The sequence below is a fragment of the Quercus robur genome, chromosome 11, assembly GCF_932294415.1.
Source record: "Quercus robur chromosome 11, dhQueRobu3.1, whole genome shotgun sequence".
Lineage (NCBI taxonomy): Eukaryota > Viridiplantae > Streptophyta > Magnoliopsida > Fagales > Fagaceae > Quercus > Quercus robur.
Window position 1 is genome coordinate 38,609,857 of NC_065544.1, and position 70,842 is coordinate 38,680,698.

General features: G+C 34.5%; 8 protein-coding genes, 1 non-coding gene and 1 pseudogene across 13 annotated transcripts in view; 5 read left to right on the top strand and 5 right to left on the bottom strand.

The window, feature by feature from the left end:
* Nucleotides 1-891, top strand: part of LOC126706666 (ethylene-responsive transcription factor ERF109) — a 1,201-nt gene extending 310 nt beyond the window's left edge. The window contains exon 1 of the mRNA XM_050406201.1: nt 1-891. This exon is cut by the window's left edge and continues 310 nt beyond it. Within this exon, the coding sequence (XP_050262158.1) occupies nt 1-711 (711 nt within the window). The 3' untranslated portion in view covers nt 712-891.
* An 11,210-nt stretch (nt 892-12,101) lies between these two features.
* LOC126707279 (pentatricopeptide repeat-containing protein At3g09060) lies at nt 12,102-16,243 on the top strand. Of its 5 annotated transcripts, XM_050406872.1 has the most exons (5): nt 12,102-14,622; nt 14,736-14,859; nt 15,228-15,421; nt 15,781-15,927; nt 16,018-16,243. In XM_050406872.1, the coding sequence occupies exon 1, from the start codon at nt 12,109-12,111 to the stop codon at nt 14,317-14,319; it is 2,211 nt and encodes a 736-aa protein (XP_050262829.1). In that variant the 5' UTR covers nt 12,102-12,108; the 3' UTR covers nt 14,320-14,622; nt 14,736-14,859; nt 15,228-15,421; nt 15,781-15,927; nt 16,018-16,243. The 5 variants fall into 5 exon arrangements, with proteins under 5 accessions (XP_050262829.1, XP_050262827.1, XP_050262828.1 ...); XM_050406870.1 differs by having other exon boundaries at nt 15,781-16,243; XM_050406871.1 differs by having other exon boundaries at nt 15,228-15,332; nt 15,781-16,243.
* Nucleotides 16,244-19,322: 3,079 nt separating this feature from the next.
* LOC126707281 (protein CYPRO4) lies at nt 19,323-24,054 on the bottom strand. Its single transcript, XM_050406875.1, has 2 exons — nt 22,234-24,054; nt 19,323-19,920 (listed from the first exon to the last, which is right to left on the bottom strand). Exons 1-2 carry the CDS (start codon nt 23,893-23,895, stop codon nt 19,633-19,635), a joined length of 1,950 nt encoding a protein of 649 aa, XP_050262832.1. The 5' UTR covers nt 23,896-24,054; the 3' UTR covers nt 19,323-19,632.
* A 3,116-nt stretch (nt 24,055-27,170) lies between these two features.
* On the bottom strand, nt 27,171-30,638 carry LOC126706614 (uncharacterized). The gene is made up of 6 exons (XM_050406151.1): nt 30,472-30,638; nt 28,184-28,250; nt 27,928-28,050; nt 27,752-27,835; nt 27,566-27,652; nt 27,171-27,469 (listed from the first exon to the last, which is right to left on the bottom strand). Exons 1-6 carry the CDS (start codon nt 30,537-30,539, stop codon nt 27,383-27,385), a joined length of 516 nt encoding a protein of 171 aa, XP_050262108.1. The 5' UTR covers nt 30,540-30,638; the 3' UTR covers nt 27,171-27,382.
* A 27-nt stretch (nt 30,639-30,665) lies between these two features.
* Nucleotides 30,666-30,738, bottom strand: TRNAR-CCU (transfer RNA arginine (anticodon CCU)). The gene has a single exon. It is a non-coding gene; the product is annotated as a tRNA-Arg (tRNA).
* A 657-nt stretch (nt 30,739-31,395) lies between these two features.
* Nucleotides 31,396-35,025, top strand: LOC126705012 (putative leucine-rich repeat receptor-like serine/threonine-protein kinase At2g14440). The gene is made up of 8 exons (XM_050403977.1): nt 31,396-31,480; nt 31,857-32,403; nt 33,318-33,781; nt 34,050-34,188; nt 34,356-34,427; nt 34,523-34,591; nt 34,766-34,837; nt 34,950-35,025. The coding sequence occupies exons 1-8, from the start codon at nt 31,396-31,398 to the stop codon at nt 35,023-35,025; spliced, it is 1,524 nt and encodes a 507-aa protein (XP_050259934.1).
* A 3,795-nt stretch (nt 35,026-38,820) lies between these two features.
* On the top strand, nt 38,821-45,324 carry LOC126705959 (protein disulfide-isomerase SCO2). Its single transcript, XM_050405199.1, has 3 exons — nt 38,821-39,400; nt 40,490-40,616; nt 45,077-45,324. Exons 1-3 carry the CDS (start codon nt 39,017-39,019, stop codon nt 45,148-45,150), a joined length of 585 nt encoding a protein of 194 aa, XP_050261156.1. The 5' UTR covers nt 38,821-39,016; the 3' UTR covers nt 45,151-45,324.
* Nucleotides 45,325-46,265: 941 nt separating this feature from the next.
* LOC126705960 (calmodulin-like protein 30) lies at nt 46,266-47,027 on the top strand. Its single transcript, XM_050405200.1, has one exon. It carries the CDS (start codon nt 46,366-46,368, stop codon nt 46,921-46,923), a length of 558 nt encoding a protein of 185 aa, XP_050261157.1. The 5' UTR covers nt 46,266-46,365; the 3' UTR covers nt 46,924-47,027.
* Nucleotides 47,028-66,273: 19,246 nt separating this feature from the next.
* On the bottom strand, nt 66,274-68,800 carry LOC126706807 (pentatricopeptide repeat-containing protein At2g15690, mitochondrial-like; annotated as a pseudogene).
* Nucleotides 68,801-70,336: 1,536 nt separating this feature from the next.
* Nucleotides 70,337-70,842, bottom strand: part of LOC126707083 (protein PLANT CADMIUM RESISTANCE 2-like) — a 2,032-nt gene continuing 1,526 nt past the window's right edge. The window contains exon 4 of the mRNA XM_050406690.1: nt 70,337-70,616. Within this exon, the coding sequence (XP_050262647.1) occupies nt 70,540-70,616 (77 nt within the window). The 3' untranslated portion in view covers nt 70,337-70,539. The remainder of the gene's footprint in view (nt 70,617-70,842) is intronic.

The window sequence follows — 70,842 nt, forward strand, 5'->3', positions numbered from 1 at the left end:
TACGGCTACCCATGGCAGCCTTCGCCGCCGCCACCACCCACATTCGACGGAGCTGCCGCGGCCAGCGCTTCTTCCCCAACAAGCACCGGAACTGACTGTACGGACACGTTTTTGCCTCCATCGTCTGAATTGGACACCTGCCACGTCTGCAACATCAACGGCTGTCTTGGCTGCAATTTTTTCCCGCCACCACCGACCCAAGAAAATACTACTGATAATCATCGTCAGCATCAGCAAGGAAAGAAAATTGTAGTATCGTCCGGGTCCGGGTCTGGGTCTTCAAAGAAACAAACACAGCAAAAACAACAAAGGGTGAAGAAGAACTTCAGGGGAGTGAGACAAAGGCCATGGGGCAAATGGGCCGCTGAGATCCGAGACCCGAGAAAAGCGATCCGAGTCTGGCTCGGCACATTCACTACTGCAGAGGAAGCAGCCCGAGCCTACGACAGAGCCGCCATCGAGTTCCGCGGACCACGAGCCAAACTCAATTTCCCCTTCTCCGATTACACAGCAGCAAATTCATCAAATTCATCCGATTTAATGACAACTGCTGAGAATTCTGCCGAAATTGAAGTCACAAATTTAATGGGGAATGGAAATCAGGACAATAATTTCGTCGATGAGCAATGGGATGAATGGATGATGACGCTCATGAATGGTGGTGATTCGTCAGATTCAGCTGGTAATACTAGCAACGCTCTTAGTTATTAAGTCCATAGGAAGTCTAATAGCCAAGTGTACAAGTTGTGAGCTTGTTTTTTTTTTTTTTTTGTTACAATTCGTTTAATTTTGGCCAAAAAACAACAATTATGTTACATTATGTGTCTTTTTTTTGGGAATATTATCTCCAAAAAAAAAATTATGCTAAATATAGTGTTGTTTCTTAAAATTTGTTTTGTTGTTCTTGTTTTAGTCGAATGAAATCAAAAAACTATGTTCGACGTTGTTCAAAACAAAGAAGATTGTGTTTGACGTAGAGGAAACTAGGAAGAAGGGAAGGGGCGAGTAAGAATAAGAGTGAGATGGGACCCACACGGCCACACGGCCACAGTGTAACGTAGTACGACTACTAAAAGAACACTCTTTTAGTAAACGAAACGATATCTATTATCCAATGATGTATCACTCTCTCTCTCTCAAGTCTCAAGTCTCACCTGATGAAAAAGAAACACTACTACCGCTTCTGGAATAATATGGGTCCCATTCAAAAAGGGTAGGACCTTGTGTTGGCCACCTCGGGGCCGACTGAGGGTCCCACGTCACGTTTACTAAATATATTTTTGGTCTTTGCCATGTCTTATTAGAAATGTCTAATCCAACATGTGCGTTTTTCTTTACTAACATGTTTAGCATGTGCCTTATAAATCACGTGCGGATTTGGGAGAAAAAATATATATTAGAAAGTTAGAACTTGAGTCACCTGACAACGTTTTTTATTTTTATTTTTTTTAATTTTGTGTTGAAAAATTATTGCAATTTTTTTTTTTGGGAAACTAAAAATTTATAGCAAGTTAGAAACACAGTTCTTACCCACACTTTACTACAGTTTTTTAAGTAACAAACTGTAATTAATTGTTAGTTATGTAGGACAGTTATAACAATACTTGTGTGAAAGTGTGTTGTTCTAGCTTTTTTGATATACTTTTTAATTTTTCATAATTTTTTTTTTAAAATTAATGATTAATGAATATGTTAAGGAATAAAGCATACATTAATCGAACCAATTATTTTTATATGTTTAAACATAAGGAAACTTGAAAGTGAGAGAATTACCCAATTGAGCATGTTTTATTGCCTTTTAGAATAAATACAATGAAACTGAATTATTCATAATTGTTTATAACAAACTTATCAGTTTAATATTATAAAGTAGATTGAAGTCGTGACAACTTGACAACATTTTTTTTAATGTGTTGAATAATTGTAGGGTCACATTTTCTGTACATATTTTGCTATAATTATCTTATATAATAGATTGTAATAGATGGTTTGATACTTTCACATGATTTTTTTTTTTTTTCATCATTAACAGTCAAGTCATATAAGACAATTGTGACAGTATGTGTGAAAGTGTGTAATAATAATACTATAATTATTCTTTTGTGTTTGGAATTTTTTGATAGAAGGAAAACTTGAAAACGAGAGAGATTACCCAATTGAGCATGTTTTATTGCTTTTTTTTTTTTTTTTTTTTTTTTTTGATAGGACGTTTTATTGCCTTTTAGGATAAATACAGTGACACAGAATTATTTATAATAAACTTATATCAATTTAATATTATAAAGTAGATTGTAAAGACTGATTAAAAAACAAACAAAACAAAAAGATTGTAAAAGACGAGTCCATTGAATATTTGAATATTAATGGGGTCAAATAATATAAGATGGTGATGGGTCATGGGAGAGTTGCCTAGTTGGAAATTTGGAAGTTGGAAAAGAATAGGAATATATCTTTACTTTTTGATTTTTTTTGCTGAATATATCTTTACCTTTTGATTTGAACACATGAAAGCTACTTTACTCATTTTGTTACTCGTCATGGGACCGCGTAAGAACGGTCTCCATAGACTATAGCTGGATGGTTAGACTTAGAAGTAAGAAATTAGAACGGTCTCATCACATTTTATTATTTTAATAATATGACTTTGCTAACACGTGCTTAACCTGTTAATAGTACAACCTTAATTTAGTGTTTACACTCCTTTCTGATCCAGGAATTGGCGGCGTGTTATTTTATCATGTTGATTTCATGTCAATCTTCTTCACGGGGCTAAAATTTTCATCAATAATGGATAATTTAGTTTATCTTAATCCAAACTTTTGTAATTATTTTTTAAAAATAATTCTAAAGAAGGGAATTTAAATCATAATTCTCATTTTTATTTATTTATTTATCACGATTCTCTTTTATCAAGAAAACTGTTTCACAAACTTTTATAAACTAATTAGAAGTAATAAATGGTAAGAATTATTAAAACTATAGAGATGTTGGAATCATATAGAGGAATTTTTTTTTCCTAAAATAATATTCTTTGCTATAAGTTTTTTTTTTTGGTCAAAATTATTATTTTAAAATTATTACCCGTTATATTATTACAAAAATGTGAAATATTGTCATGTTTAGTTCATATATTTGTTCACAGCATTATGAAAATGTAATTACAAATAAATTCTTGGATTTATATTATTTAAGTGCAAAACATATGCACAGTAATGCTTGTGCTTGTGGCTTAGTGGAGGAAGTGCTTAGATTTCTATTTCTGAGGACAAAATTATTTTATGAGACAGTCTCATGAGACTTTTATTGTAAAATAAGAAATATAAGTTCAAATACCATACTGCTTACACTAAAAAGAAATCAAACCTAATTATTGTTTTGAATTTAAATTTGATAATAAAAAATAATTATCATGAAACGGATGTTGTAAAGATAAATCCAATCATCTTTATAAAAAAAAAAAAAAATAAATAAATAAATATATTTATTTTCCTCACTAACCCTCAAAAAATTATCATTCTTCAGCATATATTCTTCCTATAGTCCATGGTGGAATGAAGCTTCTAGTTCCCTACCTACCTCACAGGTCCTCTTGTTCAATTTTCTTTAGCCACCAGCCCCACTGTCTTCATTCAATCCGTCACCTCGACCTCTAGAGTCTAGCGTCTGGTCAGCGAGAAAGTTCAACATGTTTTGGAAACATGCATCCTCCCCTCACATGTATGGGGTCCCCACACATGTGAGGGGAGGATGCATGTTTCTGAAACATGCTGAACTTTCTCGCTGACCAGACGCTAGACTCTAGAGGTCGAGGTGACGGATTGAATGAAGACAGTGGGGCTGGTGGCTAAAGAAAATTGAATAAGAGGACCTGTGAGGTTGTCTTCATTCAATCCGTCACCTTGACCTCTAGAGTCTAGCGTCTGGTCAGCGAGAAAGTTCAACATGTTTCCGAAACAATGGCGGATGATCAAAGGGACTAGAGGGGGCCTGGGCCCCCCCAAATATTTTGCAAAATATCATTTTTAATATATGATGTAATTATATTTACAAGTAGCTAATTGGGAAAATACAACTTGGCCCCCTTTATTTTTTATTAAATTTCTAAATACTTTTTAGTGTAAGCATAGTCAACAAATAATTAAGTAATAATCTTCTCATAATATATGTCAAGAGTGATGATATATATATATATATATATATATACACGTGTGTGTGTGTATTTGGTTGTGAATAGCATTAGTATTTTTTTTTTTTTTTGGTGTGTAAAATGTAATAATATCTTTTCAAATGTAATTTTTTTTATTCCATGTAATTTTCAATTGTTTTAACTACATATCTATTATTTATAATTGATTTAATTACAATACTTGGCTGCCAACAAATTGTTAAAAAAAACTGTGTTTTATTTAATATTCAAATAACTTATAAATTATAGGGTAAACAATATACAATGACATAGTATTCTTTTACATCTAAATAAATAAGTAAAAAGAAACATAAAATATAAAATGAATTCTTCAAAACATTTTAAATATAATGATAATGATACGAATTTTTTCTTCTTCTTGAGTTTTTTGTTGTTTAGATATATGGTTTATGTTAATTGTGGCCTCCCCAAATAAAACTTCTTGGCACCACCACTGTTCCGAAACATGCTGAACTTTCTCGCTGACCAGACGCTAGACTCCAGAGGTCGAGGTGACATGCAATACCTTCTCTTGGTCAGCCCCTTTCTTTTCAAAAAGTGAGTCCCTTTATTATTTCTTGTAATATTTTTGATTTTAATAAATTTAAAGTTTCTCTCAAGAATAGACTACAAACTATAGTATACTCCACGAATAAAAATTTTCTCACTATACCACTTTTTATGTTTAAAAAAGAAAAAAATAAAATAAAAATAAACAGTGACAAGTTATGAATTATGATTAATGAAATATTAGAAAAAAATGGTACAAAAGATATGTATTCATAGTTTGCTTTAATTTTTGCTTACCGCAATGCGGGGTTGCATTTCTTTCACCAATCCTTAGTTTTTTTTTTTTTTTTTTTTTTGAGAATTTAAGATGCAATTTCAGTTATATAACTGTGAGAAGAACCCAGTGGGGGGAAAGGAGATAAGGACTGAACTGTCATTCTAAAAAAAGAGTGGCATATATCATATATGCATGCTTTTTCAATGCACTGTGCAGTCTATGCTCGCTTTCTTTTGCACAGCTTTTTAATTCACCAGACACGCTCACGAAAACCCTACAAAAACCTTTACAAAGCGAAGTCTCCTATTTCAACTGACATGAGTAAAAAGAAAAGGAAAAAAAATTTGGATAAGGATCCGTTAAATAGTTTTAGTTGGTCCCCTCAAATATTTGGATGGGTCCAAATAGCCCAAAAAAACTAATCAGTTAACCATTTTTCTTGCGCCCCCTCTACAGTCCAAATACAACCCAACAAAAATTCCCCAAATCATCAATATCATAACCAATAAAATTCCCTTAAAGGGGTTACAGACTTGCGGCATTTACAGCCACTGCCCAACATTTTATTGGGTAGATATCATTGAGAAAGACAAATTGAAGAACTATCTTACCGCATGCAACCAGTTCGTTCGAACTTTGGGTGTCAAACTGTCAATGGACTCAATGGCAATTAATTTTTAAGTAAATTGCAAATTACACCCCTAAAGTTTGAGAATTTAAATTTTACATCCTGGAATTTTAGAATTTGGATTTGAGTTTGACTACCCTTCAGTATTTTTTTAACTAGAATTTCCTTTTGTTTTAATGAGAAATTGTCACATCATCCATTAACAAAATAAAATGTAAAGATTAAAATCTACTACCACTTGTTATTGTATATTTAAAATAGCAGGAAATGTTCAATTAAAAAAGTACTGGAGGTAAGCCAAATCCTTTCAATTTTACCCTCTGAAGTTTTGTATATTTGGATTTTTTACTCTGACGTTTCAGAATTTAGATTTTACCCCCTAAAGTTTGAAAGTATTTGGATTTTACACCCAAAATTCTGAAATTTTAGGCTGTAAAACCCAAACACTTCCAAACTTTAAGAAATAAAATCCAAACACCCCTAAAATTTAGGGGGTAAAATCCAAATTCTAAAGCATCAGGGTATAAAATCCAAACACTCCAAACTTCAAGAGGTAAAATCCAAATTCTAAAATTTCAAAGTATAAAATTCAAATACTCTCAAACTTTAAGGGTGTAATTTACAATTTACCCTTAATTTTTTTAGTAATGTGACGTGCACGACATTTTTATGAAAAATTATAGGTAGCAAATTGTTATCGGTAAAGAGAAAAGTAAAATAAGTTATGGACTTATATTAGAATCAGTGACAAGTTACTATCTAGGATTTGTTTTGAAATTGTTGTGAAAAATTAAAATGTTGTGAATATAGAATTATTCTAATTTTTTAGTTTGTTAATAAATTATGCACATATGATTAAACAATTTATATGCCTTTTTAAATTGATTTATAAATTTATGGGAAAGTCAATTACAATATTTGACTTTTTTTTCAAAAGATAAAATACAATTTATTTTAGTAGTCAATATTGATGATGTAACATTGCAAATTATTAATATTAATATCCTAATTTTTGAAAATCCTCAAACAAAGTTTTTCAAAACTTTGTTAGTGTGATCCAAAAGTATGGTATTATCTGTTGGTCAATGTGATAAAATCAACATATTATTTCTAATTACCCAAAATCTGGAGATCCAAAGCCTTTTTTTTCTTCTTCTTCTTCTTCTTCTCTACTTAAATATTTATGTAATAAAATGTAATTTTTTGTCTACCATGATTTTTTTTTTTAAATAAACCATGTCACTTGAAACTTTTTTGGTTCATGCTCTCCCTCCCCCCCCCCCCCCCCTAAAACATGGTGGGGGGCCTTAACTCTTGAGGCTTATTTGGATCTAATAACGTAAAATAATTCATGGGTTCCACTTAGCTCACTATTACTCTTACCTAAAATTAATGATGCTGCTTTAGAAAACTACATTCCACCCTAATTTAATTTCATTTTTTCGTATTTAACTTAATTGATCAAAAATTTTATTGTAAAATAAAAAATATAGGTTCAAATACCATACTGCCTACACTAAAAAGAAATCAAATCTAATTATTGTTTTGAATTTAAATTTGATAATAAAAATAATTAATGAAATGGATGCTGTAAAGATAAATCCAATCATCTTTATAAAAAAATAAAAAATAAAATAAAATATATTTATTTTCCTCACCAACCCTCAAAAAATTATCATTCTTCGGCATATATTCTTCCTACAGTCCATGGTGGAATGAAGCTTCTAGTTCCCTACCTACCTCACAGGTCCTCCTATTCTATTTTCTTTAGCCACCAACCCCATTGCCTTCATTCAATCCGTCACCTCAACCTCTGGAGTCTAGCGTCTGGTTAGTGAGAAGGTATTGCATGTTTCCGAAACATGCTGAATTTTCTCCTAGTCAGCCCCTTTCTTTATAAAAAGTGAGTCCCTTTATTATTTCTTGTAATATTTTGGATTTTAATAAATTTAAAGTTTCTCCCAAGAATAGACTACAGACTATAGTATACTTCATGAATAAAAATTTCCTCACAATACCACTTTTTATAAAAGTGGCATATATCACATATGCACGCTTTTTCAATGCACTGTGCAGTCTATGCTCGCTTTCTTTTTGCACTGCTTTTTAATTCACCAGACACGCTCTCGAAAACCCTACAAAAACCTTTACAAAGCGAAGTCTCCTATTTCAACTGACATGACTAAAAAGAAAAGGAAAAAAAAAAAGACAAAAAAATTTGGATAAGGTTCCGTTAAATAGTTTTAGTTGGTCCCCTCAAATATTTGGATGGGTCCAAATAGCCCAAAAAAAAAACTAATCAGCTAACCATTTTTCTTGGGCCCCCTCTACAGTCCAAATACAACACAACAAAAACTCCCCAAATCACCAATATCATAACCAAGAAAATTCTCTTAAAGGGGTTACAGACTGGCGGCATTTACAGCCACTGCCCAACATTTTATTGGGTAGCTACCATTGAGAAAGACAAATTGAAGAACTATCTTACCGTATGTAACCAGTTCGTTTGAACTTTGGGTGTCAAACTGTCAATAGACTCGATGCCAATTAATTTTTAGGTAAATTACAAATTACACCCTTAAAGTTTGGGAGTATTTAAATTTTACACCTTGAAATTTCAGAATTTAGTTTTGAGTTTGACTTACCTCCAGTACTTTTTTAACTAGAATTTTCTTTTATTTTAATGAGAAATTGTCACATCATCCATTAACAAAATAAAATGTGGAGATTAAAATCTATTAATACTTGTCATTGTATATTTAAAAGAACAGGGGATGTCCAGTTTAAAAAGTATTGGAGGTAAGCAAAATCTTTTGGATTTTACCCCATAAAGTTTGAAAGTGTTTGGATTTTTTACTCTAACGTTTCAGAATTTGGATTTTACCCCCATAAAATTTGAAAATGTTTGGATTTTACACCTAAAATTCTAAAATTTTAGGCTGTAAAATCCAAACACTTCTAAACTTTAGGAAATAAAACCCAAACACTCCAAAGTTCAAGAGGTAAAATCCAAATTCTAAAATTTCAAAGTGTAAAATTCAAATACACCCAAACTTTAAGGATGTAATTTACAATTTACCTTTAATTTTTTTAGTAATGTGACGTGCACAACATTTTTATAAAAAATTATAGATGGCAAATTATTATCGGTGAAAAAAAAATTAATATAAGTTATGAACTTATCTTAGAATCAGTAACAAGTTACTATCTAGGATTTGTTTTGAAATTGTTATGAAAGTTAAAATGTTGTGAATATAGAATTATTCTAATTTTTTTGTGAATAAAGAATGCACATATGATTGAACAATTTATATGCCTTTTTAAATTGATTTATAAATTTATGGGAAAGTCAATTACAATATTTGACTTTTTTCAAAAGATAAAATACAATTTATTTTAGTAGTCAATATTGATGATGTAGCATTGCCAACTCTTAATATTAATATCCTAATTTTTGAAAATCCTCAAACAAAATTTTGAAAAACTTTGTTAGTGTGATCCAAGTTGCATCCAAAAGTATGGTATTATCTGTTGGTCAATGTGATAAAATCAACATATTATTTCTAATTACCCAAAATCTAGAGATCCAAAACCCTTTTATTTTTCCTTCTTCTTCTTCTCTACTTAAATATTTATGTAATAAAGTGTAATTTTTTGTCTACCATGATTTTTTTTTTTTTTTAACCATGTCACTTGGAAACTTTTTCGGTTCATGCTCTCCCCACCCCTCGCCTCCGCACAGCGGGCGATCTTAACTCTTAAGGCTTATTTGGATCTAATAATGTAAAATAATTCATGGGTTCCACTTAGCTCATTAGTAAAATCTTTTATCGTCAAAAAGGAGATAATTTGATGATAAAAAGCAATCATAATAGAGCGAACTTTACTAATTGATATTTTATATTACACATACAAATAAAAAACACAAAATAATTCAAATACTCATTTATATCATAAAAATAGTAAACTTAACATTTTTCAAACATGGGTAAAAATGTAAAATATAGTTAATACTCTCTGAGGTTTGGACTAATACCAATTAGGTTCAAGACTTTTTATAATTGATCAACTTGGTCTTTAAATCCAACTTGGACCATAAATCGTTACTCATTTTCCTCACAGTAATTATGGACCAAATTTGTAAGTTTTAAAAAGTTTTGGACTTGAGTTTACTGTATTTTATCCTTCTAAACAATTTTTTCACAACCTGACTAAGCCCAAACATTTAAAAATGAAAAATATTAAATACTTGATAAGTTGTAATCGATGAAATGTAAAATAATAAAAAAAATATACGATACAAAAGATTTGTATTCATAGTTACTCCCAGCTTTTGCAATTTGCTCGCCGCAACACGGGGTTGCATTAATTTCTTTCACTAATCCTTAGTTATTTTTGTTTGGAATTTAAGATGCAATTTCAATTACATAAACTGCAAGAAGAACCCAGAGGGGGAAAGGAGATATATAACTGTTATTCAATCTAGAATTATCTTTATTTCTCAATGAAAGAGTGGCATGCATGCCTTTTAAGTACACAGTGCTCACTTTCTTTTGCACAGCTTTTTAATTGACCACACACGCTTTCGAAAACCGTACAAAAACCAGTCGCAAAGTGAAGTCTCCTATTTCAACTGACACACGACCAAAAAGGGAGGGACAAAATGGCTCGACTTGAACTTGAACCCGAATTCGTGTGAGTCCAGGTTTTAACACATGAAATTCATGTCTTGTGCTTGTTTGCTCTTTCTTTCTTCTCATAATAGTTAGCTCAATTTAGTATTTACTTCTCTTATTTCCTTTTCTTATTTTATTTTCTTCTTTCTCAGATTAGTTAGCTCGAGTTCTCTTCTTAATTATTTTCACAGACACACACTTCATTTCATAAATCTACATTTGCACACTCATAGAGTCGAACCAACTGGCCAGAGCTTTAGTTACCATCAAAGCCTTTGTCCAGAAGTCACACCCACTTTCAGTAGTCATAGTTATAAAATTTTAATTCTTTATTGCCCATTTTCATTGTATGATAAAGTTATATTAAAATTTTGTATTATATATAAAAATGCTGACAAAATTACTTGCCAGCTTGAAATGTAATTATCAAATATAAATATTTTTACTTCTGAAAATACAACTAACATTGAGTAGATTGAGATTCAATTCATATTAATTATTTACTTATTTTCTTGCATTTATGTTTTATTTTTAAAACTTTATACGTATAGTTTTCTTTGTAAGTAATCTAATTTTATTTATATTTGTGAATCTAATGAGGTTGATAACGTGATATGGTTTGTATCTAGTTTTTGTTTTTATGTTCTTTTATGGTGATGATAAAATTAGTAAATAACTTTGGTGACTTAAGTATTTATGCATTATTTAATTTTAATTTAAAGATTTTATTTACTATTTAACATTTATTTTTTATTGTCTTTGTTTATTTGTAACGAAGAAAAAGATTATATAATTAAATTATATATATATATATATATATCCCAAGTTGACTCGATTATTAAAAAATTAGGTTAGGGTCATAGGTTTAACAACTTGTTCAAGACAACACGTCTTTGACTCGAAAGTTGATTGACCCTATTACCCAAACCCCAACATGTCTGTTAGGTCAAGTCAACAACTTTTATGGTGATGATAAAATTAGTAAATAACTTTGGTTACTTAAGTATTTATGTATTATTTAATTTTAATTTAAAGATTTTATGTATTATTTAACATTTATTTTTTATTGTCTTTGTTTATTTATAACGAAGGAAAAGATAATATAATTAAGTTATATATATATATATATATATCCCAAGTTGACTCAATCATTAAAAGATTAGGTTAGGGTCTTCGGTTTAACAACTTGTTCAAGACGACGCGTCTTTGACTTGAAACTTGATTGACCCAAACCCTAACATGTCTATTAGGTCAAATCAACAAGTTTGGTAAGAGTTGACACATAACAAGTTTCAAAGCATATGGAGTGATATTGGGTTGACACATAATATGAGTTCTAGTTAGCTTACTAATAAAGTTTTTTATTGTCGAATAAAATATGATCTGATGATAAAAAATAATTATCATAAAGGAGACTTATAGGTTGACATTTTATAGTATGCATAAAAAAAATAAAATAAAAAAAGAGAGAAAATGCTAGAACTACAAATCATTTTATAATATTTTTTACAAACTAGTAAAAATAAGAATCAATAAGAATTGACCACATCAACAGTTTGTGAAAATGTTGTAAAATAGTTTATACTCATAGCATTACTCTAAAAAAAAATGAATTGCTATGCACATAATATTTTCACAAAAAACCTAAGTGGCATGTTGTTACTAGTGGGTGAAAAAATAATTTCAACAATGAGTTCAAATTAGAATCAATAACTAAAAAAAAAAAAACAATAATTTAAATACTCATTTATATCATGAGATCACTGTAGTAAATTTCCAAACATTTTTTCATAACCCGACCCAGCCCAGCCCAAGGCCCCAAACTAACCGGATGCAAATTTCACACCATTTTTCAACGGCAGGTTTTCAAATGTGGTGTGGTACTAGTATGAAGTATCACAGGGGCTTTGCTTCTTTCAGAGTGACTATCTCTACCATTAGCATGGTCGAGTTCCCAAAATCCCTCTCTCCCAAGCGAGTTCTCAAGCTCCTTAAACTCGAGAAAACCGCTCACTCCGCACTCGCCCTCTTCGACTCAGCCACTCGCCACCCGGGTTATACTCACTCGGCCCCCGTCTTCCACCACATCCTTCGTCGGCTCGTGGACCGTTGCCTCGTCTCTCAGGTGGGTCGGGTCGTCGAGCTGATCCGAACCCAGAAATGCCAGTGCTCCGAAGATGTTGCATTGACTGTGATCAAAGCCTACGCGAAGAACTCCATGCCCGATCAAGCTCTCGATGTGTTTCAACGAATGGACGAGATTTTTGGTTGTACACCTGGGATAAGGTCGTACAACTCGTTGCTCAATGCTTTCATTGAATCCAACCAGTGGGACAGAGCTGAGTCGTTCTTGAAGTACTTTGAGAAGGTGGGTATGTCTCCGAATTTGCAAACTTATAATATCTTGATTAAGATTTCGTGTAAGAAGAGGCAGTTTGAGAAGGCCAAAGGGTTGTTGGATTGGATGTGGGAAAAGGGTTTTGAGCCTGATGTGTTTAGCTACGGTACTTTGCTGAATGGGCATGCAAAAGGTGGGAGTTTGTGTATTGCGTTGGAAGTGTTCGATGAAATGCCTGTAAGAGGGGTGGAACCTGATGTGATGTGTTATAACATTTTGATTGATGGGTTTTTCAAGAGAGGTGATTTTGTTAAGGCTATGGAGATTTGGGAGAGGTTATTGAGGGCCTCTTCAGTGTATCCTAATGTTGTTACTTACAATGTTATGATCAATGGATTGTGTAAATGTGGGAAGTTTGATGAGAGTTTAGAGATATGGAATAGGATGAAGAGAAATGAGCGGCGGTGGGATTTGTTTACTTGTAGTACTTTGATACATGGCTTGTGTGAGGCTGGTAATGTTGATGCAGCTGAGAGAGTTTATAATGAGATGATTGAGAGTGGGATGTCTCCAGATGTAGTTACGTATAATGCAATGCTTAATGGATTTTGTCGAAAGGGGAAGGTTAAGGAGGGATTTGAGCTGTGGGAGATGATGGGGAAGAATGGTTGTCATAATGTTGTCAGTTACAACATATTTATTAAGGGGTTGTTTGATAATGGGAAGGTTGATGAAGCAATGTCTATTTGGGAACTCTTAATGGAGAAGAGTATTAATGCAGATTCCACCACTTATGGAGTGTTAATTCATGGGTTGTGTAAGAATGGATACCTGAATAAGGCTTTATCAAATCTGAAAGAGGCAGAAAATAGTGGACCTCGTCTTGATATTTTTGCATATTCCTCAATGATTAATGGGTTATGCAAAGACGCGAGATTAGATGAAGCGGCCAAAGTAGTGGATCAGATGGTTAAGCATGGCTGTAAATTGAATCCTCATGTTTGCAATGCATTGCTTAATGGGTTTATCAGAGCTTCCAAACTTGAGAATGCAATTCAGTTTTTTGGGGAAATGGGCACCAGGGGTTGCTCTCCAACAGTTGTCTCCTATAATATTCTTATAAATGGTTTATGCAAATCTGAAAGGTTTAGTGAGGCATATTCTTTTGTGAGAGAAATGTTAGAAAAGGGGTGGAAGCCAGACATGATCACGTATAGCTTGTTGATGGATGGGCTTTTTCAAGGCAAGAAGACTGACATGGCCCTCAACTTGTGGCAACACTTTCTGGACAAAGGTTTTAAGCCTGATGTAACTATGCACAACATTATAATTCATGGGCTTTGCTCTGTTGGCAAGGTAGAAGATGCTTTGCAGCTCTATTCAGAGATGAAGCAGTGGAACTGTTTTCCAAATCTTGTAACCCATAATACCCTCATGGAGGGGCTCTACAAAGCCCAGGACTGTGAAAAGGCATCAGAGATCTGGGCTTGCATCTTAGAAGATGGGTTACGGCCAGATATTATCTCTTATAATATTACTCTTAAGGGGCTTTGCTCTTGTAGTAGGATATCAGATGCTGTTGGGTACTTGAAACATGCTTTGGATCATGGAATTCTTCCAACTGCCATAACATGGGACATTCTTGTAAGAGCGGTGATTAATAATGGGGCTTCGACTGTGAAATCTTTGGGTTTACAATTGTAAGCACGTTTTAGCTCATACCAGCACATTCACCTGCTACTTCTGGAGTACATCTGTATGGCAAGAAAAGCTAATTAATGATCATAATATTTTTTCGGCTTCTGCCTGGAATCTATGTTTCAACCTCACATTGTGTCAACAAAAGTTGCTGCAACCACTCTTCAAGCTGGTCGTTACAGATGCTGATATCTCTACTGATAATCCTGGGTTCAAGTGCTGGTATCTGGCATCCATTCTAAAGAACTACAGATGCACACATTGAGAGATTGTGCAGTTCTCTGGAGTAATGGATTATACACAGAATGAGTGAGTTTTCTTTAATGTTCCATGCTTAATTTTTACTAGAGATGTTATATTCTTAACTTCTCATTGGAAGTTTTTTGCAAGTTGGATTTAATATCTTCACATACACTGAACAGGACTCTATTTCACCAAGTTGCTAGTGGTGAGCTCTTCAAAACCTAGTTCACAAAGTTGGCTCCCCAGTATCCAGTTGCTATTGCCCATTGGTTTAATTCTGGGTCAACATAGATCTTGTTATGGGTAAGTACTAAAACCATGGTTGTTAACTGAAACAACTTGAAAGCAACCAATGAGCCTTGGCTCAATGGCACTTCCTCTCACAAATATGGGTGAATGGTGAGGTTATGAGTTCAGAACTCACTGAGTGCGTATGTGACTTGCCAAACTTGAAAACTTGTTTAGAATCTACATTAAAGAGGTAGATTTAGTACTAGCTATTGGCTAGGGCTAGTCATTGACTCTTAAAAATCAACTAAGAAATTAAGTTTACCACATGATGTGTTGGTCATCAATGCTTAAAAGTCAACGAAGGAATACTTACCTTATTCTTTTGAATTAAGAGTGTTTCTTATCTGAACTGGATGCTTATTTTTGTTGTGATTTTGTAGGATATTTCAGTGCCAAAAAATCCTGCCTATATTAGATGAGAAATTGCATACTATATATTGGACCTTGGAGATACGTAGCCAAAAGCTTAAAGCTTTTTCTTGCTGGTTTGTTCATCTGTTCTCACAGAAAATCTTCCATATTTTTTTATATGTTTTATCAAGAAGTGTCAAGAAAAGAGAACATTTAAAAACAGGTATGGTCATATAGAAGGATGCGAAACCTTTAGATATTCTTTGTATTTTTTTATAATGCATCCGACATGGTAACTCAGTTACGCAGATTTTGGTGATTATAGTGATATTACCAAAATCAGATGTTGATGATGCCAAAGCGAAGTAGCATGATATATCAGGCTCAAGTTGTAAGTTTATGCTTGGGTTTATTGAATCATGCCATATTCAGTTAATACAATTATGGCTAACAATTTTATTCCAAACTTATTAGAACACAGCCAAAAATATCCAGTTCTTTTCTTTCCTAGTCTCTCCCCTCCCCCCCCTCCCCATTCTTTGTTTTTGTAATTCTGTTTCTTATGACATCCACTGCTCACAGATGAATTGCGAAAGCAAAGCCACTTAAATTGCTCCAAGAGCTGCAACCTTTTACCATTCAGATGAAGAAGATGGGAAAGAAGCAGCAATGTCAATGGTTGTTAGGCCTATTTTTTCGCTGAATGATTATAAGGCCTATTAATGCAAGGTAAATGTTCCTCATTATTCATCCATCATTCTCTTTAGTAAGCTCTTTTTTCTTCTCCGTTTCCTCCTTGGCTTTCGCTTTTTCTGCCAGGTATCCTCAGCCTCAGGTTCTTGAAGAAAAGCCCTTCATTCTGATCTTTCTCGATCTGACCTTTGAACACTGCTAATATGTTTTGGAAAATTTTGTTTGATTTTAAAGCATTCTATATCCAAATTAGTTTAGTTGGAGTTTTTAGCTAGAGGTCAGAAAGAGACAAATAAAATAATGTAGAGAACATGTCTCTTGGTAATTAAATTAGAGCAAAAGCTTCTTTTTACATGTTGGCCAGATGCAAATTTCCATGCAGTATTCTTTGAGAGTGAGGAAATTCTCCACTACGTCAATCTTCTACCATTCCAACCCTACTTCGCCACTTGCTATTGAAACAAGTAATTTCAGATGTTGTATTGCTTGCTAGTTTGCAGGTGCTTCCTCACATTGAAAGGTAATTTCAAATGTTGGATTGCTTACTAGTTTGCTGGACTTTTTGTAATTTTATTTTATCACAAATAAGTGGGGGAGGAAGGTTTTGACCCAGGGGGAAAAGTCCTTTTCATTTAAAATCTTGTCCATTTGATCTATTTCATGGTCTAGATTAGATTTTACAAATTTAAATGTATACAGTCTGCCATGTCATTTAAAATTTTAAATAATGTGGCAGTCTAAAAGCGGCTAGATCCTGATAATAAAATCTAAATCATGAAATGAAGGAAATAGACAGTTTTTGAAATGAAGAGGATCTTGTTCCGGGGGATGGGTAGTGCCAATTGAGCTACCAAGCTCTAGGCCACATGTTATTTCGATTTTTATATTCTTAAACGTTGTATTATAGGTTCCAAGTATATAGCCATTACTTAAGTTGGTTTAGAGCTTAAGCAAACAACAATCAACCTTGATATTGCATCCATTAATCATCATGAGATTGTTTGAGTTTGACCAACATGCGAAGGAAGATCACAAGTTGGATAGAATTGGATAGAAGGCTTTAACGAGTTGCTAGTGGCTCAAAATTTCATTCTTTTTTCTTCGGTATAGAGGAAAAAGTCAAACCTTGCAATAGTGTATTGGAGATTTCGAATGTGCGGAAGAAGGCAACGTAGAAATTTGCAATTTGGGAAACAAAATCTAAATCATGAAATGAAAGAAATAGAGACAGATTTTGAAATGAAGAGGATCTTGTTCTGGGGGGATGGGTAGTGCTAATTTTAAGTTACAAAGCCCTTATTTCAATTGATCAATTGTTGAATTCTTAAAATTGTATTAGAGCATTTGCAGCAGTGGAGCTAAAAAGCTATAATGCTATTTTAGCTCCACCAATATTGCAAAACAAGCTCACAGCAGTGGAGCCAAAGCCATAATATTTAGCTGATTTGCTACAGTGCACATCTATCTATAGATGTGCACTGTAGCACTCATCTAAAAAAAAAAAGTAATTTTTTAATCCTACTCCCAATTAAAATAATAAAAACCCAGCTCTCATCTCTCTCACCGTGGACTTCTCCCATCTCTCTCAAGCGCTCATCTCCCAGCTCTCTCAAGCGCTCATCTCCTAGCTCTCATCTCTCTCAAGCTCTCCGTCTCAGTCCGTCTCAGCCGTCCCAGCCCACGCCGTCGCCGTCCCAGCCGTCCCAGCCCACGCCGTCGCCGTCGCCGTCGCTCCTCACCACCATTCTTCCTTTGTTCACGTCCTCGCCTCCGGCGAACGACACCGAAGGGCACCGCAAGAACACGAACCGGCTAAAGGCGTCGGACTGGTGAAGAGAATCCACTCCCCGACATCGGAATCGCCTCGATGTCTCAGCCGATCCTTGAAGTGGCGGTGGAGAGTGAAACTGCCGGCGAAACCGAGCGCCGGAGCGATGAATTCGCGTCGTTTGCTTGAGCCTTGATTTGGGGTTTTTTTTTTTTTTTTTTCTCTGCTGTGGACTGGTGTTTGCTTGAGCGACTGGTGTTTGCTTGAGCCTTGATTTGGGTTGTTTTTTTGTTCTCTGCTGTGGACTGGTGTTTGCTTGAGCCTTGATTTGGGTTTTCTTTTTTTTTCTTTTTTTTTTTTCTGCCGTGGACTGGTGGTGGTGGTGGTGGTGGTGGTGGTGGATGTCTGTGCTGTGTGGTGGTGGTGGAAGATGTTTGTGCTGTGTGGTGGTGGTGATATGTTATTTTATTAAAGTAGAGATATTATTATTTTATTGTAGTAGAAATATTATTTTATTGTGATGAATATATTATTTTATTGTGTTGAAAGCTAAAATAGATCTACTGCTGTAGCATGTGTGTAGGTAAAATAGATAAAGTAACTTTTAGTAGAGCTAAATTGCTAAAAATTTAGCTCCACTTAATAGATAAAGTAACTTATAGGTTCAAATACTTATAAAATTTTAAATAATAATAATAATAATAATAATAATAATAACAACAACAACGTTGTATAGTAGATTCAATTATAAAACTATTTACCATCTACAGCAGTGGAGTTAAATTTTTAGCTTTTTAACACCATAAAAAGTCACTTTATCTATTTTTTTTTTTTCACATTCTACAGTAATGAAGTTATTTTAGTTTTTAACATAATAAAATAATATAAACACTAGAATAAAATAATATTTCATTCAACCACCAACACATAACCACATCCACCATCAAATCTATAAAAATCACTGCACAACCACAACCCCGCCGTGCTCATCAAAACTAATGAAGAAGAACAAAAAAAGAAAGTAGAAAAATCAGCAGAGTCAAACCGAAACCCATGCCCAAAACAAAAACCCGGCCTTAAACACAAAGCCGAAACACAAGCCGAAACGCAAAAAATAGAGAAGAGAGGCCGAGATGGGTCAGGTTGGCGGCGATGGGTCTGTGGCAGCTAGGCTTGTGCATATCGGCAATGGGTCTGTGGCAGCTGGGCTTGTGCGGATCGGCAATGGGTCTATAGAGGAAGAAAGAAGAGATGGAAAGGCAGTGAGGAGAGAGACGAAGAAAGGAGAGAGATGGGTATGTTGCTAGTAGCTCAAATTGCATTATTTTTTTTAGTATAAAGGAAAAGTCAAACCCTGCGGTAGTGTACGGGAGATTTCGAATTTGAATGTGCAAAAGAGGGCAACATACTAATTTGTGATCTAAACACTTTAAACTTATCAACTTGCTATTTTTTATCTATGGTTTTAAACTTACCTCCTGAGTTGAATTGAGTACGTATCTGTAGCTCACAGTGATTTGCTTTGATATTTGCCAAGTATTTCTCCTACGGAATCTCATTTTGAGTAGCATAAGCAAGCCGCGAATTTGGGTTCATTTCCTACCTCCGACTCAATGCTTGCAACTACGCCGTTAATCTGGGTTCATTCCTACCCACAACTCAATGCTCACAACGTCAAATCTCTTGCAACAATTATTGAGATCACACAAAAGTTTTAACAGGTATAAATGTAAATCACACCAATCTTCTCACAAGTATAATGTGAATCACACCATTTACAATAACTAAAGTTTCTATCAGTCAAGAAACACTATTAAAATTTATAACAGAGTGAAAAGAATTCATTTAAGTACAAGCAGAAGCCAAGAACAACTACAAGAGAGCTAAAAAAAAAAAATCTATATACGGAAGAAAGCAACCTTGGACGCACACAACTTGGAAAATAACTCAATTATGTAAATAAAGATAATTTATCAATGTTGTCGCTTGCCGGAGAGGCTGATAGAGCTAACTTTCATAGGGGTAGCAACCACCAGTGGAGCTTCTGGCGAGTCACTAACGGCAAACTTATCATGCATGAACCGACTCTCAACAATAGACTCATCCTTCAACACAATCTTGTAACAATAACAGCTTTTAAGGCCTTGCTGATTCCTGTAGCATGCATGAGCACTGTTTTTCACCTGCTGGAAGTCCCATATCACACTGAACTTTCCCACTGTTGCAACCAAGTGACGCTCTTGTTTACCATTTTCCGTGACCTGAAAGCAAATATCATACGAGAAACAAACACATAAGTTAAAGAAATTTAAGATGATAAGATCACAAAATATAAGAGACCAAAAATATAAAAAAAAACATGTATCATAAGATAAAAAAAAAATATCCATAATATACGGCAACAAAACTATCCAATTCAGCCGGAGATAAGTAGTTAACAGGCACCAAATAGATACACCCAAACCACCAGACCATCTAACTTTGAGGACCCAAATGCAACCAGATCTAAGACAATAAAATAAAAGTAAAAACTTACATGCACACAACAAAAAGAAACATTATACAAATTTTAATTGAAGTCCTTTTGTTTTACATTGGATTTCCAAACAGCTAACTCTGTTTTCTATCAGATATTTCACAGTTTTAGAAAAAGAGATCATCACCATCATTCATGATGAGTCCAATGAAAATCAGCCCCAAATACACAACTAGACATCATTTTAATGCCAAATAGCACCAATAAGGAAGCCTAAACCAAATAGCTCTTTCTTCTTCTCTTTTTTCCCCCCTCTAATAACATAATTTTTTTTTTTTTGTTTTCTTTTCTATTTCCACAAGGTACATGTTCTTTTTGCAGAATCTGATCAACTAAACAAATGTAGAGATTAAGTGACAACCATACCTAAAGCACAAACCTCAGAAAGCTATTAAATATGAACACACTCACTAGCGTGTGAAAGTTCCAGGCAAATACAAAATTGCACTCTCCAGTAGCTTGTCCAAAAATATTTAATTAACAATGCAAGCTTTCCATTTGAAATTTCAAGCACTTAGTGACTTACATAAAAAGTAGCTATTTTTTTAAGCAACTAGTTCCTCTGTATGTCAAGTTATTATTCACCAGAACTGCTTGCAAATGCAATCTGGTAAAAGACCATTTATTTGTTATATGTCAAAAAGGGTGATGCACTCAACCCTTGTGAACAGATCCCTTTTTTGGTAAGTCTCTAATGCGGTCTGCTTGTGTAACTAGGAGGTCCAATAAGACCCTCACTTGAGCTGACATTCTGCTTTTGCAGCCCCTTTTTGGCCTATGTGAAGCCAATAAGGGCCAGTGGGGATTGCCCAAGGCCTGCGCACCCTTTTTAAATTTGAGTCCTCCTCCAAGATAAAAGGAAAAATTGGAGATATAAAAACGTAATCAAAGAGGTAGACATTCTTTGTGTTTCTCCAGGTTTTCAACATAACATAACAATAATTTCTAAGCAGTGAAAATTACAACTATCCTCACTAAAAGATGCTGAAATACACGTGATCTTTAGTAAAATAGTTTTTCAATAAAGCTTGACAATAGAGATGACTCCTCAATGGCAAAAATATTCAATGAATGCAATACGGCGTGAGAAGAGGGTAGAAATGTAGTGATTAGGAGGTTTTATTTTATTTTATTTTATTTTTTATACAAGATAGAAATTCTACTCTAGTCTAATCTAAGTGTATATATGTCAGTGTGAAGCTCTCTCTTAGAGACTTGAATCCCAACCCTTGCCCCTCATATCCCATAAGCACTTATACTTGTGGAGTGACCATCGCACCAAGGGTGTGCGGTGATGGAGGTTTTATTTTTAAATGGTGTTGGAAAACCACTAAAATTTCACACATTTATTACATTGAAACAAACACACCAAGACATTAATTTAAAGTAACCAGGATTGCTTTAAAGCAGAATGTCAACTTAGGCACCACTTAAGGGGTTTACACACACAATGCAGAGCTATATAAAAGGGCTAAATTATCCATAGATCCATTAGTCATCAAAGAAAAATTTCCTTGACAAAAGAACAAAAGATAATTTGTAGATATCCAACTGTTACACTGATGCATCTATTGGACCTCATGCAGGCAACATCCGACCCAAATCTCAAAAAAACCTAACATAAATAATATCTTCCTCTGGCAAATGAATCAAATTTGTTTTCGAACAGTTACACAATATAGTGTTTTCACAAAACACAATTGTCATGTTACTAATTAAAGGTCACTATATTTTGAAAATGACTGTAATATGAATGCAAACAGATGCAATACAGAAAAGATGTTGGCTATAACCATAAGAGAGATGAATACACTGCATACAAAAGGTAGTATATTAAATATGAAACTGAGTAATAAAAAGAGACATCACCATTGCAAGAATCTCAATGAGTTGCAAATATAATCTAACCAAGAAAGCTGAATCAACCAAATTTGCCAATTGTAATAAAATAACCATATAAGCAGATAACAAATTAGCATTGCCAACAAATACAACAGTTAAGTAGTTGCTATATATTAAAGAGATTAAGTATGCATACCCATGAGAAATGGCCACCGTGGAATTTATTATTACTCCCAGCCAAATGTGAATCCAGAGGGGTCAACTTCAACAACCTTGGAGCAGGAATCTTGTTCCCCATTCTGCCACTAAATCCAGTCTTTGTCTTTCCATCTTTGTCAGTAAATAGAGTGCAAATAAGGACCAAATACGTGTCAGTCGTGCCCAAAATCCACTTCCCATCAAATGTAACATCGACATGAGTAATTGGTGAACCAAGCCCTGGAAAAGCAGTCTTGGCCTGCCTCATTGATGTCTTCGAATACAACCTTATCTTCCCATCAAGAGACCCAACAACAATCGACCCATCCCCAGTTGTAGCAAAGCACTGAAAATTTGTCCCTTTCGAGAACTGATGCCCCTGTGTCCAATTCAACACTGGCGAATTCGCCATTGCAATGTTCTGAACTATTCCACTCCGATCACGCATATCCCATTGACACAACCTATTATCATCTAACCCCAAAAACGTCGACTCTGACGGGTCCAATTGCGAACCTTTAGTATCATTCGTGATATCCCGCATTGTAATATCAGTCCCATCCTTCTCAAACTTCCATTCCGTGACAATCTTCCCCGTCTCGATATCGAGCTGTTGAAGCCCAGTTGCATGAGGCTTCCCTTCCTTAAATGGACTCATTAGCATCATATTTGTCTCGGCTCTCATCAACAACGCCTTTTTTGGAGTCATTTGGGCCACACTCGAACTTTTCCTTGAACTCGAACCATCAAATTTCACAGAAACACCTTTTCCATGAATTCCATGATTGAGATTCCTATAAACCTGAACACCAGTATCGTTCACCAAGAAGCTATTATCCAATGCACCCAACGTCAAGCTCTGTACACCGCCATTGGCAGCCTCTTCGAACTCTTCCAACAAGTCCTGACTCGCCCGGACCGGCGGCTCGGGACTCTTCAACCCATCGTCTTCAGCATCCTCCCACATCGAATCGTCGGCCGCCTCGGGCTTCACCCACCCAATAAACTCTTTCCCATAAACCTTAAGCTTGTTCTCCTCCGTAGCTTCGAGTCCGTACACATTCTCAAAAACACAGTTCTGAAACTCAGTGACGAAATTCCGATACGCTTCGTCGGTCGGGAACTTCAAAGCCCAAACGCCACTGGACACGAAATCCACGCGCCGCTGATCGCCGAACATCTTCAATTGCATCTCCGACGAAACCCTAGCTCGCACCTTAGCTCCCACTCTCAGTATCCACCACGACTGTCCTCCACCGTCCGATTCATCGTCATCGTCATCACCGTCGCCGTCGATTTTCGAGGTTTTCACAAAGGAATAAGACGAGTACTTATCGGAGACGATCCATTTCGCATTCGGAGTGTTGCCGCCGATATGGAGGTAGAGCTTGACGGAATTCGCGGAATTAGGGTTTTGCGAAGAGGAAGAAGAAGAAGCGTATTTGAGTTTGAGAGCTTTGAGTTTAGCGTCGAGTTCGTCTAGGGATTTGGGATCGGATTTGGCTTTGGATTGGGGCTTTTGTTGGTGTTGTTGGTGTGAGCCTTGAGCGTCGTCGTATTGATCGTCCTCTTCTTCTTCTTCTTCTTCTTCATTGTCGGTGTATTGGTCTGAGTCGGCGTCGGAGATATCGAGGCCTTCGCGGCTCTGAGAGGTACCCATTGTTGTTGAATTTGGATTCGGAAGTGGAAAATAAGTGAGAGAGTGAGAATTGAAAAGAAATGTTAGAGATTGTTTGAAATGCTTTTGGGATCTGCGATTCCGAATAAAGTTAGTTACTCTGTTTGGATTTTGGAGATTTTATAGGTGATTATTTCTCACCGGCTATCACCGTTTTCGTTTTTGGCATAGCTCATAAGCCTCCTTTTTGCGCGTGTTTTGTTTTTGTTTATTTATTTATTTATTTTATTTTAAGGTTTTCATAAATGTTAATCTTTTTTTTTTTTTTTTTTTTGAGAAAAATGTTAATATAATATTTTGATATGAATATTGTAAGGACTAGCTTTAAAATCCTAACCCAAAGTATGAATGGACTTAGGACCAAAAAGTTCGAAACAATGAATTTGTAGAAAATGGATTAGAAAAACTGGGTTTTAGTTAACCAAACAACAAGTTAGGTAGGCTTGATGACAAAGGAGTGAAAAAATACAAGTTTAAACTAAAGGAAGAACATCCTCGACAAAATCCAAGGAGATTGATTTTTATATAATGTTCTTAAATATGGTTACAGGTTTGGTTCTAGATTGCTACAGTGTTTCTTTCTTTATTTCTCCGATCCCATTATCTCATTGCCTCCTTCTTCCTTTATACTATCTCCTCATCTCATCTCCACCTTCCACATGCATGCCTGATGGTTGGTGTTGATATTTGTCCCATCAACCCCTTCTAAAAGTCTTCATGTAGCAGCTGTAAGGTTGATAATCACTGTTCAAGTATCACCTCCACATTAATGCGACCAAAGAATTAGCTACAGTGCATTTAATGCGGTGACAACAGTTTTCTTCTTAGATATTTTAGGATTTCTCCTTCTCCCATGTCTCTACCGTGCCTATCTATACTGACCGAACTTCCTGGAACGTTCCCCTGAACAATGGATCACTCCTCTTGACCTCGGCCTTTATTAGCTGAGGAGGCATTCATCCTCGGACAATCCTCCTGGGTCATTATAACCAAACCAACTTCTTCATTTACTAACACAGTTTTTCTGTCAAAGATTTTTCCTCCTTGGACGTCTCTTAGTCCTCGGCTTGGACCACAGGCCCAATGTCCCTACAAATATTAATTTGGTCTTTTAACTCCATGAACGTTAAAATTGTATATCAAGCCTTTTTTTTATGTTGAATCTTAATCAATTTTTAAGGCTAAAATATTGTCATTGTCCTAAATTTTGTATAATTTCTTTTTTATTCTTAAACTCTAAATTATTTTTTTGTCTCAAAATTTTTTAAATAATTTAAACATGAAAATATGGGAAAAAAAAACGAATCTTTTATAATTATAAATTAATAAGTGTAACATTTTCAATTAAAAACATATCAACATAAAATAAAAAAAAAATTATGTTTTAGTTTCTTATATTAGAATATTATTTAGTATTCACATAATTTTACCTATAAAAAAAATTGTCCTTTTATTTTTCAAACTATATATATATATATATATATTTTGTGTGCGTGAGAGAGACCATTAAAATTTTCCACTAAAATCAAATCATAGCTTAGTCAATATTATATTACACCTGTAATGTAAAAAATTTCTCCATTTATTTTTTTTCAAAGAATCAAAAACAAAACTTGTTTATCTTTAAAAAGTATATTAATTATTCATTTTAAATTTTAAAAAGATTGGTTCTTCTTTGGGTTATTCCAAACTTTATTAGGAATTCAAGTATTTTGCTTGTCCAGATTTATTTGAATGAGCTGTGCAATATGATCTTACATGGAAATTTGTATATTTTATTTTAGGAAAAGTTAAATTTGTTGTTGATATGTGTTTGAATTATATTATTTACATTAATTTTGGGGTATAAATTTGTAACCTATAAAAGAGATTTGCTGAATGTATTGATTGTACTATCATTATTCACACTTAAGGAAGCTGATTTTGTTGCCTATAACATTGCACAATTGCCTCTTTACAATTTGAGGGAAAGATCCCCTATATCTTCTATATTCCTTATTTTATTTTTAGATAAGAACCCATGAATTTCCCCTCAGTAATTATTAATGAATCCGGTTAATGCGTATTAATTAATAACTTCTTTTTCTTATTATAATAAAAAGTAAAAAGGAAAAAGAAAAAGTAGAAGGCATCTACTTAAGGCCTTGAGAGAGCCTTTTGGCTTTTGGCTTTTGGCAAGATTTTGGTAAGAAAGACTAAAAGAAGGGGTAGACATGTCATTAGGCAATGCCACCGGCTATAACCCATTACCGGTTAGCGTTGATTCGACGTAGTGTTTACTTAGGACTGAAGGAAATGATTAACATAGTTTTTTTTGTTTATAGTATTGTATTAAACTTTTTTTTTTTTAAAGTACTTTGGTATTTGGATGTGGGGGCATTACATCCCCATATACGCGGCAAGGAAACGGTCACTTCTCCGTATCAATTTTGTGTGCAGTGCGCGCCTGCCGCTCCATTTCTTTTCTTCCATAAACCACAAGGGCCGGAGCTGAAGCTTCCCCAGGCCCACAGATCATATTAGACATAAAAAAAATAAAATAAAATAAAATTAAAAATTAAAAAATTAAGCCCATATAAAATGCCATAATTTGTGTCATAACTGTCAACGTTACAGATTGTAAGCGATGAAGAAAAAGTAATGGATCCATATAAGAGTGATAGACAACTAATCACAATCTAACACGTAAGATAGTTGTGACAAAAGTTATAATATTTTATGTGATACTAGAACTACTTTTTTTTTTTTTTTTTAATAATACTAGAACTACTTATTAGACATTACTTTTATTTTGAAAAAAATTTAATGAATGTCATAAAAACATTGATCTATGAAATATTTTTAGATTCTTTTTATGAAAAAAGGAAAAAAAAAAAAACCTGATTTTTTTTTTTGTAGCTTTTTATATTTTTTTATGAAAGTAATATCAAAACTTTCTTAAACATAAAATAGTTCATTATCAAATACTCTATGAGTATCCATTAACCAGGCTCATTTATTTTTCAGAGAATAACTTAATTTGAGAATTGAGATTCATATCATCACAAATAGCCCTATTGTGTTAGCTCAAATAAGCTTTGGCCAATGAAGAAGTGTGTTATATGCAGTTGGCTGATGATGTGGTTTTGCATTAAACAAGGATTAACACATTATAGTAACTTTGTGGGCTATTGATGGGCACCTTTGTCCTTAAATCCATGGACGCCAATGGAATTGCAGGACTACAGCAAGTCCAAAGTCCAAACAACCATCAGAAATTAACGATAAATTTTCTCTGATTTCATATAGCACATCAGTGATTTATAGAATTACATTGACCCTCCGCTTTGCTAATCAAATCCCACATGTTACTGCAGATATCAGGTCTAATTGGACTACAGATGGCTATTAATTACCAAGCCACCTAGCTCAGTTTGCTTAAGGTAGTTTAAAAAAGAGGAACTAAAATTTTAATAGATTATAACTCTTCTCACAAGGCGTCACGAGCAGCAATCCGGCATACAATAGCATCTGCAAGTGAGGATATCCCTAGTTCCGGGCCAGTAATCTTATATTGCTGAAAAATGAGAAGTCATTGCTCATTAGTCAATGGAAGCAGCACAAGGAAAAGGAAAGAAAACTGGTAAAGATGTAAGCAAAATCATTGCAAAACCTTTTGTATCTGGGCCTGGTTTGCTCTGCCGTTTAACTCCTCCAAGTCGATCTCTTTTCCATGGATAAGTTTCTCAACGGCTTTCACCTGGCAGAATACTAAAATTTACTTATACCAGAATGGGCAATTACTTTTTACTCAATGCCAAATATGATCTGCTACTTCACTCATAAATAGTGATCTCACCTCATCAAGTGTAGCATTGAAACGAGCAGCAAGGATGTAAGTTGTACTTTCAGAGATGCCACACCTTTTTAAAGATTCTGTTATCTATTCAAAATAGAAGCCTAGAAGTTATCCATCTGGCATAACAGAAAAATATGCAAATGAGCCACCATAGTTAACTAGCAAAAAATGATTACATGCTTAGATCCCGAGTAATTGTAAACAAGCTCCGAATGAAGAGTGCGTGTTGTCAATGACTCCCGTGATTTAGACACAAGTGTCTTATGAGCAGCTGCTAGAACAGGGAAAACATCTGGAATCTGTTCATAATTTATTTAGGTGAAATTAGAGAAATCAAACCAAGTGTAGCTTAGAAAAGATAGAGAAATGAAATTGACTGGAAAAACAAGAAATAGGATATAGTATGTATATAAAAAAAAATAATAATCGTACAAGTGATGCATTGAGAAATGCAACTTCTGGTTCCAGTGTTCCAGCTTGCATAGAATCAAGGAGCTCCCTGCATAATAAATAGTTCATAAGGTGCATTTCACTTTTTTACTTAAATAAGCACCCTATATCGTATGGCCAGATACTTAAAAAAAAAAAGAAAAAAAAAAAAAGAGCTGTTAAATTTACATGAACAGAGAAGGATCCGGATTGCAAGTGAAATTTTTGACACTGTTCCCATTTAGTATTACTTTTTGATAGGTAACTAAAAAACTTTATTGAAGATTTAGTATCACTTAAAAAGAGTACAACTTAAAAGGTCTGTTCACTTAAAAATGATGCAGAAAGTGTAACCAAATGTTCACATAACAGTCAAAACAGGATTCTCCTTCCATTTGATTTTGCCTAATGCTACTCTCTTAATCAGAAGTTCTGACTTCTGAGCCCAAGATCCCAAGATCTAAGAGAAAGAGACTGCTTCCACTTTCACCTCCGTCGAATCTAATGGGCAAAAGACAGGAACTTGTGTGCCCCCATCCATCTAATTCCTCATAGCCTAGTTCATATCTCCAAAAAAGACCAGCAACACTACACAAGAGATTACAGGATTTTACTTTAAACTTGATTCTTAACAAGGAAAATCTCAAAAAAGACCCTTACTTCTCCCAACAACTGCAGTTCTCCCTAGATCACATATAAATTATAGTATTGTCTCTATACACAATTACAACCTCCACCACTATTTGACTCTAAATAATGCAACCCAATATTGCTTCACTTCATCCCAGAGCACAATGACCACCATCAACCCATTAAGAGCCCCATTTAGGCCTGCAACTTTGCTGATAACGCAGAAAAGTTGGCACCTGGATTTGCGTTATTAAGAAAATTGGGTTTTTGAAACAGTGCATAAATTGGCATCAGGCTTTGCATTTTTGAAACAGTGCAAAAAGTACCTTTTCAAATTTCAGCTCATGGGGTGCTTTTTTCAACAACTCTTGTTTTTAAAGCAAAACTGTGGCAATTTCACATGCACAAACACTCCAGGAAAAAAAACAACAACAAAGTTTCCAAGTAATTTGGGTGGAAATACACTTAATATTAGTATTAACATCAAAATTTGGAAGTACCAACTTTTTGAGAATAGGCTCTAGTTCTTCAAAAGCTGGAAAGTGTGTTGAAGAATTATGAATGGCATTGGAGACCAGCAAGATCAGAAGATATGGTCCAAAAGAAGGCTAGGCCTGGTGCAATTAAAAGAGAAGGATGGAGCCATTTGGTTAGCATCCATTCTGGGGTATATTCTTGTGCAGCCACTTGGGATGAAATCAGGATGAAGGATGAGGGTCATACCGTGGTGGAAGTTAATTTGGTATTCAGATGCAATTAATTCCTAAACATAGTTTCATTGGCTGGCTTGCTGTCAACGAGAATGAGACGAGTGCAGTGGGGATTAACAGGAGATAGTGCCTGCATTTTTTGTCGGAGATAAGTCGAAAGCAAGCATGGGCCATAGATTCTTTGAATGCTCTTTTACAAGAAGAAATTAGAAAACTGTAATAAGGTTATGCTTAGTGAATTCTATTCCTACCGTTTGCAAACCTCAAGGGCAGAAGTTTTAGAGCTGCATTATGCATAGTATGGGCTACTGTATACAATGTATGGATTCAAAGAAATAACAGAATTCATGGTGGCACTGTCAAAATAAAGGAGCAAATCCTCAACAAAGACACAAGCAAAGCTGTTAAACGCAGAATGGCAACCAGAAGCAAAATGAATGGATCCTTAATAAAGTACTTTGGGTAAATTGGGGCATTAGGAGAACATACTACAACTCTATGAGAGCTAACAATTGATGGCTCCTGTATGTGTCCCAAGATTTATCATTTAACAACTATACAGATTACATGGACCCACCACTTTTTGTCGATCATTAACAGTCACACAAGTCAACAAGTCATGAATTGGGTGTGTCTGTTATTGTTATTGCTTTGCCAGTTGTGTTTGTAAGTGGTTCTACTCTTTGTTTTCAATGAAATTCAGTTGATTTATCAAAAAAAAGTTAATCACTCTATATTCTACAAGTGTCTAAACATGAATTTGCACTCTGTATTAGTTTGACCTTTTCAAGGTTAAAAAAAAAAAAAATTCTGAAAAAAGAAAAATCAGCCAAATATAACTGGTATAAAACTGAAATTTGCTTCAAAAGTTTGAACATTTAAGTATCCCCCATAAGCCTTTTTTTTCCCCGAGAAACAAACGGAAAATTAAGGAAAGAGAAAGAGGCGTACTTGGAGTTGGTGACGTCGATGAAGAGTGCGAGAGAGACTGTGTCACCATTGATTTCGAACGCCTTCATCGCTGGTTTGGTTCTTTGTTTTCTGATTCGAACTTCAATTTCAGCTAGGGTTTTACTTTACGCTCCATTCCAAAAATTTTCAAACCGCACCGTTTCGACGAAACAAGAAAATAGAAAAATAAAAAACGCGCCAGATAGGGGTCGAACCTATGACCTTCCGCTTAGGAAACGGACGCTCTATCCACTGAGCTACAGGCGCTTTGTTGATATTGTAACACATTGAAATATTATATATACTAGTCTGATCGTGCTCCACCAATCCATTGGGCTCTTTTTATATTTTGAGTTTAAGATAATTTTTCAATTTGAATTTATCTATTGTTAATGAGGTTACACGGGAATGAATTTTTAAGAAACTAAAACTTATTATTTGAAATAGAATAAACTACTGGTTTAGCGTTTGCTACTTTTTAAGAAAAGAATGTATCAAACATGCGTGAAATATATTTAGATAGAGAGTGTGCTAATTTTTAGGAAAAATATTTCTCTGGTAGTTTTATTTTTATTTTGAATTACAATTTTAACCCCATTTTTTTATTTTTTAAGAATAATGATTATCTAACTAGATTAGAGGTATTTTTGACATTTTTTGAAGTCATAACTAACTTTCTAAATCATCTTAATATATAAAGATAGAGATAAAACAATGATGAGGTTGAACTAGTCAAGCATGTTCATATATTCTGTAAAACCCATTTTGTCTATCTTCAAGCATAGCCCTCGACGTGTCAAACCCGTTGAATTCCAAACCTAACCATGCCCAACTTTCCCTTCTCATTCTCTGTTTGTTTTGAGAGAAAAAACCAACAAAACTTCCCCAATTTGCATCCTTTCTGGGTGCCATAACCCCATCGATATGTGCCTCTCCATCTTCCTTCTTTGGCTTGTCAGCATCCCTTTATCTCTATGTGCAAACTCTCTTTCAATTCCTGACGTTCGAGGTATGTATATCACATTTAACCACAACCATAACATATATAAACATGCACAACATTTTTTTTTTCTTTTTGTTAATCCAAAACAATTTCATTGATTTACATTATACAAGTATATTATGTTCATTCATTCGATGTTTTTAAAAATGTATAACACAATTCTCATGAGAGAGAAAGAAGACTTTCTATTTGATCAACCAAATAATTATGTTTTCTTGGGGTCGACTATGGATACTCAATAGACTAATTAAGGTTGGGAATGGAAAAGATTGATCCTTTCAATGTATATATGTATTTTTTTCATGCATGCTACAACGTCATTCGTTATGAAAATTCAATATGACACATATGTATATTTTTCTCATTGTTTTTCTTGATATAGGTTTTCTTCTAAATTGTGGTGCGGACCCATCTAACGAAGTAATCACAAATGGTGTCAAATACATCTCAGATGTGGGGTTCACATCATCTGGGAATAGAACACACCTCAAAGCCTCAAACCTGTTGCCTATACTAACCACATTGCGGTATTTTCCTGACCCAACTGCACGAAAATATTGCTACGAGATACCTGTGATCAAAGGAGGGAAGTACCTGCTGAGAACAACATATTATTATGGACGTTTTGATGGAGGGAAAGAGCCACCTGTATTCGACCAAATTGTAGACGGGACTAAATGGAGCATTGTGAATACTACAGAGGACCATGCCAATGGACTTAGTTCATTTTATGAGCTTGTGGTGGTTGCCATGGGAAAAATGCTAAGTGTGTGCTTGGCTAGGAATGAGAAGACTATTTCGAGTCCGTTTATCTCGGCTCTTGAGTTGGAGTTCTTAGAGGATTCCTTATATAACACAACAGATTTTGGCAAGTATGCGCTTAGTACAGTTGCGAGGAGTAGCTTTGGAAGTGAGGAGGACATGATTGGGTACGTAGTAGCTAGGGAAATTAGTTTGTTGATTGTTTTCTTTATGTATATGTTTTGTCAGTTTTAACTTGTTGCACAGACCAAAATCCTAGCTAAGTGATTTATTTAATGAAATGGAATGCACAAAGAACTAACATTAATCTTGAAAAGTATCTAATATGGCTTTTATCAATCTAAGGTTTGAAATTAGATTCTAAATGTATCTCTCTATATAGTAAATGAATTAAACCCAAATCATCCATGCCATGTATCCATTGGAAAATGTTAGAGTTAATATAGTTTTATAACTAAAAAAAAACTTTTAAAATGACGTGACTATTAATGTGATTGGTGTCACGTTAATAACATAATAAATAATTTTAAGTTTTTTTTTTTTTTTTTTTTTGTTGTGTTTAAAAGTTGACACATCAATTATGAAACTTATGTAGTAGTTGTAACATCACTATGTATCAATTAGTTTTATGACATGTTTTATAATTCTGGGAGTTTACAAAGATGTTGTTGTTAAATGATCTTGTTAATTCATTGAATGAAAATCAAGAAAATATCAATGGTTTAAACTTGATTGATTTCAAAATATCTTGACCATGAAACATTCATATTATTTGTTAGATTTATTTGAATAGTTGTATATTTTCATCTTCAAAAACAATAGAAAAAAAACCCTGTAAAAGTAAGTAAACTTGCTGAGAATGATGGACTTTGTAATGGACATTATTAACTATTTATAGTTAAAATCATGTCAAAAACAACTAAATGTAATAGTAGTAGTCTTTGATTCAGAATTGTTTCTTTGGTTTCCATATGCAATATTTTTTGTTTAGCAATCGAACAAATGTAAAATGAAGAAAACAGAATGTGGAATAGAAGTTTGAGAGAATTCTGATGGTGAATATCTAAACATATGAACCTAGTTATCCAGATGACCAATTCAACCGTTTATGGCAACCATTCCTGGACAAGAACCCTGTTGTCACAAGCCACTTCAATGTAACTTCTTCAGATTTTTGGAACCTCCCACCACCACAGGCATTCAGCACAGCAATCTCCACAAGCGAAGTAAAGAAACTCCAAATCATGTGGCCACCTGTGGCGCTTCCTAATACCAGCTACTATATCTCACTCTATTTCCAGGACAATCGGACCCCTAGTCCGTATAGCTGGAGAGTTTTTGATGTTTCTCTAAATGGCAGGAAATTCTTCACTAATCTTAATGCCACAACCAATGGTGTGACTGTTTACTCGACACAATGGCCTCTATTTGGGCTGACTGAGATTGTCTTAACTCCTGCAAATGGGATGAATGTTGGCCCTTTGATCAATGCTGGTGAGGTCTTTCAAATCGTGCCTCTTGGTGGAAGGACACTCACAAGAGATGGTAGCCCCTTAAGCCAATCTCATTTCCACTTAAGTAAAGCCAAGATACAATTTTTCACAACTGCTAACATGACAAGTTGTGATTGGAACATCTCTTTACATGGATTCACGATCTACACCACTTTTATTAGCAATAATCAGATCATGCCACTTCAATAGTTGTGAAAAATTGTCCTTAGACTTATTGCTTCCACTTTATACCTGCAATATATGCTTTTTGGAATCGTTTATGTTGTCTTGCTTAACCATTTATTTGTTTTGGTATTTAGTGGTGGCAATGGAAAAGTTAGCTAGAAGCTTTAATGATCCACCTTCAGATTGGAGTGGTGATCCTTGCTTGCCTAAAGAGAATTCATGGACAGGAGTTACATGTTTTATTTCGGGGAAATTTGCTCGTGTTATCGCTGTGTAAGTTTACCTAAAATTGTTACACGAACCAATTTTTATTAATAATGAGATTTCTATGAAACATAATAAAATCACAAGATAAGGTATATTCAAGCGTGCTATAGGTAAGATTTTGTTGTGAATTAAGACTGACTTTGATTTTTGTTCGACGTGTTTCTTATATGAAGGAATTTAACTAATGCTGGACTGTTAGGATCATTGTCTTCAAGCATTGACAAGTTAACTGCACTCACCCATCTGTAAGCAATCTAGTCCTGTTAATTATGCTACTTGACTACTCCACTAACTCAATACCACTAAATCTTGATGATACTGGGGAGTGATTTGTTTGCAGTTGGCTTGGGGGAAACAATCTCTCAGGAAAAATCCCAGAAATGAGCTCATTGAAGGCACTACAAACTTTGTATGCTAACAAATGTTTTACGTTTCGTTCTTTATTTCGTATAATTTCTCTGCTTTCTTAGATTCATTATTCGTATGCAACATCCTAATCAATTTGTTTTTCTTTTTTCTACTTCTTTTTATTTATTTATTTATAAATTAACGACAAAATTTCCTTCTTGTTATTCTAATGAAGGAATTTGGAGAATAACAAGTTTGAAGGAGAGATTCCTCAATCATTAGGACTACTTCCAAAACTACATGAGTTGTAAGTATCGCTATTCAAAAAACCTACCAAATATTATAATCTTTTGGTTTGTTTGTTTTGTAATATTTTTTTTAGTAGAGATAACAAGTTTGATGAAATGCTTTGTTAATAGATACCTTCAAAATAACAATCTTGATACAAGAATTCCCACCACACTACAAAATAGAAAAGACATGGACATTCTGTAAGCATAATACATCCTCTTTTTCCTCTTAGTTTGCTTTAATACAAATACATTACATTTGCATTTCTATAATCTGCATTGGAAAATGTTTTTAGTTTGACTTTTCTGCTAATATACTTAAATTTGACCAAGTCTTGCAACTAAAGGCAAGCTGATAATTCTACTTTTGTTTTAGGGTGTCTTCTTGATATGATTCAAAGAATTTAACATGATCATAATGAAGGATGGATGAGAGAGGAGCAACATATTCTCTGCACCAATTTAGGATGAAATTGGGAAGTTTTACGCCTTGGATGAAACTATACAAGTTGTGTCATTGTAAATGATTGCCTTGGAGGAAGGGAGAGAGAGATTAATTAGCCTTGATTTTAGTTCTGCATATTTGTGTCTCTCTTCTCACTTTTTTACTATTTGTCAACAAACTAAATATACAACTTTGGTATGAGTAACCAAATATATACAATTAACATGTTATATTACATACTTGAAATAACTTTTATCTCTAATGAATGAGTTATTAAAGAAAGTGAGAAACAAATTTTTATGAAAAAAATAATTGGTTTTTTTATTTCTTTTTATATTTCCCAAAAAGGTGGTATCAAAATATTCCTAAAATAGAATATAAACAAATATAGTAGTGGCTCCAAGAATTTTGTTTAGGGTGGTCATTAAAAAATTTTAATCAAAATAAAATTTGAATATATAAACATCACAAAATAAAAACATATGCAAATACATAAAGTTTTAAAACTTCATTTCACAAGTTTTTATATTTTGAAATCGTTGTGTGATATGTTAGTTTTAAGGTTGTCCACGGGTCGGTCCGGGTCGGGTTTGTGCCTAACCCGAAACCAAACCGACCAGATTGGGTCTCCTAAACCTGGACCCGCCGAAGGTAGCGGTTCGGGTGGTCGGATGTCATCGGGTTTCGGTCGGGTATTGGTCGGTTTCAGACTGTGTGAATGGTCGTCGAATTTTTTCAAAATCTTTGGTTTTTGCTGGATTTGACCGGATCTCAAAGAGATCTTGGCGGATCTCAACGAGATCAGGCCGGATCTTGAAGAGATCTCGGCAGATCTCGAATAGATCCGGCGAGATCTTGGCAGATCTCGAATAGATCCGGCGAGATCTCAATGAGATCAGGCCAGATCTCGAAGAGATCCGGCAAGATCTCAGTGTAACTCGAGGAGATAGGACAAAATCAAACCGGTAACCACTCAAATCGGCGAGGAATAGAAATTTTGATGAGTTTTCCGGTCAGGTCGGTTGTTTCTCGGTTTTTCATGCTCAAACTCATCAACTGACCCGCCGGTCTCAGGTTTTATGGGCGAAGACCCGCTGCCGACCGTCGCCGGCGTCGGCGTCGGATTGACCAGTTTTCGGGCCGGGTCGACCGGATTGGGCGGGTTGATCGGGCTCTGGGTCTGCTTGGACACCCCTAGTTAGTTTCACTATTAATGTTATCTGCTACATCTTTTTCAATGTACATAACCAAGCAATTATTAAGTTACTGATTTCCCATTCAATTATCAACATATTGCCTAAATAAGTAATAATATAAACAAAATGCATTATCTTTTTTTAAAAATGTATCACAAAAATCTAATAAATTCGGTTAAAGACTAAAGCAAGCACTAACAAACTAGCTATTTTAAAATTGTGCATTTTTTAATGTACAAAAATAGCAATTTTAAAATATGCCATTTGAAAACACAATTTTAAAAATCACAATTAAACATTTGACTTGGGTTTTTAAGCTAATTTGTTTGTTTGGACAATTTTTGAGAAGTGCTGAATCCATATAATTTTTGTAACACTTTCACAACAAAGCCTAGGCGGTAAGTTTTTATTGGTTATAATTTGAACTTATTACTGAAATTAATTATTTGTTCAACAGTAACAACCTTCTACTTAGGATTTTTTATGAAAATATTGTGAACATAGTATTTCTCGCAATTTTTTATTTTAACATTCAACGGACCAAAATTTTGGAGAGGTTGAATTTTATTTTTGATGGACTCAATTGTTATTAAGGGTACTCAAGTTTTTTTTGGGTGGTATTTTTTTTTTTCTAGGATGGTTAAAAGACCCATATTAATTTAAAAATCAAAGAATTTTAAGTTATATTAAATATATATATAAAAAAAAAAGTCTAGGTGGTCATGTGACCACCCTGATTAACCCTTGGCGCCACCCATGAATAAATGCGCTAAAGACACCTGTTGACTGGACCCTTAAAGGAATGGTGCATATATAACTTATTTTTTGATGGCTTTTGTTAACGACTTGTCAATTGCCTTAAAAATAATGATTAAGATGCGTTTAAAGTTTTATTAAATATTATTTTTATACATTTTTTAAAGTCAAATTGTGTACAAATATCCAAAGAAGTACACATAACAACAACAAATTTGTGTGTGTAAGCCAATAAATTATTAACAAGTATATTATTAAATATTAGTATTGATGTGTATATACCATGTTGTATATGCTAGAGTAGATACAAAAGAGCAAGCATAGAATAAAAACATGAGAACATGAGGGTTATGTAGTTTAGCCTTGTTGGCCTACGTTCACAAAAAAAAATAGGGTTACATTTTTATTTTATATATATATATATATATATTTTTTTTTTTTTTGAGATAATATAGATAGAAGACATAGGGGATAGGGAATGAGGGAGTGGGAAGACAAGATTTTCAATTCTAGCACTTATGAAAGGGCCTATATTTTTATTATGTAAGAGTGTAGTACAAGTCTATGTTATAATGAACCATAATATGAGTATATATAGTAGACTAAACTATAAACTTTTAGTACAAGTAGGAGACTTTCTTGTACACAAAGTAGGTGGGCTTAGGGCTATTACAATAGACTAATATGTCTAATATATTTTTCACAGATATTTTCTTATTCGAAAAATGTATATTACAACTCATTATTGAACATTTATTAATGCTTAACTCATGTCCATAGGCACTCGTTAACAGAATTAAATTAATTCTAAACTATTGTGTAGCACATTTTTCTATTGTTGCAATCATGATGTGTATGATCATCATCACAATTTGAAAGTTGAAACCCAAAACAAAAGGCCTAAGTGTAGTTCTTTAGTTTGTTTCGAGTTGAATTTCTATATGTTATACCTAACCCAATTTGCTATGCCTTATATGGCAATGTTGTGCATTTCTAAACATTCAATAAACTTTCCAAGTTTGTATGTACTAAACCACTAACATTTTCATAACATTTTCACAACGCTTTCATAAAAAATAATTAATGGTAAATTGTTATTGGTTTTAATTTGAACTTATCACTGAAGTTACTTTTTAGTTCATTAGTAACAATTATCAATAACAACCAGCTACTTAGGATTTGTTGTGAAAGTGTTGTGGACATTGTAGTTTTCTTACTAAAAATGTGAGTGCTAAAATGGACTAGGTTCAATTTGATCCATTAACTATTAACTATATCAATTTAGTACTTAAACTTTCAAGATTAAATGAATTTCATAATTGGATCTCATTTTTCATTTAAACAAAATTAACTTCTTTTACTAAGAAAAGTGTAAAAAAAAAAAATTATAATTCAAGGACTAAACTAATAATTCAACCAAGTTTAGGTTATATTAAAAAAATCCCATCAAAGTTGGAAGTTGGAATAGTTGAATCATATTATGTATGGAATTTAGGCAGGTAAAAAGACAAAGATTTCGTTGTCGTTTGCATAGTTGCACTTCTCTTCGGTTGCACTTCTCTTCAGTTGTACGTGAGTACGTGGACCTTGTCTTAAACTTAAATCCCCCAATCTTAACTCTCAGAACCCAAACCCAAACCCAAACAAACCTCCACTTCACAAAGTTCACAGAACCAGTTCTTCCTTTCCTCCAAGAAAAAAAAAAAGAAAAAAAAGAAAAAGAAAAACTGAAAAAACTAACCAAACAACAACCAACTGTCACAGCGTTTTTTCCACCACCAAAAACGGTAGCGTTTCGAATGTTCGTCACAAACCCTAGCTCCCTCTTCTTCTCAGCCAAGCTCTCCGCCCTCCGCTGCCGAGCCTCCGCCGCCGACATAAATCCGACGGGCCCCACATTCCCTCGCAAATGGTTCCAATTCCCCTCCATCTCCGCCTCCCCCGCCGATATCTCCATCGGAATCGGAATCGACTCCGACTCTGCCGCTAACGACGGCCCGGCTCGGCGCGCCGGCAAAAATGGCGGCCAAGTGAATGCGAAAGAGAAGAATTGGTCGCGTGACAGAGAGAGCTACTTGACTGACGATAGCGACGCTCTTCCACTGCCAATGACTTATCCTGATTCTTCTCCGGTCCCACCCGAAGTTGTCGATCAACGGCTCCGATGCAATCCTGTATTTGAGGTTTTTATTTCCTACTTACTCTGTTTGTTTCAAGGGAAAATCTTATGCGAAGAATTTTCCTTGGTAGCATCACAAAAAAAAAAAAAAAAAAAAAAGAGCTAAATAAGGAAAGTCAAGTCTAGTTTTCTAACTTATTTTAAGGTTGATACTGAACATAGGAAAAAGATATAGTTTTCTAGAAAAATGTTTTTTGGAATATAATTAATTTGTTAGAAAATGTTAATATCAAAACAAACACAACATAAAAAGTCATATTTACTACCTTTTTGGCTGAGTGGAGGAAAACGAACATTCTCGAATTTCATTGGTTTAAAAAGTGAATGAGAGATATACTTCTGTGATGGTTAATAGGATGTTGTTTAATCAACCAACTCATATAGTAGTCTCAGTAGGGGTTCGTGTAACTGAACCCCAATTGTTGAGCTGAGATATTTGAAACCCTACACGTCTCCATTGGATTGGAAACATCAGGAGATGTTAGTTGAGCTACAAGCCTCTTGCGCCCGTCCTTTTCGTTTTTCTGTTTAAAGCTACATTTCCAAAGTTTATTTCCGGTTTGTTCAGCATGTATACAACTTTTTAAAGCTTTACATTTTCAATAAGTCCATGACGGCAATGTTGTTTTACAACGTTTTTTCTTGACAGTTTACATACTTGTTGGGATTGGTGCATTGACCCATGCGAAACTGATGTTACTCTAATCATAATAGATCGTATTAGTAGTGGTGAAAAATGTTGTGTCCCTCGTATTGCTTTTACTTTTTTCGAGGTACGCCCAACTTCAATTTTAAGCCCATTAAGGATCCATAACCAAACACATTGGTGTGGGACTAAGACTTTTTTTTTTGGGTAAGTTATACACGCGTTGAGTGTATTAGGGAAGTTTGATTTTAGCTAGAGCTCATTGAAATATTAGGGAAGTCCCAAAGAAGCTTCTTTTTAAAAAGAAAAAAAGAAAAGAAAAAAAATTAGGTGTCTAGATTGAACGGAGACCTCTGTAGTTCCCCTTAGGCACACACACCCCAAAAATAAAAATAACAAATAGAAAAAGAAAATCATTGGATTTTGATCCATTTTTTGGATTTGTAGGACTGTAAGGAAGTCGTGTACGAATGGACTGGAAAGTGTCGAAGTTGCCAAGGATCAGGACTTGTCAGCTATTATAATAAAAGAGGAAAAGAGACTATCTGCAAATGCATACCTTGTCAGGGAATAGGTATTCTTCTTCTTTACTAGCACTGCAAAAAGAGTAATTTTTTAGTGTTTATAATATGTTGATATTTCTTTAGCTCAAGTTGTTATTTTTGAATGAATAGGCTTGAAAAGTGGGGTATTTTTTCTGGAGTGAAGTACATGCTTATATTCTCACCCACTTTGTACTTTTATTTGTAGTTGAGACCCCATTATGATATATTTTCTAGAAACAGATTACATACCAACTAGGAGAGACTTACAGGATTCGTGAAAGTAGAGATTTATGAAACTGAACTAAAAACATCCCCATGAAAAAAATGTGCATGGAGCTTGAGAATTATTATTTTTGATAAGGCATGGAGCTTGAGAATTATTGCTTTAAGATGGGGATGGTTTGTATATGGTTATTCATAAATACAAGCATTATACCAGTTTGAAGCAGGCATCAAGAAACACAAATGTGTAGATTATGAAAGTGCTCATATGACGTATAATGTTAATCTTGGTTTTAAAAGATCACACGTGTCATAATATTTCTACTGGTTCTCAAGTACCCATTTCTCTGCATCAATTTCTTGATGTACTAAAATTTTACCTGTATGAGAAGTTTCGTAGTAATTTCCTTGGGGAGGTGGACCTTGATAGCCTAACTCAACTTGCTTGCCAACAGAATAACCTATGGATAAAAGCTTAAGCATTTCCACCACCAACTTTGGAATATTCCTTATGGTAGATAATATTGTTGTGCTTTTCTAGATTCTAAATCAGCTAAGCTGGCCACAACTTTCTTTTCCATTTAACTGTCTGGAAATATTTAGATGGTACTTTTTGCCCATTCAACTTTGCTAGATTCTTTAAAGTGTACCATTCCTTGTTCCTTCTTCTTTTCAGGTTTCTCATACCATGTAAAATAGGTATAGTAAGGCCACTAAGTTCTTCACCAGTAGGCATTCACTCAACTTTCATGTTCCAGTCATTGGGATTTGATACTAGCAGCACAACAGCATGTTCATGATATCTAAACATTGATCACATGTAAAAAGAAAGAGTAAAGTAGTAAAAAATGAAACAATTGACCTCAAACTGCTGTGTGGTACAGTAGGATGATTGTAGCTTGAAACATCTGATCATGCAATCAAGTAATGATACTAAATTGTTCACTGAAGTATTTTTTATGATAATCATTTCAGTTATTAGTGCATCAATGTTCCAAACATGTAAAATCATATCTTACTTAGTAGGAGAATTTCAAGATTTTATGTTTTGTCTTAGGTCTGCAAGCTGTCGTAATGTACAAAATGACATTTGGAGATTATTCGTAAATAATTATTGCTAGTTTAAGTGATAGCTTACCAGTTGTTGAGCAATGGCGCATCCTACAAGAATATAATATATAATAATCCAAGTTTTATGCATCTTGAAACAGCTCAATTAATGAAAACACATAATATAGAAAAATTAAACTTCCAAGCAATAATTTATGGAAGTGAGTAGAGTTCCTTCAAAGTGACTTTGATATGGACTTGCTTCTAATGCCAACCGTGCTGGATATATTGATTTGAAACTGAGTCATTTGATTTCTCCTTTTTCTGGTTGATATGTACTGATGATTTCATTATTTACTTGGACTTTTGCATTGAGATGAAGCATAAGTGACTTGTAGTGTAGAGTGGTATGAATATGACACCTGCCTATGCATCATATGAACTCTGTGATGTTGGACAAATTGGGGAATTTGTCTACATGTGCTTGTCGTGGGCTGCCTATGCATCATATGAACGCTGTGACATTGGACAAATTGGGGAATTTGTCTACATGTGCTTGTCGTGGGTTAAAGTTTAGGAGGATTTATACTTATCAAAAAAAAAAAAAAAATTAGGAGGATTTATAGACTTAGGGTTTAGAGTTGAAGAAGAAAAGGTTAAGGCTCCAAATTGGCTATGGTTCAATGAGTTTTTAAAAAAATATTATTATTTATTTATGGTTATTTTGGTAGAGAAAGTATGTGGGGCTTTTTGGTTTTTGATAGGTAAGAGGAAGGTCTTGATTGGGGGTTGTAAGGAAGAAGGAAAAAAGAGAAATATATGGTGTTCAAGGGCTATATAAATAGTACCCATGAAAATAGTATGAGAAAGAGAAGAAGAAAATAGAGAAGAGAAAGGGAGAAAAGAACAATAAGGCCAATGTGCCTCAATACTAAAAACACTCAATAATTTTTTGGTCTACTCTATCTATTTCAAAGTACAACATTGAGCATAAATTTATATAAAGATTCCTTCTTGTACACTAGTAGTATTAGAACTCCTAGTTTGACCAATATACTAAAAGCTTACCAAGTTAATTACTAGTAAAATATTAACATGGACTCAACAAAGAGAAAATCTAAGATATTTTAGGATCTCCTAAAAAGTTATAGACTCAACTAAACTACCAAAACATCTATAATTTGCTAGGATTGCTAAAACTATAGTTTTCCCCCCGAAACAAAATCGATCATAACTTGTTAAATAAAAACCTAAATTAAAAATTGTTTTAACTAGAAGACGCATATAACTAGACCTTTAAACCACACTACTTTTACTTCAATTGACTTCACACTCCCATTAAATTAATCTTGAATAGACAAATTTGCGAAGTAGTAACACATTTATCTTCCCTGGCTGCATCACTCTGGTTTTGATAAGCCACCCATTGTTGGACAGATAAAGTTTAACATTTCAAGAAAGACTAACTAACAAAAGTTTATGGGAGACATGTACCATGATACCAAAGATAAATAGAACAATTTAATTTATTACTTAATAAAATGTAGCATTCATTGTTGTGTCGAGGAATGTAAGGGGCATAATTTCCAAGAACCTTGTAGCTCAATGGCACTGTCTAGTCTCTTTTACAAAGAGAACCAAGGTTCAAATCCCACCTCCCCCACTTGATGTAACAATTGAGTTACTCAAAAAAAATTGTAAGGGGACATAGATGACTCATGCATTTCTGTGAAGCTTTTGATCACCCAAGTCCATACTTGTTTGGAAATAGTTTTGTTTGAAGGGTTAGGCTAGTCCCTGGTCTCTAGGGCATGAAGGTTGTTTTTTTTCAACATTGTTGTCAATGAGTTCTATAGTTGGAGTGCTGTTTAAGTTTCAGACTGTCTATGATAGGATGGATACAAAAAACACATGGTTTTGAAGAATTAAAATTTTCACTTGGTTTAATGAAATTTTAAGAAGATGCATTGAAGCCTGAAACCAGGGATTTCTACAATGAAAATTTTGGTTTTCAATATGTGGCTCTCATAGGGCTGAGATCCTTGAGGTTCTGTGCTTTTATCATGAATTGTTTGTGATTATTGGTCACAACGTATCAGATGGATATTGAAGGGTTAGGCTAGTCTGCTAATTTGATCTCTAGTCTCTAAGGTATAATGGGTGTGGTTTCAACAGTGTGGTCAATGAGTTTTATGGTCAGAGGGCTGTTAAATTTCAGTCATGATTTATTATGGGATGAATTTATGAAGATGCGTTGAAATCTGAAACCAGGATCTCTACATTGGAATTTTTGAATTTTCCTTATGTGGCTCTCGGTAGAATTGAGGCCCTGCTTTTATCATGAATTGTTTATTGAAGTAGGTCAGTCAACACATCAGATGAATATGGAAGCTCCAAGTAACACATTACACAAGTTCCTTTTTCTTCAGAATTAAATCAAGTAATGTGCATGATGCATCATCCTATTATCTTTTTACATAGCCGATGAATTCTAGGTATTAGAAGTATATGATTAAATGATTAAATTTATCATATTCTAATAGCTTACGCTGTTAGGACAATCAGTAATTTAATATGGTATCAGAGCAGAAAATCCTGATAGCTTAAGGGGGAGTGTTAGAAAAATGTGATTAAATGATTAAATTTACCATATTCTAATAGCTTAAGCTATTGGAACAATACAGTTGGCCATTGTCTTCTCACTCTTTGTTGAGTTTTCCTTAGCTTGCCAATTTAATTTCCTGTAAGTGGAAAGCTAAGACCAAGAAAACAGTCTGTCAACAACTTCTGCATTCTTTCTTTGATATATTTGAAGGGAGGGAAATATAAAGATATTTGATTGCGTAGAAGTTCTGTTCAAGTTGAGGATATTTTCTTTTTTTTAATTTTATTATTATTTAAATCTAGGAATCTTTATTCTTCTTAGAGGGGTTAAAGAGTTTCATGATCTATAGACTTTCTAGATTCCTTGGGTCATGGATGTCGCTTTCTGTGTATACCTTCCGTGTCCACTTGCTTTTTCTTATTAAATATGTAACTTTAGTTTTCAAATTATTATTATTATTTAGAAATTTTCTTGTGAATTCTACCTAGTAAATTGCTATATGTTTCCTCCATGGATTTGTATGTGTGGAGTGTTAAATTCTCTTGAATTGTGGATGTTTGATTAGAATAGTTAGTGGTTCTGGAGTTAACACACAAACATTTGTGATTGCAGGATATGTGCAGAAGATAACAGCTCGCACGGACATTGAAGTAATGGAGGATTTGGATAATGGAAAACCACCATGACTGAATCAATATATAGTTTTTATTTTTTATTTATTTTTTTCCAACTCGGGAATAATACTTTACCATTGTTTTGATGAGTTGTACTTTCTCCCTCAAACTTTCTTCATAGTTTTCATGTAATAACCTTTTAGGTTCACCCCTTGAAAGATAAAAGCTAAATGCTATTACACACTATTTTACACATTTATACACGCACAAAATGCACTAAAATTGTGACTTGAAGTCATGATTTCTAAGTACTCATAAAGATAAATGCCTTGAACAGTGGACTAAGCAAAATTGGATCAGAACCCAAAGGATAACAGTGGGTGTGGGTGGAGGAATTTCTAACTCGTGGAAAATTTAGGGGGGCGGCGGATTAGCTTGAAAAACGGTTGGTACATATTTGACCCGCTAACCCAACGGATTAAAACACCATTTTATGGTAAGCCTAGCAAAAATCAATTAGCAAAAGCTCCTCTCTTTTTTTTTCTTTTTTCTTTTTTGGGTTGTAATCATAAGTTGATAAAATTAAATTATTAAGGACAGAACTTAGGTACATCACATTACATTTTTTTGAATAAATTTAAACATATAACTACATTGAATTTAAATGTTCTAAAAAAAAGTAATAGAGCACTAGCAAGTTGGCAAACTGATGCATTATAAGGTCTACAAGTAATAACCCGATTCAATTCCAAGTAATTCTGACATGAACCCGATCATAACCCAATCCCAATCAAGTTAAACCTGAATCCAACTTAACCCAACTAATTATTTGGTCTACTTGAATCCCAATCGAGTTAAACCCTAATCCAACCTAACCCAAATAATTATTCATTCGTTCTACTCAAAAAAGGAGAGATCACAGGACAAGCCAAAAAGAGAATTACAACTTTTGCAAAGAAATACTTTATTTTTTTTGGCACCATTGCTTTTCCACAAACCTCATCTGTTCATCGTACTTATCACTACAGAATATATTGTTACGTGTTCTACCTTTAGGTTGAAAAGAAAACAAACAAGGTGCCTTACCTCAAATTGCTGCTTTATCCTGCTACCAATGGGAAAAGAATAATCGATCTTTTCAAGTATCCCAAACTGGCTTACTCTGCATATAAATAGGAAGACATTTTGCAATAACACATTGAAGGCTGTTAGAACTTAGAAGTTCAAATCTAACATAAATTTTAGTATCTCCCACCCACTCATCAACTGGGAAACAACATCACACAAATGTCGAAGATGAGCTTCCTAGAAATCCAATATAACCTCTCCAAAAGAAAGTTCTTGCGAAAGCCATCCCATTTGTTCTCCTTTCGGGATAGGCAAAGCTCAGGCTTAAAACTTGCTTTCGAGCCGAATTTAGATGAGATGAAGCAAGTGTTTGATAAGTTTGATTCCAACAGAGATGGGAAGATTTCTCAGCAAGAGTACAAGGCCATGTTGAGAGCTATGGGAAAAGACCACATGATTGGAGATGTGCCAAATATTTTCAAAGTGGTTGATTTGGATGGTGATGGTTTTATTAATTTCAAAGAGTTCATGGATGTCCAAAAGAAAGGTGGTGGGGTTAGAACTTTGGACATACAGGGTGCATTTCGAACGTTTGATTTGAATGGTGATGGGAAAATAAGCCCAGATGAAGTTTTAGCCATGTTAAGGAAGCTTGGGGAGAGATGCACCATAGAGGACTGCAAGAGAATGGTGAGAGCAGTGGACACTGATGGAGATGGTATGGTTAACATGGATGAATTCATGACTATGATGACTCAGAACATGCAGCATGGTTAGAGGGGTCTAGCTGTGTGAGTAGAAGGGGCTTCTTTTGGTTAGATTGGCTAGATTCCATTGTAAAAGATTTGCCCAAAAAAATCAATGTGAAAGTATTTTACTAATGTAGTTTTTATTTTAACTTATTTAATTTCCCTCCAGTGAAATATACGAAACAAATCAGAAATATAATGTTGTTAATTTAGTCACAAAAAGAAAGATACACAAACCATAAAAAGAACACTTAGTGTGCGTTTGGATATTGCTTATTTTGCTGAAAATTAAAAACTGAAAACAATAAAAAAAATAATTTCTGGTTACTGTTTATTACTGTTCAGCACTGTTCATTGGCCTAAATACACTGTTCATGTCTCATTAACAGTGCATTAAGCGTTGGTTTAAAAAAAAAAAAAAAAAAAACACCTGAAACGCAAAACGTCCAAAATGTGGATGTGATTCAAATAAACACTTAGGATTCGTTTGGATACCACTTATTTTGCTAAAAATTGAAAACTGAAAAAACAATAAAAAAGTCACTGTTCATGCGCGGGTTACTGTTCATTGGCCTAAATGCACTATTCATGTCCTATGAACAATGCAAGAGGCGCTGGTTCAAAAAAAAAAAAAAAAAAAAAAAAAAGCAAACGCAGGAGAATAACTTGAATCCAAACGCATACTTAATTATCTTTTTAGTGTGGAAGAAAAGATAAAAACGGCAACATGGAGAAGATAAAGATAACTAAAAAGTAATTAACTGACCAACTTTAATAAAGTAACTTAATTTTTTTTATAATATAACTTTAATAAAATCACTATTTTTGTTACTAGTTAGCACTTTACTTTTTGCAAATGAGTCCAATTATACTTGGAGATTATTTGTGGCTAAAGTAGAATCTTGTTATTAATGTAGTCACAAAAATTAAGATACACAGGCCATAAGAACACTTATGTGTTTGTTTGGAGGTGAAATATGGTGGATGAAAAACTTTGGAGAGAAAATGGGAAGAAATTTTTTTTTGGAATGTGTTTGGTTGGGTGGGAGGGAAGGAAAATAAATAGTGGAGCCTAGGTATTTTCTTTCTAGGCCCACCAAAATGTTTTTGTGGGGGTCATTTAATTAGGGGGTACTGTTAAAGCTATACTAATTGGGCCTATGGCCCAATCCGAGGACATTGGACCATCTGAGGATGTTTAGATGAAATTATAAAGGGAACGGAATAAAGAGAAGAGTAGAGATAATAAGAGATAAGTCCAACGAATGTTCGAGGAGAAAAGCCATCTCGTTAACAAGTGTCCGAGGTCAGTAAAAGTGTCATATCATCATGGACCTTCTTCAAAGTTACATCACAACTAAGAGTTGGACATTGGACAAGGGATAAGAAAAGAAAAGGGCAAACAAATATCTTCAAAAGCTGCTACCTTCACAGTAAATGCCTCTTAACCAACTCTCTGACCGCATTAATGTGGAAGTGATGCCTGAACAGTGATCAAACAGTCTTACAGCTGCGGGTTGATGGTTCTGAGAGTTGCTGGATGGGACAGGAAGGAGTTCCCCGAATTTAACCTACACGTGTGTGGTAGAGATGATACCAAGATCGTAGTATATAACATGGGAAGATGTACTAAAAGGGGGGATCAGGAAAAAAATCAAGGAATTGGAGAACAAGACTACGAACTCTTGTGTAATTTTATTGTTCAACAAGACAATATAATAAAAACTCCTCGAGTTACTCCGAGGATAGATTTTCTCATCCTACTTGTGTCTAACAGTCTTAAATTACCAAATTTAATCGTTTTTCTTCTGGAATGGATCTAGTTCTTTCATCCACGCTCTACAAATTGATTGTTTGGGCCGCTTGGGTTAGAACCTAATTCTATTTTGGGTCCAATCCAATTTTAGTCCCTACAGTTTTATTCCCAAAATGGAGAGAAAACTGAGCGGAGATGTATTTTTTCTCGATTGACAAAAATATCCATGCCCATATGCATGTGCACACGGGCTTCATCCAGTTGCCTCTTTTTTTTTTTTTTTTTGATTTTCTAGGGCTTGGGCGTGATAGTTGTTGTTGTTGTTGTTTTTTTTTTTTTTTTTAACTAAATGTGATTTTTTTTTAATAAATATGGGTTGCTTTAAAAAAAAATATTATTTGTCACTTTTTTGTTTTAATTGGGTATTATTCTTTAATAAGGGTATATGAGTAAATTTTTCAAACTCACTTTTTTCCGTTCCTCCACTTTTCTACTCCTAACCAAACAAAAAAGATAGAAATAAAAATATTTTCTATCCTCCCACCATTTTTTATCCTCCCACTTTTTCACCCCTCTAACCAAACGGTTACTTTATATAAGATAGTTGTGTTTTTACTGTGAAGAGAGGAAAAATGTGACAGTAATTATTAACTAGCCAAATTTAAGAAAGTAACTTAACTTTACTAAGTAACTTTAATAAAATGCTAATTGTGATGATAGAATTGTATGGTCTTCTTCCTCCTCAGGCTCTTTTGAGCCTAGGAAGAAGTTGAAGCAAAGAAAAAATATGGTGTGAAGAAAAAATTGCTAACTTTAAAATAAAAACATCAAACAAAAAACTTACGTTCACATCGTTAGTTGGCTTGGGTATATCTTTTCTTGTGACCGGTGGTTCCACATTAAATTTAAATGTATAAAGAGAATTAAGCTTTGGAAAGCGTGAAATATTGGCGAATTGCTTTAGAATCCTACTGTCAACACAAATGCAACACCACTAAAATTTAAAAATTATTAAATATATTTTTATTTATATAATAATGGTAAAAATGTGTTTATTTATATAAAAAGCATATGCTACTTTTATATTAATAAGCATATTTTTAATAAATATATGCTTATTGTAAGGACCAAATTTGGGTCCCTAGCCCAAAGGATGCATGAACTTAGGCTCAAAGAGCCCAATACAATGAATTTGTAGAGAGTGGGTTGGAAAACCGGGTTTCAGTGAGTTAGACAACAAGTAAAGTGGATCCAGATGACAAGAAAATATAAGTAGACTGGTTTAATCTAAATAAAATCATTCTTGGCACAGTCCAAAGAGATCAATTCTTATATATTACTCTCAAGTTAGATTACAAGTTCAATTCTTGATTGCTATAGAGTTTTTCACTTAATTTCTCGATTCTTTCTCTTCAGGGTCTTCTTTTTGTTTTATACTCCCTTCCTTATTTTCTCTTTACCCTCCACGTGTAGGGCAGATTGCTAGTATTTGATCCTTGTCCTATCAACACCTTCTTGAAGTCTCTAGTAGTAGTTGTAAGGTTGAAAATTACTGTTCAGGTATCACCTCCACGTTAATGTGGCCAATTGGTTAGGTGCAGAGCATTCAATGCGGTGGTAGCAACTTTCTCTTTAGATATTTTAGGACTTCCCTCTATTCTGTGCTTTTGTAATTCTTATCCATATCAATAAAATTTCTTGGAACGCTGCCCTGGACGGTAGACCACCACTTCGGACCTCGGCTTTGCTCAGCCGATGAGAGATTCATCCTCGAACCATCCTCATGGACCTATATGATCAAAACTAACCTCTTCACTTACTAACACGGACTCCTTTGATTATGTTCGCCCCTCCTCGGATTATTTCATGGCCTCAGATTAGGCCTCTGGCCCAATATACACATAGACATATATATCGTTGGGCTTAACATCCCTACACTTATTAATATAATGGTAAACATATGTTTATTAATATGTTTATTTATATATAAATATTATTAAATATATTTTTATTTTAGCATGTGTTGCTTTTATTAATAAATTATTAAATATATTTTCTAGATATTGCTAAGCATATTTTTTCATATAATGATAAACATATACCAATTTAAGAGCAACGAGAGAGTCAAAGAGAGTTTGAGATGAGTTTAGGGTTTTTTTTTATTTTTTATTTTTTTAACTAGGATGTCAAAATAGTGTGTTTTGACAAATTTTATTAACTTTTTTTTTTTAACACTTACTTCAGCTTGGACGCAAGCCCAGTCGCATCCTCGGCTGTGCATATCAGATGTGGGTGCACCGACCCAATCAACGCACCCATGCTTTCTAAACTATGAGACTTAAGTGGAAAATTAAGTTTAGTAATCTTTGTGGAAATTTAGCAAGGGTAATATTACAATTTTGTTATAACATCAGTAAAAAGAACAATGAATAAAAATTACAATAGTTGTGTAAGAACTTGCACCCAACAAAAACTTACCGATGGTGGTGGTTCCACATTGAATTGAGTTACATACCTATAGTCAACACAAATACAACACCACTGAAATTAATAAAATAAAATAAATGAAATGAAATTATTAGAAGTAACACATGCTAAATAAAAACTAGGAAGCACGGGTGAGGTGCGGCGACTTGACAATTTTTGAAAAAGTAGGGTGCAGGTGCGGTAGGATACATTTATTAATAAATTATTAAATATATTTTTATTTATATTTTCTATATATTGCTAAGCATAATTTTTCATATAATTTGACAAATATATAATAACTAAATAAGAAATCAACTCAAGTCTCAACATTACAACTTATATAAAAAACTAAAAAATAGGATAATAGAAATAGATTGAGGGACAAATATAGAGTGAGCTAAAGAGATCAAAGAGCATGTGAGAAAGAGATGGAGTTTTTGTAAATAAGGGAGTGTTCTAATATTAATAATAATACTAATAAATTTGCTAATGTAATTATGGTTCAAAAGAAACTCTTTTTTAGGTGATGGTGTTTTTGTAAATAAGGAAATGTGTAATGGTGTTTCTAAATCATACACCTTCCTAGAAGTTTCCTTTTTCCAATTCACCCCTACCTCCACTTGACTCTCTTTTTTTTTTTTTTTTTTTTTTTTTTTTTTTGAAGAGGAAGACATCCTCAAATTTCATTGAATAGAAGAAGAATCAAAGTACAAAGCCTCCACTTGACTCTCTTTTATGTAGCCACTGTATATATTTTAATAAATGTTTTTCTCAATTGTTGTGCTCTCCTCTCACAATTCCTTCTCTCTCTTCTTCTTCTTCTTTGTATTATTCTCAGTTCTTTCACTTCTTGGTATTTTCTCTCTCACAGAATCACATTACTTCCTTCTTTAAAACTCTTTTCTCTTCTTATTCGATTTTTTTTTTCTTTTCTCCAACATCAATTCCATCACTTCTTTTCTTTTCTCTTCTCGTATTGGCCCATTTCAAACCAAATTGGAAAGCGAAAAAAAAAATTGTCACAAATGCGCGTGCAGCCACGTCCACAACCGCATGGCACATTCGTGTGTATCGGACTTGGGTGCGCCAACCCACAGAATTACTACGGTTTGGTAAGTGTGGAATGGTGGCGATTTGTGTTACATTCCTACAGTCAACACAAATACAACACCACTTAAATTTTTTTAAAAAAATTGAAATTATTAGAAGTAACACATGTTGAAATAATAAAAATTAAATACCCTTCTATGATTGCTTTAGCCAAATTGATAGATTCCATAGAATTTCTACAGTTTGTTAAGTGTGGAATGGTGGCGAATTGCCTTACATACCTACAGTTAACACAAATACAACACCACTGAAACTAAAAAAAAAAAAAATGAAATTATTAGAAGTAACACATGTTGAAATAATAAAATTAAATACCCCTCTAATTGCTCTAGCCAAATTGATGGATTCCACATAATTTTTATGGTTTGGTAAGTGTGGAATGGTGGTGAATTGCGTTACATACCTATGGTCAACACAAATACAACACCACTGAATTTTTTTTTAAAAAAAAATGAAATTATTAGAAATAACACATGTTGAAATAATAAAAATTAAATACCCCTCTCTTATTGCTTTAGCCAAATTGATGGATTCCACTGAATTTCTACGATTTGGTAAGTGTGGAGTGGTGGCAAATTGCGTTACATCCTTCAGTCAACACAAATATAACACCACTGAAATTAAAAAAAAAAAAATGAAATTATCAGAAGTAACACATATTGAAATAATAAAGAATATTACTAAGAAGAAACTAAGCCGCCTTTACCTCTCAGCGCACAATTGGCACTGTTTGCTATCTTGCGCTCGAGCTTTCTTTGGCCGCCTCGCAAGCTTGCTCTGTCGCTAGACATCATTGTCCCTTCGTGGGTCCTCTTGTCTCCTTAGTGAGACCTTCAGCTGCCCAGGTTGTGGGCTTTCCTCGCCCAATTTGTGGGCTTCCCTGTGTGGGTTTACCTTGCCCATCTTGTGGGTTTCACGTCGTCGAAAGAGGTCGTCGCCTCAAAATCTCAAGGCACCGATCAACTTCATTGTATTTTTGAAGGCTTGTCAGCAACTGGGTGAGTTCTTAGCTTCATGGGCCTACCCATATCTTGGAGTGAAGGGGTTGATCGTTCTTAGCAATGAAAGACGGTGGTTTGGTCTTTGCAAAGCAGAGAGCTTCCATATTATCTCAACAACACTTTATCTTGGTTACAGGTAAATTTGTCTTTTAAAAGGTCACAGATTTAGGAGTTTTGTGTTGGATTATTGAATATATGAAGTAAGGTGATTAAGGTAGCTGAACTATGAGTATATTAAGCCTTAATTGCCGTGGACTTAAAGAAAAAAGTGCTGTTGGAGAGCTTTCTAAGCTCATTAAAGTTCAACGTCCCCGAATTGTATTTCTGATGGAGACTAAATTTAAAAAGAAAGGCATAGAAGAAGTGAGAGATGAATTAAAAATAGATAATGTAGTGTGTGTGTAGATAGAACTGGAATGGGTGGAGGTTTGGCTCTGTTATGGGATTTAGAATGGGGTGTGAAATTGAAAACCTTGTCAAAAAGCCATATAGATGTTATAGTGACAGAGAAGGATGGGGTTTCATGGAGATTGATAGGAATCTATGGGCACCCTGAAAAATTGAAGCATATTAAGGCATGGAATTTGATGCGCCTACTTCATCAGCAAGTCACATTGCCATGGATATGCATAGGAGACTTTAATAAGATACTTTCAGCGAATGAAAAACAAGGAGGGGAACCAAGAAGTGAGTGGCAAATGGCGAATTTTCGAGAGGTGCTGGACGATTGTAGATTAAGGGACATGGGCTTTAAAGGTGCTCGCTTCACATGGTGCAATCGGAGAGATGAACAAGATCGAGTATATGTTAGACTCGACCGTGGGGTAGCTAACCAAGAATGGTATGATCTTTTTTCTCACTTTGAAGTTCATCATTTAAGTTTTGCAAATTCTGATCACATGGCCATTGGGGTGCGATTAAGAAGGAAATCGTAACTTCAAATTGGGATGTATAAAAAATGATTTTGTTTTAAGGAAACATGGGTGAAAGATGAAGGCTGCAAGGACACAATTGCAAATGCTTGGTCTGTTTCCTTCAATGGAAGTCTTATGTTCTAGGTGTGTAACAAAATAAAAGAATGAAGGAAGCAGTTGTTAGCCTGGAGTAAAAATTTACTGTGTTCCTTAGGCAAAATGATTGAGGAAAAGCAAAATAGGCTGCAAGTGCTAGAGCAGAACAACAGGGATTCATCGTGGGTTGAATGTGAAGCTTTTAGGCATGAAATTAATATTTTAATTGAGAAAGAAGAAATTTATTGGAAACAAAGATCTTGTATCAGCTAGTTGCGTGAAGGTGATTATAATACAAAATTTTTTCATGTGAAGGCGTCTGCAAGGAGGAAAAAAAAAACTTAATTGTCTCGCTAAAGGAGATGGATGGTACGGTGATAGAGCAACAAAGCGATATAGAAAGGGTGATAATTCAACATTTCTTAACTCTCTTCCAATCTTCAAATCTGAATGCCATTGAAGAAGTGGTAGCCCATATTCCTAGAGTAGTTACGGAGGAGATGAATGATTGGCTTGTGAGAGATTTTCATCTCGAAGAGGTTCGATTTGTCTTATTTCAGATGCATCCTTCAAAAGCTCTAAGCCTTGATGGTATGACTGCTTTCATTTTTCAAAAGTTTTGGCATATAGTGGGTTCTGATGTAACTAATGCTGTGCTATCATGTCTAAATTCTGGAATTATACTTCGAAATATAAATAATACCCACATAGCACTAATACCCAAAACCAAAGATCCTGAATCAATCACACAATATCGCCCCATTAGCCTATGTAATGTGCTATACAAAATCATATCTAAAATGATAGTCAATCGGCTGAAGCTCATCCTCCCAAATTTAATTTCTAATACTTAGAGTGCTTTTGTCCCAGGAAGATTAATTACAGACAACATTTTAGTTTCATATGAAACTTTGCATAGCATGAAAAAGAAAAGGTGGGGCAAGAAAGGTCAAGTAGCTATTAAATTGGACATGAGCAAAGCTTATGACCGGGTTGAATGGGGTTATTTACAAAGGGTGATGGAGAAAATGGGGTTTCATGCAAAATGGGTGCAATTGATAATGGCATGCATAACAACCGCTCATTTTTCTGTTTTAGTTAATGGCAATTCTACTGGTTATATCTTGCCTTCTAGAGGATTGAGAAAAGGTGACCCTCTGGCCCCTTATCTCTTTATGTTTTGTGCTGAGGGGCTCATTGCTTTGCTCAGAAAGGCAAAAATAGATGGAATTATAAGAGGAGTGGCAGCTAGCAGAGGTGGTCCTTGTATTTCTCATCTCCTATTTGCTGATGACATCTTATTATTTTGTCGTGCCTTAGTAGAGGAGTGCCAACAGGTCAATTTCTTACTTAATCTATATAAGGCTACTTCAGGACAAAAGATTAATACTGATAAAACTTCTCTGTTCTTTAGTAGCAACACTAGATTAGAGACTCAAGAATCAATTAAACAAGCATTGGGTGTAGAGATAGTCCCAAAATATGAGAAGTATTTAGGGTTGCCTAGTATAGTGGGGCATAACAAAAAAGCAGCTGTTGCTCCAATCATTGAAAGAGTCTGGAGTAAACTAAAGGGATGGAAGGAAAAGACGATGTCTCAAGTTGGAAGAGAAATTTTGATTAAAGCCATGGCACAAGCTATCCCTACATATGCCATTGGATGCTTTTTGCTACCGAAAGGCTTGCTTAAAGATCTTGAAGGGATGATGAGCAGATTTTGGTGGGGTCAAAAGATACAAGAAAGGAAAGTACACTGGTTGAGTTGGTCTAAACTTTGTATGCCCAAGTCGATGGGAGGAATTGGGTTTCAGGATCTTCATTCTTTCAACCTAGCCATGTTAGCTAAACAAGGATGGAGGCTTTTGAAAAATACACACTTCTTGTTCTATTGAGTCTACAAATCAAAGTACTTTCCCAATACATCTTTCTTAGATGCCCCATCACCAAATTCAAGGAGTTTTGCATGGAAAAGTATAGTGGCAGCCAGATTTGTCTTGGACAACGGATTGAGATAGCGAGTAGGAACCAGAAATAAAATTCGAATTTGCAAGACTGATGGCTTTCAACCCTACCATCATTCAAGGTGGTAACCCCGTGCTCCTCAATGTCAACAATGGCCACAGTGGATAACCTCATTGATCCAACTACAAGATCATGGCAAGTATCCATGATTGATCATGTATTCCTCCCACATGAAGCTGAGATTATTAAATCCATCCCATTGAGCAATAGAGTGGTGCAAGACACCCAAATTTGGGCATACACAAACACGGGTGAATATTTGGTAAAAAATGCATATAAGATGATCCAAACTCAACATCTAAGATCTTTTCATGGCCAATCATCCAATCACTTACATAGCAATAAAATTGGGAAAGTGATTTGGGCGGTTAAGGTATGTAAAAAAATCAAAACTTTCATTTGGAGAGCTTGTAGAGATATAATTCCTACTAAAGCTAATCTAACTAGAAGAAAATTTTTATTTGATGTTGGATGTGGTTGTTGTGAGGATGGGGTGGAGTCAACAGATATCAAGTCCACATGCTTGAGGGAGATCATGACTCATTGCACAAATATCTCATTTGTGGATGTGGCTGATCAAATAATGCAAAGAAAAAATGACCCAGAGATTGCAATATTTTTCACAACCAGCTGGATGATTTGGAATAAGTGGAATGAGGCTCGCTTCGGTACTCCACGTCCTAATCCCACTTTTCTAGCCATGTTTGCTGCAACCCATGCTTTAGAATATTTGGAAGCTAATTATGGAGTTTTGTCTTGAGTAATAGTAAGATAGTCTTGTTTTTTTTTTTCTTTGGCATTGCTTGATGTAACTTTACTTATAATTGTTATTTTTGTAAGGTGAAGAGAAAGCCATGTAGCTAGCCCAGGTTTAGCATGGTTGTTCTATGTTGCTGCCTTGCTTTTGTATAAACTTATTCTTTCTTTAAATAAAATGTTGTCATTTACTCTAAAAAAAAAAATAATAAAAATAAAATACCCCTCTCTAATTGTTCATCCAAATTGATGGATTCCACATAATTTCTACAGTTTGGTAAGTGTGGAATGGTGGCAAATTGTGGTACATACCTATAGTCAACACAAATACAACACCATTAAAATTAAAAAAAAAAATTTATCAGAAGTAACACATGTTGAAATAATAAAAATGAAATACCCCTCTCTGATTGCTCTAGCCAAATTGATGGATTCCACAAAATTTCTATGGTTTGGTAAATGTGGAATGGTGGCGAATTGCGTTACATACCTACAATCAACACAAATACAACACCATCAGAATTAAAAAAAAAAAAAAAAAAATTGAAATTATCAGAAGTAACACATGTTGAAATAATAAAAATTGAATACCCTTCTCTTATTGCTCTAGCCAAATTGATGGATTCCATAGAATTTCTACAGTTTGGTAAGTGTGGAATGGTGGCTTATTGCGTTACATACCTACAATCAACACAAATACAACACCACTGAATTTAAAAAAAAAAAAAAAAAAATTAATTATCAAAAGTAACACTTAAATAAAAATATAAATACCCCTCTTTGATTCCATTAGCCAAATTTGCCACTTTCCTCATGTCTTTGATTGCTTTAGCCAAGTTTGTCAGTTTCATCATGGCTGAAGACTATTTGCAACTGTGAAAACAAGGAAAAAAAAATTAATACTAATGATATGAATTTGTTATTTTTATACTATTTTTTCACTCTCTTCCCTCTCCTCGTCAATGTCTCTTCAAAACTAGGCTTAACCCTGCATCAATTGAGAGAGAGAGAGAGAGAGAGAGAGAGAGAGAGAGAGAGAGAGAGAGAGAGAGAGAGAGAAGAGAAGAGAAGAGATAGATAGATGGAAGAAATAGAAAGAAGATAAATGAGAGAGAATGAGTCAGATATGATTTAACAGAGATAAGCAAGTTTCCTTGCTACAATAGGATAAATACATACAAGTTTAGTGTAGCAGATGCTGTTGTGGCTCACATGCAGTAAAAGTTGAGGGATGAGAGTATGGTTCACAACGGCAAAAGTTGAGGGATGCGATGGTGTGGTTACACCACGGCGGCAAAAGGCAGACCTTTGTTGATAGAGGTTGAAATGTGTGGAGCTTTAGGTCAACAAAAGATTTGATGGGTATTAGTGTCCATTGCTTTTCTTTCCTTTTTTCCTGTAGCTCTTCAAAGTAAAGTACCACTACAAGAAAGAAAGAAAAAAGAAAAAAAAGAAAAGAAAAAAACCAACTTAATACAACGAAAAAAGTCATTGCAATAACAACTAATGTCGTTGTAATAAGGTGTTATTGCAATGACAAAAAAGTCAATGCAAGCTGTTATAATAAAGTCCGAGGCAATAGGTTTATGCAACATTAGATTTTTGTTGCAATGATTTACTTTGAGAATCTCGTTACAATAGGTTGATATTTTTAATTAAAAAATAATATTTTTTTTAAAATAAATAATTTTTTTACAATAATAATTTTTCCATTAACCTATTTTGCAATTCAAAAACCATATCTAGGAACTACACTAACAAATCAAAGATACACATAAAAGATGTTTCAATACATATGTCAAAAAACACAAATATATACACAACTTGTTGAGCTTACATTCAAACACATAGTTTCGAAAAGTATGCAAAAATCAATACAACATGAAAGAAAAGTTTCTTCCCTAAAGTGTTATCCAAGCATGCTTCATGACCATTTCATTGACTTACCACCTATTTCGGAAAAAAGAATAAAAAAAAAAAGTATGAAGTTGAAAAACACCATATATATGTATATATATACAACACAATGTACAAACAAAGAAAAATCAAATTAAAATTTAAAGAAACCAAAAGATTACCTAAAAGTTAGAGAGAAAATCCTTAAAATAAGAAAGAGTCTCTCCAAGGAGACTATTAATTAAGAGAGACTGAAATTTGAGTTAGAAAATATATAGTTTGTAGATATGAGAGAGAGAGAGAGAGAGAGAGAGAATTTGAGATTAAAAAAAAAAAAAAAAGGAGATAGAGGTGGTTGAGAGAAAGGGGGAAACTAAGATGAAAAAAAAAAAATAGCTATAGGCGTAAAAAATTTAAGATGAGAAAAAATAGATATGAGAGAGAGAGAGAGAGATGGAAATTTGAAAGATAAGTTTTACAATTAATGGATAAATTTGAATTTTGAGATAGGCTTAAGAGAAAGAGGGAAAGTGGGATGAGAAAAAAAAGGAGAGAGAGAGAGAGAGAGAGAGAGAGAGAGAGAGAGAGAGAGAGAGAGAGAGAGAGAGAGAAAATAGGGAGATAAATGTGGGTGAGAAAAAGAGGGGAAACTAAGATGAAAAAAAAGTAGGAGAGAGAGAGAGAGAATTTGAGATTAAAAAAAAAAAAAAGGAGATAGGGGTAGGTGAGAGAAAGGGGGAAACTAAGATAAAAAAAAAAATAGAGATAGGTGTGAAAAATTTGAGATGAGAAAAAATAGGGAGATAGATGTGGGTGAGAGAAAGAGGAAAACTGAGATGAGAAAAAAAAAAGGAGACATGCGTTGGTGAGAGAGAAAATTTGAGATTAGAAAAAAAAAATGGGGCAACATGGGTGAGAGAGAGGAAATTAGTGAAAAAAAAATAGTGCCAATTTTCCAAAATTTTCCACTACTCAATTATTCACCTCTATTACATCAACAAAATTTGATGTGAAATAAATATTTAACCTATTACAACAATATAGTTCGATGTGAAATAAAAAAAATTACCTATTGCAACAACATATCTCATTGTAAAATAAAGGTTACCTATTACAACAACACATTTCAATGTAACATAATAATTATTGCTACAATCTCATATTGATGTAATAAATTTAAGTTACCATTACAACAAAAAACAACCTAGAGATGCAATAGTATATATATATATATCTATATATATATTACCTTTATTATTTTTTGTTGTTGCAATAATACTTGTTTTATTATGTTTTTTTTTTCTTGTAGTGTACAATGCAACTGGAGCATGTCGACTAAAAACTCAAAAAGTTAGACAAAAGATTTTTTTTTTTTTTTTGGTATACAGAGTTAGACAAAAGATTCAAAATCCCACAACATGTTACATGGCTTTAAAAACCGGACCAATCAAAAAACCGGAAAAGAGTGTGGTTTCCAGTTTTATGGTCCGGTCGTGGTCGAATCGATGGTCGAACTGGTGATGTCATTAATATTTAATTAATCATTTTTAAATTATTATAATAAATACTTAATAAGTTTAAAACTAATTATGTTTAGTTAAAAAATATATAAAAATAATTTTATGTAATTTTTCACATATTATTAAGAATATTAAAAAATAACAAATTGTAACTAAATATTAATATTATAGGTCTGTTTGGATAAGCTATTTTAAAAAGGGCGTTTTTAAAAATGAGCGTTTTTAAAATGTGCATTTTTAAAACACATTTTTTAAAACTATTTATAAGCGTTTGGCAAAACCTATGAGAACATTAAGAAAGAAGTTTTTTATTGTCAATAAGCATTTGATCTATATATGTCTAAAATTATTGTTTGAGTGTAAGTTACCAAAGTAGGACACAACTCTAACACCAAAGTACACTCATAAAATAATTTTAGTCTGATTATAGTCACCCCACCACTATAGCTGTTCACCAATACAGTCACCTCACTACTATAGCTGTTCACCACTCAATAAGAATATAACTTTCCCAAATCAGGCTACCATCTATTCCAAACCACAAAGACAAAATAGAGTTGAAAAGTTGAAACCCAAATCACAAACAACGTAGTGAAAAACTAACGGGAGACGGAGAAAGAAAGAGCTTGCAGCAATGGCGTTCTCTATTTGTGGTGATTGAGCTTGCAGATGGTGCAATTGAGGCTCTGTCAATGCGTCTTCTTTCTACTTCCAATGCGTTCTCTCTACATGAAAGCCCCATGGATTTAATAAATCTTTCCCAAAAATTAATAGGACTTATGGTTTTTCCTTTAATAAGGATGAATGTGCCAAATTCAAAAAAAGCAGAAAGAAAAGAGGCAATGTGTAATTGTAAAAGGCAGTCAGTTATCCAACAATTAAAACCTAGCTCACCCTACTTTATTACAACACAAATACACAAATATACTCCATTGAATCTACCCTGATATGCACCCTCAAAAAAAAAAGTCTCAATGTAATTTATTAAATGCTCTATCGCCAATCATTGATTCTCTCCCATATTAATGAGTAGTATTTTGGAATTTGGATATTTATCTCATGATAACTCTAGCCATGTCTCTTCCTTTACTGGAAAGTGGATTTGGAAGCTTGATACTTTGCCTAAACTCTAAGCCTCCATTTGGAAATGTTTCATGCACAACATTCCTACTAAGGACATCGTTGAAGGGAGAGGTTTTATGGGGGAAGTTCAATGCAATGATAGTCGAGAATCAATTCTTCATGTACTAAGAGATTGTCCCTATGCCAAATGCTTTTGGAATAAAACCCAAGCTTGTATGTTCATGCATGATTTTTACAGCCTAGATCTTTGTTTGTGCATGGATGAAAAAGAATTTGGGCACTATTCCCTGCCATAATTCTTTGATTCCTTGGAATATCTATTTTTCTTTTGCCATTTGGAACCTTTGGCAAGATAGAAATAATATTTTGTTTAAGAACACTCCTTCAAACAGTGACTTGAGCAGCGATGTTAATTGTGTTGCCGGTGAATATTTGTTTTGTGATTCTCGGTCTGTAATGATCAAAGAGAATGCAGCGGGTTAATGTTAGGTAGAATAAACTTGAGATTGTCTGGTTTAAACTTAACACAAATGGCTCATCTTTGGGCAATCCGAAGATGACTAATGGAGGGGGCCTTATCCGTGACCATAGTGGTCTTTGGATTAAAGTATTTACCCAAAACGTTGGGGTGACCACCAATGTTGATGCAGAGCTTTGGGTTACAAGGGATGGGTTGACATCATGTATAAATCTGTATCTCTTGGAAGTTGAAATAGATATTGATGCCAAAGTAGTGCTTGGCTAGGTTTCTGAAGCCTACAATAGTAATTTACATCATGCTTTTCTTATCATTTTTTTTTGAGTAAACAATAATATTTATTAGAACACACAAGAAATTAGTAATATTAGTATTTTAAACCGGGTTTATAATACATTACATAACCAGAGTACAACTATAAAAGGGTATTACCTTTGTAATTGTAGACTGGAGTTATAAACAGCGGATATTAGACACACACAACCAATGTGGGATAAATATTCCTATTTTTTTTTTTTTTTAGTAAACAGTAATACTTATTAGTGTTTTAAACCGGGTTTATAATACGTTACATAACCAGGTTTATAAACCAGGCTTTTCTTATAATGGATTGTAAGATTTTGTTGCTTTTGATTGTCCGCTATGGACCTTTGTATGCTTCTTTTCTATGAGAATTTGGATTTGTATTATGAGAAACTCTATTTTCAAACTTCTGCTTAGTTAATGAATGTCAGGGTTTACCACCCAAAAAAAAACCTTTAATAAAATGATTTTATTTTTGTTGAGTTGACATTTTGCTTTTACACAAATAGATCCAATATATTTTACAGATAGACCCAATTATATTGGGGATACTTGAATTTAAGTATCTTGTATATCGTTTATGTAAAATCAATGTCTTACACCATATGAGGTCTATGGTTATGTGATCTTCACTAGCTACGATACATAAGATACCTGCAAATGATGTATACCCACTTTGCAGCCCCTATCATCCTGTTTTCTCCCATGTTGATCAATATGACTTCTTTTACTCAGCGGTCAGCATGTGTACTACTGAGCCTTGCTATATAAATAAAGTGATCACATGCAGTGCACTTGTGCACGTGATCATTTTTCGTCCATCACGATTGACGCAAGTGCAATGGAATGATCAATTTCATCATTTCTCAAATTTCATGAGTCAATAACATCAAATTGATAGTACAAGGAATCTGTTTAAAATAAACTCAAACCACAAGAGTCTATGCATTTCTACATTTTTCTCTGTTCAAATTAAAAAAATGTGCAACACTAGAAAAACGAACCCAAACAAAATTAAGACAAGAAAATCAAAATAGTGTAGGCAATTTGGAGATTGTAGGGAAAAAGGCTGTCAGTTTCATATTGAAATTGAAGAAAAAAGTTCAGATATTAAACAAAGATGCCCAAACAAATATCATTGTTCTAAATAGCCTCAGAAAAATAAAATTCTATAAGAAAACTGTCGATCCAAAATTTATAATACCATTACACTGAAGAAAAGGCACAAGTCTAACCTTCTATTTACTATTTAGAGTTACTACTTGACTAGTTTGAGCTCAAAAACTAGTTCCATTTATGTGAAAAATCATTAGAAAAAGAAACTAAAAATCATCTCCCTCACAACTTGCACAAGTAGCCAAACAGAATAACTGGTGATGTGGTCAGCCACTTCAACAAAAATTAAGCTAAGTTTTACAATGGGGATTGCCACATTGAGTTCGAAAACTACTTCAGTTTCACGTGAAAAGAATTAAGGTTGAAAGTTAAAACAAAATTGAGGAAAAAAATACTAAACGGACTCCACTAGGGATGCTTTGAATTTAACAGTGCTAGATAGAGAAGATCTCTTTAGAAACTACTTCATTTAACAGGTTGAAGAGGGGGTCACAACATAATTAATTAACTAAAATGGAGTCGCTCCCTATAAGAGCATTTGCAGCAGTGTAGCTATAATGCTATAATGCTAAAATTTAGCTCCACAAACACAAAAACCTTGCTGCAGCAGTGGAGCTAAATCTAAAAAATTTAGCTCCATTGCTACAGTGCACATCTATAAATAGATGTGCACTGTTCATACCATCTAAAATAAAGAAATATTATTTTATTAAATTTCTCTCTCCACTTCTATTAAAAAAATATTTTTTCCTTTTTCTTTATTTTTTCTCTCTCTCTCTCTCCGGCTTCTCTTCTTTCTTCCTCTTTCCTTCTCATTTTTTTTTTCTCTCCCTCGTCTACTCTCTGCTTCGCCATCGCCGATCTTCATCGTCGCCGATCTTCATCATTGATCTTCATTGTCGCCGATCTTCATTGTCGTCGCCCAGTTGCCGTCCCACGCCACTGACTCGTCTACTCTCTACTTCGCCATCGCCCATCTTCATCCTCGTCGCCCAGTTGCCGTCCCACGCCGTTGACTCGTCTACTCTCTGCTTCGCCATCGCCCATCTTCATCGAACTCAAGCGCGCCACAGACCTATCGAAGCTCTATGCTCGGTTAATATTTTTGGGTTCATAGGTTTGTGGGTTCACGGACCCATCGAACTGAAGCACGCCACGGACCCATCGAACTGAAGCGCGCCACGGACCCACGGACCCATGATCGACGACGGCGGGAATTCTGGGTTCATGGGTTTTGGATTTCTGGGTTTGTGGGTTTTTGGGTGTTTGATTTTTTTATTTTTTGTTGGGTTTGGTTGTGATTGTGAATTGTGGTTGAAATGGCAGTTTGGTGGCTGTGTTGGTGGTGGTTTGGTAGCTGTGGTTGTGTTTGCTGTGGGCTGTGTTGGTGGTGGTTTGATTTTTTTTTTTTTTTTCCCTTGCCGTGGGCGGCTGTGTTGGGTTATGGTTGTGGCTGTGTTGGTGGTGGTCACATGAAGGTTGTTGCCGTGGGCTGTGGTTGTCACATGAAGGTTGTTGCCGTGGGCTATGGTTGTCACATGAAGGTTGTCGCTGGTGGAGTGTGTGGCTGTGATAATTGTGGATAGTGAATATATTATTTTATTGTAGTGAGATTGATTATTTTATTGTAGTAGTTATATTATTTTATTGTGATGTTTATATTATTTTATTGTGTAGAAAGCTAAAATAGATCCACTGATGTAGCATGTGTGTAGGTAAAATAGATAAAGTAACTTTTGGTGGAGCTAAAAAGCTAAATTTTTAGCTCCACTGCTGTGGATGCTCTAAGGACTCCACATGAAAGCCCCACTTATAGCTGAACTTAGCTGCTCGAGCTACTAAACAGGAATAAAATACTTGTACACTAGTTTCCTACATCATACCACATAAGATAAACTAGTTTCCTCAACTAGATTTGGAAACATTAACTTCTTGGCCAGACCACTTGCATTAAGCACTGAGCCACTGATTCATGGTTTCTACTTCTCTAGTTGTAGCTTGACCAAACAGCATTCATATGATACTAATAAAGGCTGCCTTATTCCGTTCTCAAAATTGGAACCACCTCAGACTCTAAATGATAGATGCATTCATGTCTTATGACATTAAAGATCGCCATAACATATAACTCTTGGATCCTTGGATCATATCATTCGTTATATTGACATTGCATATAAAGAGATCTCTTAGAACATTTTTAACAAGCTTTTTTGCCTAGATCCAAAGATGGGAAACAGAAAATGTGATAGATTTTGAGTCAACCAACCACAATTACTTCCCGATTACAAGTGTTAAAACAAAAGCCACCATATAATAACCCAAAGCCGAACTAACCAACACTAAATTATAGTAACTTTTATCCAGTACATAGGACAAAAAAATAATTTTGCAATTGAAAGAGGATGTGCTATGCAGGTGAAAAATGAATGCCAAGCAAATGATAAAAAGGTGAGTTGAAGTACAGAAAAAGAAAAGACAAACAAAAGAAAAGGATGAAAGGGAAAAACAGAGAGAGAGAGAGAGAGAAGTTCAATCTGATTTATTGAGAAGGAGTCACACAAGTTGAGCAGTATGTGCACTACTATTTATACATGTACTGAACTAAATAAGACCTTGTAGGAAATTAGTCTAACTAATTACATAACTGTAGGAACCCATCACACAACAACTGATTGAACTAATCGTAACTGCAATACAAGAAGTTTCAATTTAACACAAGTGGCAAATTGGGATGTAACAGATTTTTTTAAGCCAACAGTTATACTAGTCAATCTGTTACTAACCAATTTGTTACTAAAATTAACTAATTGCTAACCAATCTGTAACTAACTAATAGCTATTCTCTAACAGCAAGCATGTCTACAGAATTCTTTGCATGTTTGAAGATAAATTCATGTAACAGAGAATTTTAAACACTAAAGGAGACTTGCACTAAGGGTGACAACCAAATTGCTCCCTGCAATTAATGGGCTTAAACAAATTCCAACTGCATTTACAATTTAGGATTCTACAGTTCTGGATTCAGAAACATATTAAGATGCCTACCTAACCAACACATTATTTGCCTCAATTTTGTCCAAAACAACATGCCATGAACATTTTGTACCTCAAGGACTGAGTCTCTTATATGCCTACCCAATTACAACCTACACATTAAAAAGAAATGCCATCTCTGCACAAAAAAAGATTAATATTATTATATTCCAGACGGTTCTTGTTAATGGCTTTGAAGTCATGTTAAACAGAAAAACAGATATTTTACTAGTATGGAGCATAGAAAGAAACTGAGGAAGGAAGGGGTTGGGATGGTGAGCAAATGGTCACTGCATATATCTTAACAAATATTTGATTGAATGTCAAAGCAAGTAGACAATATATTATATGGCAATGGATGGGTCAAGTCCTACTGGAGTCTCTGTCTGCAATATTCCATATGGCTTGGCAACTTTGCACTCTACATACCAAATTGCAACTGGAAAGAAAATCTCGGTGGATACGTACAGTAGTTCAAAGTTTCAAGGACTTCACCAGTAATCCCCACAAGAGCATTTTCCTTCCTTGAAATGATGAAACCGTTTGTTGTTCCTAATAATAAATTCCCTCTCAACAATCTTAGACATGATCTTGATGGCATTGTGACAGTCACCGCAGATACGAAGGTTCTTGATGATCCTAAGAGGTGTTCTCACTGGAGTACTAATCAGACCATACGCAATTGCCAAACGCTCACTATGATAGAGCAAGGCCTGCTCCTTGGCCTCCTGATCAATGTCATGCAGAACATATCTTGTGTCCGGCACATAACCACCTTCTTTCATCCCAGTGGCCTTCAGCTTTTCATCATCCTTGTAGAGAGTTGGGTTTCTGAACTCACTGATCCTGTTCTTCCCATCAAGCATGCTGACTGCAGTATACTTTCTAGGAGGTGGGGTAGGGATCTTATTAGCAACAGCCTTCGACGGGTCAAGAGAAACCATTAACTCCTCAGCATGGTCTTCAAGATCTACATTTCCATGAATCCAAGCATAATTTCTCAATGCATCCCAAACCTCCACAGTGCGCTCAAAAAGAAGTTTCTTTATAAAATCCTCTGCTTCATTAAGATGGCCACACTTCCCAAGCACACTAGAAGCCCCATATAATGCTCAAACCCCGGCTCAATTCCATACTCACTCTTCATTGACTCAAAGTGTAAAAATGCTTCTTCCACAGCATCTACACTAGCACAAGCCGAAAACACTGCAAGAAAAGTATCCCTGGTGGGTTTCATCCCCAGCTCCCTCGTCTGCTCAAACAACTGCAACCCATCATCACCCAACCCGTTATCCTCATATGCATTAAGCATTAAAAGCCAAGTGTCCATACTCCTATTAGGCATATGATCAAACACCCTCCGTGCATCAGTCATCGCCCCTCACAACTGCTATACATTTCAATCACCATATGGTTCAAACTAAGGTCACCCCGAAACGTGGACTGCAGAAAGAAACCATGAACCTTTTTTGCATCCTCATACGACTTGGACACCTTAACTCTTTCTAACAACTTATAGAAGCAATTCCAATCAGCTTTAACCCCTTTCTCCATCAATTCAAGAGCTTCCTTAACCTTCCCCGAATCGCAAAGCATCAGTACATCATTAACCGAAGGCAATGGTGGAGAATCAACCAGGGCTTGAACTTCAACTGCCTGGCCTCTATTAAAGTTTTGGGGATGTGGGTATCCCTTATTTTGATTATTCCACTGGTTTGGTGATCTCGCTTGTTGAAAACTCGGGGTCTGAGCGTTGAACTGGTCAGGGTTCAATCCACGGCTGGGATAGTTCTGACCACCTTGATTGGGATATCCACGGTTGGGATAGTTCTGACCACCCTGATTGGGATATCCACGATTGGGATAGGTCTGACCCTGATTAGGATACCCACCATGTGAATAGTTCCGGTTCTGGTTCTGGACCTGTGTTTGTGAGTTACATCCTTGGTTTTGTGGGGCCCACTGATTAGGGTTTTGTGAATTCTAACCCCGGTTTTGTGGGTTCCGCTGTTATTGTTGTGGTTGTGGTTGTGGTGGTGAATGGGGCATTTGATTATACTCATTTGGGATTGCTGAGGTGCTTAGGGTTTTAGTTAGGGTTTCAGTGTTACTGTTGTTGTTCTTGTGATTGAAAATGAAATGAGAAGGGTATAAAGGTCGTACCTTGAAGAAGGAGGATGAGAAGTTTGGGGTTCGTGCGCGTCGTAATGCCATGATCGACGCCATTTTTGTTGAGCTGAAATAAGCTACCAAATTCAAAAACCCTAAACCCGTAGAGATAAACCCTATCGAAACGGTGCGTGTGAGTGACAACAGTGTGTGAGACTGAGAGTGAGGCAGTGTCGCTCAACTCAACGCTTTGCCTTTTAATTTTTTTTTTTGGGGAATTTGGTTTTAGTTTGGTGTGGTGGATATGATCCAAAAAAAAAAAAAAAAGGAGTAGTGGGCCGGATACGGGTTCTGGGCCTGGACCCAAAAAAATAAAAATAAAAATAAAAGCCTTTTTGAAAAAAAAAATGATAAAATATTAAAATCGAAGGAAAGTAGGAAATGGGAGGAACGAGGAAGTGATGTTCATGACTCATGTTGGATGGTTATTTGTGCTACATTAATATCAGTTTTGATAATCTAGCTGTGCATAATTTTTCTATAATTTGGGATTTGGGTTGGTTTTCCTTCTATGGATTAAAAAAAATATTGGTGAGTGTTGGTCGCTCTTTTGGACCAATGTCAAATTTCGAGCTCGACCCTCAAACTCATTTGAATTAGTGCTCTTGAAGACCTTGACTGAAAAACCCATAACATATCCATGTTCTATACTTTTTTTTTTTTTTTTTTTTACTATCAATGATTTATGGGTAGCACGTATACAATGCATACCTATTTTTCTTAATATTTGTGTATAATTTATTTATTTTAAAAAGATTAGAGCATCAAATGCATATTCACTTGTACTATTGTATTACTCTATATATGATTCTATTACCAAAGTTTCAAGAAGTTAAAAAATATTATTATGATTAAAACAATATCAAATGTTTCGGAGTAAACGAGTTTTATTATTTGTTATTAACTTTTTATTTATTATAATTTATCATTTAATTTTGGTTAAAATGCGATTTCACTTATGTACTTTTCCAAACAATTTAAGGTGATTCTTTTACTATTTATTTAGGGCTTTTGTTAAAAAGTGCCATTGCGCTTCTAATAAGGAGGAATTTATTGGATGCCATTGCATTGAAAAACAATAAGAACAAATAAATAAATACTTATTTAGTTGTCTTATGTGTGATTGCATCTAAAAAGCTAATCAATTACAATAAAAAACTCAACCTTAACCAATGCATTCAGGCAGACACTCGTTAAATGAATCCTTTATTTAGTATATATGTAATTTTAATGATACTATTTTTTTTAATATGACTTTTAATAAGCATATGCATCATGTGAGCATACTACATAAAAAGTAGACCCAAATTCTTCAAGCACAAGAAGCATCATTTTTCTTTTCTTTTCTTTTCTTCCCTCTCTCCCCCCAGTCAAGCTATTAAGGACCTTAGTTAGCGAACACAAAGCATTTAAAGGACTATTTGGTGAGGATTGAACTGTGCAAGGCTTTGGGAGGAATGTCAAGTAAGTGAATGGTCATTTTTTTTTTCTTGCTAGGCATTGCAACCGAAATGAGCTATTGGAGACACTACCATGAGGCCTGCTTTAATTTACTTGTAAAATTCATAGCGTGCTGGCAGCCTGGCACCATTGCATTGAGGGTACAAACTTCAGAGTTCAGACACAAGCCACACCTCAATTGTTTAACTTGTATCGTCTAATTTATTGAAGAAACAAGAAAGACCTCCTCTATAACATACATCACAGATATACTTGGAGTGAACTTTAAAAAACATATGAATTCTATGAGAACACCATAAAATTAAATAAATTTTTTGCTCCTGCTACATTTGTGGCACAAATTCCTTTTTTCTTTTCTTCTCAGACGAGAATAACAAAAGCAAACACTGCACACAACATATAGCATATAAGCAAACAAACAAGTAGCAGGAATCAGCAGCAAGGGCCTTTAGCCTTTCCTTTCACCTTCTCATGCCTGGTGCCACTATTGGAGCTACTGTAATTCCACGCCGTTGTCTATCCAAGTTGGCTTCCCAGCCTTCATCAAGAACCAGCCACATGAAATCAAATAAAATCCCAGCTAAATAAACTAAGAAGTGGATTAAATTTAAGAAAGTAGCAAGTCAATGCAAGAAATCATAAAATTAACAAGTATCAACGTGTTCCTTTATGACGCCTTCTATCTTTACCAATCACAATCTTTTGAATAGATTTTTATATTTGAAAACGGTATTTCTTTTGGTCTGCATCATCAATTATGACAT

What these genes read in the sequence shown, in the direction of transcription:
- LOC126707279 (XM_050406870.1), top strand. Translation starts at nt 12,109, where the DNA reads ATGCAAATTTCACACCATTTTTCAACGGCAGGTTTTCAAATGTGGTGT.
- LOC126707281 (XM_050406875.1), bottom strand. Translation starts at nt 23,895, where the DNA reads ATGGGTACCTCTCAGAGCCGCGAAGGCCTCGATATCTCCGACGCCGAC. An exon ending in ACGGTGGCCATTTCTCATGG is followed by an intron (nt 19,921 to 22,233) that starts GTATGCATACTT and finishes ATTTGCTTTCAG; the next exon opens with GTCACGGAAAATGGTAAACA.
- LOC126706614 (XM_050406151.1), bottom strand. Translation starts at nt 30,539, where the DNA reads ATGAAGGCGTTCGAAATCAATGGTGACACAGTCTCTCTCGCACTCTTC. An exon ending in TCAATGCTACACTTGATGAG is followed by an intron (nt 27,653 to 27,751) that starts GTGAGATCACTA and finishes GTATTCTGCCAG; the next exon opens with GTGAAAGCCGTTGAGAAACT. An exon ending in ACCAGGCCCAGATACAAAAG is followed by an intron (nt 27,470 to 27,565) that starts GTTTTGCAATGA and finishes CTCATTTTTCAG; the next exon opens with CAATATAAGATTACTGGCCC.
- LOC126705012 (XM_050403977.1), top strand. Translation starts at nt 31,396, where the DNA reads ATGTGCCTCTCCATCTTCCTTCTTTGGCTTGTCAGCATCCCTTTATCT. An exon ending in AGTGAGGAGGACATGATTGG is followed by an intron (nt 32,404 to 33,317) that starts GTACGTAGTAGC and finishes ATATGAACCTAG; the next exon opens with TTATCCAGATGACCAATTCA. An exon ending in TTAACTGCACTCACCCATCT is followed by an intron (nt 34,428 to 34,522) that starts GTAAGCAATCTA and finishes ATTTGTTTGCAG; the next exon opens with TTGGCTTGGGGGAAACAATC.
- LOC126705959 (XM_050405199.1), top strand. Translation starts at nt 39,017, where the DNA reads ATGTTCGTCACAAACCCTAGCTCCCTCTTCTTCTCAGCCAAGCTCTCC. An exon ending in GATGCAATCCTGTATTTGAG is followed by an intron (nt 39,401 to 40,489) that starts GTTTTTATTTCC and finishes TTGGATTTGTAG; the next exon opens with GACTGTAAGGAAGTCGTGTA. An exon ending in CATACCTTGTCAGGGAATAG is followed by an intron (nt 40,617 to 45,076) that starts GTATTCTTCTTC and finishes TTGTGATTGCAG; the next exon opens with GATATGTGCAGAAGATAACA.
- LOC126705960 (XM_050405200.1), top strand. Translation starts at nt 46,366, where the DNA reads ATGTCGAAGATGAGCTTCCTAGAAATCCAATATAACCTCTCCAAAAGA.